This window comes from Cebus imitator, unplaced genomic scaffold (assembly GCF_001604975.1).
Source record: "Cebus imitator isolate Cc_AM_T3 unplaced genomic scaffold, Cebus_imitator-1.0 Scaffold2, whole genome shotgun sequence".
NCBI lineage: Eukaryota > Metazoa > Chordata > Mammalia > Primates > Cebidae > Cebus > Cebus imitator.
In genome coordinates, this window is record NW_016107317.1 from 2,829,957 (window position 1) to 2,902,045 (window position 72,089).

General features: G+C 38.8%; 2 protein-coding genes and 1 long non-coding RNA gene across 3 annotated transcripts in view; 1 reads left to right on the forward strand and 2 right to left on the reverse strand.

Annotated features, from left to right (window-relative positions):
* Nucleotides 1-1,731: 1,731 nt before the first annotated feature.
* On the reverse strand, nt 1,732-16,402 carry ART4 (ADP-ribosyltransferase 4 (inactive) (Dombrock blood group)). The gene is made up of 3 exons (XM_017528476.2): nt 14,934-16,402; nt 12,411-13,122; nt 1,732-1,883 (listed from the first exon to the last, which is right to left on the reverse strand). The coding sequence occupies exons 1-3, from the start codon at nt 15,117-15,119 to the stop codon at nt 1,792-1,794; spliced, it is 990 nt and encodes a 329-aa protein (XP_017383965.1). The 5' UTR covers nt 15,120-16,402; the 3' UTR covers nt 1,732-1,791.
* A 35,440-nt stretch (nt 16,403-51,842) lies between these two features.
* Nucleotides 51,843-55,832, reverse strand: LOC108304337 (matrix Gla protein). Its single transcript, XM_017528497.2, has 4 exons — nt 55,643-55,832; nt 54,143-54,175; nt 52,915-52,990; nt 51,843-52,225 (listed from the first exon to the last, which is right to left on the reverse strand). The coding sequence occupies exons 1-4, from the start codon at nt 55,701-55,703 to the stop codon at nt 52,084-52,086; spliced, it is 312 nt and encodes a 103-aa protein (XP_017383986.1). The 5' UTR covers nt 55,704-55,832; the 3' UTR covers nt 51,843-52,083.
* Nucleotides 55,833-64,225: 8,393 nt separating this feature from the next.
* LOC119471213 overlaps nt 64,226-72,089 on the forward strand; it is an 11,925-nt gene continuing 4,061 nt past the window's right edge. The window contains exon 1 of the long non-coding RNA XR_005200245.1: nt 64,226-64,305. This is a non-coding gene — a long non-coding RNA (uncharacterized LOC119471213). The remainder of the gene's footprint in view (nt 64,306-72,089) is intronic.

The window sequence follows — 72,089 nt, forward strand, 5'->3', positions numbered from 1 at the left end:
TTTCCCAACATAGCATGTCATTACTGACTCACTGATGCTCGCTGGAAAAGCTTACTCCCAGAGCCATGCCCCCAGGACTCTCCACTAGGTAGCCACCGAACTGCCAAAGACCATGTGCAAGTCGTATAAATTGTCTGTTTGTAGAAATTCTTTCCTTTATTGGCTGCAGAGGCTACTGCAACTAGGTGACGGGGTGATTTGGCCCTGTTAGTTTCAAATCCCAATTTAAAGAGTGATAGTGCAGAGATACCTGAACTCCCTGCCAGGTAATTTTATGTAGCTAATTCCCATTCAATTTCTCTGATCATGACACAGGCCATTCAGGAAGTCCTATGGAGAGTAAATAGATGAACTGATTTTCAGTTTTGCTGCTTCTTATCCAAATCTTCTCGGAAGGGATAGGGAGCATGGACTTTCAAAATCCAAAATTATAGAGCTAGCCCTCATCTTTACTCGATTTAGCCCAATACCAGGGTCTTTGATGATAAGGTTAAATAATCCCTTATGTTCCCACCTAAATTATATACTGAGGGGAGCATTAGAGAACATTTCCAGCTATGAAATTCTGCAGTTTATACTTCTTTGTATTTCATAGTTTGCACATAATGAGACCTCACTATATCGCTGATATTTGTTTGTAATCAGTGTTTTTTTCTCTCATATTCTTTTAACCTTCACACATATCCTCATGTTTTCCTAATATTTAAATTTGCTTTGAAGACTTAAATTTGCCATCAAGTTCTCTACAAATTAACATACGAATTTAAATTTTAACTTTTGTAATGTCTTAGGAACATGCATGCAACACCCGTTACTCTCAGTGAATGAGATTTCACTAACATCTTTCATTGTATTTCCCTTTTATTTCTCAAGTTACCATGTGTCTTCTCATCTGAGGCCATACTAGCTTGATCTTGAATGCTCATAAAAATCTCTGAAGAAAATTCACACCTTGGTTAAGTTTCTGGGGTTCAAAGCTTTTCCATTTGGTAAAGAATATGTCCTTTGCTTTCTAACTTGATCTTCTTTGATTTGTTCCTATTTAGAATATCTAAATCAAAAAATTAAGGAAGAGTCTTTGTATTCATTAGAACTCCTTCAACTGCTTGATGCTTGACTAATTCAAATTATGCAAGCAAAAACATAATTTATTGATTTATATAATGAAAATCTTGGAGTATTCAGCTTCAGGTAAAGTTGGATTCAGAGGCCTATACACTGTCATCAGGTCTCAGTTTGTTTTCATTTCTCAGCTCTTCCTTTGTTGTGTTTCTCAAGGAGGTACCGTCTCTTCTCCTGGTGGCAGGATCTCTGCTGGCAGCTATAAGCTCCTACCCTGCTTTCATTAATATTCATTAAGAAAAGAAGATCCCCTCCTATTCCCAATTGCAATTCCAGAAAAGTATCCTGATTGTATCTCACAGGCTCTGATTGGATCATTTTCTATTCCATCATGAATCTTTGTGTCCATGAAGAAGAACTATATTGATTGGCTAAGGCCTGAGTTACAGGCCAATCACAGTCAGTAGGACTGAGCCAGCAACGCATCAGTTGCTGGCTGGGGAGAGTGATTTTCCCAAGGGTACTTAGAGTGCCCAGATTGAAATAAGGCAAAGAGGTACAAAGGAAGGCATAAGAGAATTAGCAAAGTGGAGGCCGTGCACTGGTTTCAGCAGAAGTATGATGGGGTCATCCTTCCTGGAAAATAAATTTCCATTTCTAGCCAAAAGACCAATAAAAAGTTTTTATTTAAATATATATATATTTAAATAAAGGGAGCCACAAGATTCCTTATACTTTGCTTTTGGAAGAGATGATGGCAGTGGTCAAAAAGGAGAGAGACAAAATAGCTATAGGATCAGGGATGCATTTCTTGCTGGAAGCTGTAAAAAACAAAACAAAAGTTAGAGATATTTTAGGTAGCAGAGTTTTTTGTTTTTGTTAAACTACCTAATTTCTCCATTGCTCCACTTACTTAGAAAATTCCTAATAAAAACATTTGAAGTTAGGTAGTTAAAACACATTCTTTTAGATTTCTTCGAACATAGCCTGCTTATTTCGCAGATGATGAAACAGACACTAAGAAGTTAAAAGATGTACCCCCAGGTAACGCAGCCAGTTGGTGGTAGATGATTTTCCATCTTTATCATCACCAGCAGCATAATCACTGTTACTGTTATCGCCATCTTAATTATAATCATCTTCATCACCATTATGAAAGTTAACACAGGCTGAATGCTGATTTTGTGCAAGGGTCTATTTCAAGCCCTTGCTATATATTAAGTTACTTAATCCTCAGAACACACCTATGAGATACTTATTTTCATTATCCTTGGTTTTTAGTTGGTGTAAAAAACTAGTCTAAATAAAGACTAGAATCTCTTTTCAGCCAGCCTTCACTGGTTGTTTAGAGTAGAAAAGGTGTTTCTGGAAGGAAGAGAGTCGACTCTAATTGCCTTAGTATTTGCTTATATTGTTTGATAGGATAACCAGATGAGGAAGAAATACACTTCTACTATTTTCACACAATATATAAAATTTTTTTGAGTTTCTTGAAATTTGTATTTGGGAATGTGTGTGTGTGTTTATGCAAGTAGAAATTCCAAGACAGAAAAGAAAGGAATTACACACACAAACAGTAATTGTTGTCTTTTCTGTCTTGGAATTTCTCTCCCTCTCTCTCTCTCTCTCTCTCTTTCTCTCCCTCTAAATACTGGGAAACGGTGGGATTGGAAATCCTTGTGATTTTAGCCTCAATGAAGAGGAAAAAAAATTGTTTGAGAACCATTCTAATGATTGATCTGCTAAAGTGGTAATAATATTTCCTAGGTCTCTGTAGGGATTCATATAATTCTAACACAAATTTTGACAAAAGTTTAGAAAGATGTATGCTCTTAATTTCCCTTGCCAACTCTTACTGGTGAAAAATGAGGTATTGAAAATTACTATATCTACTCCAGCCTGGGTGACAGAGTGAGATGTCCATCTTAAAAAAAAAAAAAAAAGGAATTACTGTGCATGTGTATGTGTGTGTGCATGCGTGTGTGTGTGTGTGTGTGTACACACATTAGTCAGGCGTGAGAGAAGAAAAACCAATAGAGTTGGTGTCCTCAGCAAAGTGAAGCGTAAGTATCAAGGAAGATGGAGTGATTCACCATAATGAATATGGTTGATAGGTCAAGTACAATGAGGACTGAGAATTGACATTTACATTACAGGAAGCTCACCATACAATCTCTTGAATCAGACTCTCCAGGTTAAAACTGGCTCTGCCACTTACTGTGTCTGTTAGGCTCAGGACACCAACTCTATTGGTTTTTCCTCTCTCACTGGCCATTCCTTCTCCATCTTTTTTTTTTTTTTTTCCCCCACAGGTTTTGCTCTGTTGCCCAGGGTGGAGTGTAGCAGTGCGATCTCTGCTCACTGCAACATCAGCCTCCCTGGCTCAAGTGATTCTTTCACCTCAGCCTCCCAAGTAGCTGGGACTACAGACGCACACCACCACACCTGACTAATTTTATGTATTTTTGGTAAAGACAGGGTTTCACCATTTTGCCCAGGCTGTCCATGAACTCCTGAGCTCAAGCACTTTACCCACCTCGGCCTCCCAGAGTGCTGGGATTACGTGTATGAGCCATCACACCTGGCATCTACATCTTCTTTGCACTTGACCTTTTAAAATGGGAGTGTCCTGAGGTTTGGTCCTTGGACATTCCTTTCATTTATTTACACACTTCTGTGGGGAGCTCGACCAGTCTCATAACTTTAAATACCACCCATAATCCACTGACCCCAAATTTCCATCCTGGGTCACTCCTTGGATTTCCAGACTCATACATCCAGCTGTCCACTCAACATCTCTGCTTGGGTTGCTATTGCACAGCTCAGATATAACATGTTGAATACCAGACTCCTGCTCTTAAATCTCCTCCATCCCCAGGCTTCTCCATATCAGTGAGTGCCACCTCCATCCTCTCAGTTACTCTAGCCAAACCTTGGAGTCATCCTTCACTCTTCTTTTTCCCTCACTCTTTACTTCCGGTGAGTCATGGCCTCCTCTTGGCTCTAAATCTGGTCACACCTTACTTACTGCCACTACTCTGAAACCTTCATCTCTCATCTGAATGATTGAAATGGCCCCTGTATGGTTTCTCTGCTTATCTCATGACAGCTTATCCTCTGCTGGGCTGCTAGACCAATTTTGACACAACCTTCTATGTTCTCTGCCCAAAACCTCTCAGTAGTAGCCTATCTAAGAGGAAAATTCAAAGTCCTTACAACTGCCTTCAAGGTCCTATGTGATCAAATCTACATCATCTTCTGTCTTCATTTTCAGTTACTTTTCTCTCATTTATTCCTATTTACTGGCATCTTTGCTGTTGCTTCTTGCTTGGGCATTTGCACTTGCTGTTCTCCTTCCTTGTATGCTCTTTCCTCAGATATTTATGGGACTGGCTGTCTCATCTCCTTTCAACCTTGGCTCAAATGTCAGCAACTGAGTGAAGTTTTCCCTGATCACCCAGCTTCATATTGTCACTCCATCCCATGGTATTCCCTATCTTCTTACTCTGCTTTATTTTTCACCTTAGTACCTACCACCTACCAACTATAACATAATTTCCTTATTTATTTTGTTTGTTTTGGCTTCACATCAATAGAATGTAAATCCCCAAGGGCAGGGATTTTCACCTGTTTTCTTCCCTCCACCTAGGATAGTGCCTAGCACATAGAAAGTGCTCAATAAATACTGATTTGTTGAATGAATGAATGATAGCTGCTATTGCGATGATGCCCAAATAAGAGACAAATATATAGACACTACTGTCTTGTAATCATACTCATCCTTCAAAAAAATTCATAAGCCCTCTTTATAATAATTAGGATGTCAAAAATAGCTCTCTTTTTATTTTATTCTCTCAGGTTAAAGTAACTAACTCTCTTGATACATTTTCTCTATCTTTCTTATGGCCATTATCATTTCTACCTGTATTGTTATTGTTACGTGGACCATATATTTAGGAAAATAAATGAAAAACAGCTGTGCATTAAATTAATTACAAACTAATAAAATTTTTATTTGAGGATGCCTCACATTATTTTTACATTTGTAGTTGTCTTTAGTTTTCTATTTGACTGTCTCTTCAAAGTTTTTAATTCTTTCTTTACCTTTTTACAGTGTTTTTAAAATTGGAGAATGTGTTCCAGTAATGGGCTGTGACATCAGCTTAGGAAGTCATAGGCATCACTGTTTAATAATGTACTAAAATAGGTTAGAATAGAAAATACTAGCATTACACTGCCTGTGAAAACGATAGCTGTTGTATTTGTATGAATGTGTGTGTGTGTGTGCATACTTATGTGTGTATGAACTGACTTATCATGTAAACAGTCATAGCCAAGAAGCTTAAAACTAATGGTAGTTTCTCAGTAACATTTGCTGTAGAATGAATGAATCCCCTGAAACCAGCCTATGGGGAATATTGTCCTGGAATTCTTATTAGAAAACATGGGGAAGGATCCTATTTTTGTCATTTGTAAACTGTGAACAACTTTACACAAATCACTTATGCTCCCTGAATCTCAACATTCACATCAGTACAGTGGAGTCAATAACCTGACTTACAGGGCAGGTGTAGAAACTAAACAGATAATGGAGTAAAAGTACTTTGTAAACTAAACTTCTAAACAAATATCATTTTATCAGTGTATTATAACCTGATTTTGGTCATCTCTGCCTTAGGGTATAAAGTCTGGAAGAAATACATAATGATTATAACTTTTATTTCATGAAGTCTGTATCTGAAGTTTATCATACTGTTCAGAAGTAAATAGTCTCTTAAAAAAAAAGAAAAAGGTAAAACTGGTGTGCACTATATATCAAGCTGATCTAGTGTTTGAAGCAAATGCCATCTCTAGCCTCTTTCTGTCAAAATGCAAGGAGCAAGTGTTAATATTTTAGAATATTAACTAGCAAAAACTTAGCACCAAATGGAAAGCGTTATCACTTCTGCCTCTTCCTTTGCTTCTCTTCTTCCTGTCAATTTCACTGAAGCACACGTTTGTGCCATTAAACCATTATCCCACTTCCATGTGCAGAGTACTTTCCCAGAGTTTCTCAGTTGTGTTTGAGAAGCTGCACAGACTCCAATGCTATCACAACATTCCCACGAGGTGAGTATCATTTTCATTTTATAAATGAGAAAATTGGCTCAGAGGTTAAGTCATTTGTACAAGGCCACTTAGCTACTAACATATATCCAAATCTCTCTGGCTCCAAAGTTTATTCACTTTCCACCATGCCATGTGGTCTCCCAGATTCATTCAATGACTCATTCTTCCATCCATTTATCGGAGACAGACACTCTACTTCAAGGTCATTGTGATGTCACAAATAGGGTAAACTAATTTTAGATAATTAAAGCCCAGAGTAAAAAAAAAAAAAACAGGAAGAAATAGAAAGCTAATAAAATAAATAATAATAATAGTATCTTAAAAGTTTTGGGTACTTACATTTGTCAGATACTGTTGTAGGAGATTTTACATGCATACATTCATTTTCTCTCCACCAGAATCTTACAGGTTTTTAAAAAGTGAAGTTCACAAGTAAAATCAGGCTGACTACAAACAATTGCCTATATTTTTCTAGAAACATGTTAAGAATTTTGATTATGTGAAACATTTTAACAAATAAATCCCTGTTCTTTGTGAATTCAATGATATAAAACAGAGCATGTATTTGTGTGTCTACAGATTTTTGGCATAGGTTATTTTGCTGAAAGAAGCAAGATTTAAGGACAAATAACTAACAATCTGTTAACATATTTTGAATCTTCCAATGGGTATGAAAACACCTGTTTCCATGGTAACCAGTATAGGTCATGTGAAGGGTGATAGAATAATTAGAGGGGAAAGTTGTTAGTTTAGAATGACAATTTTTTCTTTTTCAAATTTACTACTTTAAATAGTATAATTCTATTAATTTGATATTTTGTCTCTTTAAAAGCAACAGATTCCAGGAAACTCTTTAAACTCGAGTTACAAGTTAACAGGACCAATTTTAGCATAAAGGACTAAGAAAGCTATGCTCTTTAACATGCTATCTCTTCTATGGGAGAATTACAGCATGCTGGCTGGGTGATTTTAAAGGTCCTCAAGTGGTCTTTCCAGTATCACATCTGTCAGATTCAGAGGGAACAGGAGAGAAAACAATTCACTTAGCTTGTAGGCACTTCTGGGGACATAATAGCTTGTAGGGACTTCTGGGGACACAATAGCTTGTGGCTTCTGCTCACTAAACAAAACAAAGCTGAAAGAATGAGGAACAGTGTCCAGAGAAGATTTCAGTTTCGTAAGAAATTAGGTATCAGTGCTCCAGAACATCTGTGAATTCCCTAGACTGGGGTTAGTGAAGAAGTGAAGTGGGAAAGAGCAGCTATCTAGAATGTCGGATCAGGGGAGAGTCCACTGATCTTACTCCCTTTCATTGAAGGACCCCAGATAAGAAAGACACACCACCTCCTTCCTCTTATTGTTCATGTATGGATCAGTCCAATACTGCTCCAGGATGTTGGAGTAAGTACTAGTTATCAGTTAATAGAAATGACTTTAAGAACCTTCCTGGTGTTCCTTAGCTTGCTGATTGAGAAAAGCAAAACAAAAAGCAAAGCAAAACAAAACAAAACACACTGTAGTGAATAACTGAAAACATTCTGAAGGCAATCAAACATTTTTTAAATCAGAAGAGATAGATATTGTATCCCATCCAAGACTGTATACAGTAGTACCCCCTTATCCTTAGAGGATACATTCCAAGACATTCAGTGGTTGCCTGAAACTGCTGATAGTCCTGAAGCCTATGTTAGTTTCATATATATACCACCAACAATAAAGTTCGAAGTGTGGAAGCAAAACTAGCATGAATGTCCTTTTCCTTCTTCATAATTCCACAGGTAGAAGATTCATTGTTACTGTCTTAGCAACCTCAGCATATGACTTTTTCTTTCTTCCTATTAAGTCAAGAACTTTAAATTTTTCATTCAAAGGAAGCACTTTAGGGTTTCTTTTGGGCATATCTGAATTGCTAGGCTCACTATTCTTGCACTTTGGGGTCATTATGAAATAAAATGAGGGTCACTTGGAAACAAACACTGCAATACCGAGATAGCAACTCTGATAACTGAGAAGGCTACTACGTGACTCACAGGCAGGTAGTGTAGACTGTGGATCCCTCAAACAAAGGGATGATTCACATCCTGAGAAGGAAGGCACAAGATTTCATCATGCCATTCAGAATGGCATCCATTTAAAACTTGGGAATTATTTATCTCTGGAATTGTCCATTTAATATTTTCAGTGGGTAACTAAAATCAGAGAAAGCAAGACCATAGATAAGGGAGCACTACTGCAATTTTTTGCCCTTAACTAAGTGACTGTGCTGCCAACGAGCCAATGGCAGATGAGGCTTAGGTAGATCAGGTGGAACCAGAGGACGGACCAGCCTTCTCTGCAACCCTTAGAGTCTGGGGTAAAGGAAGAAAGGCATCCCTGCAATGTGAGCTTATTCCTCTCCCTCTTTCACCTTTCCAGATAGTTTCATAGCTCTGGAGGATGAGAAGATGCTCCAATTCCAGCTTTTGGCTGGTTATATGATGCCTCTGACCTAGCTCTTCCCTCATCACTTCAATTTATAAAGAAAATATTATCCTCTATGACCACTGGTATTTTTATTCTGCCATTTACAAGCTTTTCCTCATGGCCGCACAAGCTTCTAATTGATAAATTTCTGGGAAAAATATATTTATGCTAACTCACATTGCAAGTGACCATGTTGATCATTTACATTGTGACAACAGCTTACTTTTGACTAGAGGTTGAAGCTTCTAGAATATTTTCTCTTCTTCAAATATTGGAACTATTTTTAATTAATTGCATTATATGGTCATGTGGTCTAACGCACAGATTGCTTAGAAGTATAAAAGGGCATGCTTCATTCATTCACCATCATTCATTCACTCATTCAACAAAAATAGGCTGGGCACCTCTATGAGCCAGGGCACTGAAATTAGTAATAGCTGACACTAATTTACCATTTATTATGTGCTATCAAATGTATAAATAATCTTATTTATTTACTTTTCTTTTGAGATCGAGTCTCACTCTGTTACCCAGGCTGGGTGCCGTGGTGTGATGTTGGCTCATTGAAACCTCCGCGTCCTGGGTTCAAGCAATTCTTCCACCTCAGCCTCCCTAGTAGCTGGGACTACAGGTGTGTGCCATGATGCCCAGCTAACTTTTGTATCTTTTTGTAAAGACAAGGTTTCACCAGGTTGGCCAGGCTGGTCTCAAACTCCTGGCCTCAATTGATTCACCTGCCTCTGCCTCCCTAAGTGCTGGGATTACAGATGTGAGCCACCACACTTGGCCACATTTTTCATTTTATTTCATTTTCACAAATGCCTTCTGATGTTCTGTTATGATGATTATTAGGCTGATGAAGATATTTAAGGAGTTTAAGCAGCTTAACCAAGAACACATCACTATTAAGTGGTACAGTGGGATATAAATTCAAACAGAGTGGGTCTGGGCTCAAACTGCCTGCCTGCCTATCTCTGAAATACTACGTAGTCCAGTTCTTCCCCACAGGGAGCTTACAGAGCGATATAGATTATTGATTCCCTTAAGTGTGATTTGTGATTTCAAATATCTCATTAAGACCAACTGAACTTTCAGAATTTAGTAATATATGTGGCTACTCCAGCTAAACCTTAACTCAAAACTAAGTTAAAGTTGCATTGTAGTAGTTTCAACATAGGAAAGCAAAGATCATTAATTTGGGTGGGAGTGTCTTGAAATATTTTTCTCTGAGGTTTATCGAGTGGCAGAATGTGAGTAATAGTTTATATTTTATACTCCTTTCCCTCAGTTTCCCACTCAATTCTTGATATAAATCTTCTATAATTTTTAATTGAATGTATTCTACTGTGCTCATTATCCTAGTGAAGAATTATATGTCCCAAATTCATGATGAGAATGAAGTAATCCTATCCTAGTCAGGTGTAGTTCCAAAAAATCCTGAAACCTGGCTATGAATGTTTTCATTTATTATTAAAATCTCACTGTTGTCTTCATATTCTACTATAGTTTTTCATCCTCTACAAACACTAATCTCTTGTGTCTGTGGGGCAGATACTCATTTCACTCGTATTGCTGCCATGCTGCCAAGAAGACATGTGAGTATTTATAGATTTCCTATCCCTGGTCTGTGAGCTAGTACAGAGTGAGCAGATTCTGAACCTCAGTGTGGATGCCAGTTTGGAGACCTTTGCAACACTACCACCCTGAAATGTTGAGAAATGCCGAGAGCCTGAATTATAAATCATCATCATAATAATAGAACAGAGACAAATTTGGGGACATATTGAAGGCAGACCCCAGAGCTGGGTTCCAGCTAACTGTGAATGTAAATAAATGCATATCTGAATAAAAAGTCTTTTTTTTTTTTTTTCTGAATCAAACAGGGCAGAGGATTTGCTACATAACTACCCCTACATGAAATGACTAGGTGGCAACATAAAATTCAATCAATCATGTTTTTCTTAAAAAAATTTAACAACTTTTTGTATTTTGTTATCTCTAATTTTTCCTGCTTTAGTTCATTTTTTACAATATCATTAGAGCCCTTTTAAAAATGTTGATCAAATTGATTTCTACTCCTTAAAAACTTCTAATGACTTATTACCTACAGCATAAAATTCAAAGGTCCTTAGCATGGACTACAATACCTTTTATAATAAGGCCCCATCAGAATTCTCCCACCTGGACAAATCCTCTCTTCCCTTCCTTCTCCTATTCTCTTCCCATATCATACACATCCTACATACCAGCCACCCAGAATTTCAGAGTCCCTGAAGACACCAGGCTGTTTGAAATCTTAGTCTCTTAGTGTCTTAGTCTGTTTTCTGTTGCAATAACAGAATATCAGGAGGATTTTTAGTCTACTGAGAAGTGGAGGCACGAACGAATGTATACACTCAAAAGTACTAAGTGCTAAGTAAAACAGAGTCTGTTTTCTGTTGCAATAACAGAGTAACAGGAGGATTTTTAGTCTACTGAGAAATGGAAGCATGAACAAATGTATACACTCAAAAGTACTAAGTGATATACCACATGTTTAAGCAATAGCTGTGACTGCTCAGTGCAGGGAGCTACTTATTCTCTCCAGGAAAAGTGAAGACGGCTTCATAGTAGAGAGCCACATGGGTCTTGTCATGAGAATGGTGTTTTCAATGAAAGAAGAAAAGTCATTGTAAGCTGAGAATAGCTTGGTAACAGCTATTCTCTATTATGAGAATAGCTTGGTAATAGCAGAGAATAGACTGGGTAATCTGTAAAGAAAATAAATTTATTTCCCACAGTTCTGGAGATGGGAAGTCCAAGAGCATGGCTCCAGCATCTGGTGAGGGCCTTTGTGCAATACCATAACATGGTGGAAAAGAAGTGGGTACACAAAACAGGGAGGCACCAGTGGTCAGACTCTCTTTACAAGAACACACTCTCACAATAACTAACCTGCTCATACAACAATAACATTTATCCACTCATCTCTTATTGGTAGAGATCTAATTATCTCTTATTAGAACCCATTTCATAACACTGTTGCATTGGAGGTTAAGCTTCCCACATAGGAACTTATTGAGGGACACATTGAAACCACAGCAAGCTATCCTCTGCTTAAAATGATTTCTCTTCTTTCATTGAAAACACCCATCCTCATGACAAGACCCATGTGGCTCTCTACTATGAAGCTTTCTTCACTTTTCCTGGAGAGAATAAGTAGCTCCCTGCACTGAGCAGTCACAGCTATTGCTTAAACATGTGGTATATCACTTAGTACTTTTGAGTATATATGTTTGTTCATTCCATTTCTCATTAGACTAAAAATCCCCCTAGGTTATTATTTTTCTTTATTCACTCTGTATTTCCAGGGCCCCCATCACAATAGAAGATGATTAATGAACAGAAAATTAATTAATAAATATATTGCCTCTTGCTTTACTTTTAGAACTCATTATCCATGTAATGACCATGACAAAAACAATGACTTTGAGGGAGAAGGTGAAAGTGCTATCTTTATGCTCCACCCTCCACTCAAGCTTCACTCTGTCTGTCTACAAGTCCCTACATAATAATTTTATTGCAGAACTTATCGTCCTAAGAGGTAGTGGAGTAGGAAGAAAAGAGAAGAAGCCAATAAATAAAGTGGGTTTTTCTCTAATCTGTCAGTTCCATCACTACTGAAAGTCAATTTTCATGTTTCTGGTCTTTCCCCTCAAGCCCACTGAGAAAAAATAACTTTTATAAAAGAGCAGTGATCTGTGATCCCAAGTGGCCTCAATTTAGGTAAAGAATACCTTTTAGCAGCTGACAGTTATACGTGCTCAGGTTCCCAGTTGAACTCAACTGCATCCAGTTTCCTCTTGGGTGGTAGCTCATATTTATAACTTTAAACAGCTCATAGGGAGGGATCAAGACTTTCTTCTTGAGGGAGAAGTATTCTACAGGTGCGCCCTGGCAGGTGAATATAGTAAATAGTGTCTGGTTCCCAAACTCCTGTGCTTCTTCTTTTAGGAGGGATGTGGAGAGGAATTGGCCAAATCGAATGGTGGCCCCTGTGTAGGCATTGAAGTGGACATCCTTCATTGTATAATATACCTCATAGCACAGAGTGCCATTCTTCATGATGCTGTCTGTCCTCAGCAGCTGGATTGCTGTGGTCAGGTAGTAGTGTAAATATTTGAAGTGGAATGAATGTTCGTATTGCTGTGGAGTCCTGGCAGCATAGGCCATGGCTCTAGTGAGGTTAGAATGAACATTGCTGTTCAATGTATAAAACAAAATAGCCACAGCATGTGTGGTTGTCATGTTCTGGGGGAGAAATTTTCCTCCCAGGTTAAGCCAGGTTAAGTGGGCTTTTTGCCACATCCCAAAGTAATTCTTCTGGGATTCTATGTCTTTTGTGAAATAATCCCCTTGAATTAGTTTTTCCATAACCTGTTTGCTACAGCCTTGGTACTGATCATCAAAGGAACCTGGTGCGAAGTCAAAGTCAACTTTAATTGCAACCTAAAAGAAAAGAAAAATCTTGACTTTAATTTTTCAAATCAGATGGTGAATGTGGTTGCAGATTTGCTGTCCTCTATAAGGCCAAGTGTTCTCCTGGAAACAAACATTTGCTGAAGCAAGTTTCACTCTTCCCAATCATTACACTGTTCCAATCCTTCCTGCATCAGTGACCTGTGCTAGAGGTTGAATTTGGTTTGATAAATAAATTACTGAAAGCTTGAAAAACTCATCTCTCCAGAGAGGAAGTAAGTCTTTTAATATCACTAAAATCACAGAATTTTTGCATATTAAGTACTTTGAAGAAAAAAATTATAATTTTACAGTTTAATCATACTTTCTGATTCCTCTACTTGCCCCCCCTCTTTCTATCCTATCACTGGTGTTTTCAAAAATATCACTTTTATGAATGCCCAAAACCTATATTAAATTCTTGAATTTCATCCTTAAATTATGAGGAGTACTAGGTTCTCCAAGGGTGGTTCTCATAAGTAACAACCTTCTTGTCTACCCAGGTTCTGAAAACATTGAGAATAAAAATGACAAAATCTGAAAGCCAAAATATCTGTTTCTTACTGAATGAGGGCATGCTACAGCAGTCACATCGTTAGGTCTGATGGCAACTGGCTTGTTAAGAGCAAATACCAGAACAGGACTGACTCATTTGCAGGCAGTACTGGACTAGGGCCTGCCCAGGTAAGATTCTTGTCATTTGGGAACAGAGAACTGATGCCCTTTGCCATTAGGCTAACCCCCAGGAGGAAGAGGAGCAGAGCCAAATTCAGCACACCCAGTTGTTTTTCCCCATGAGTCAAGTACATTTGTCCACCTCAGGGACAGCAAAGTGAGTAAAGAGTTGGACGGCAGTCAGGAATGTGCCTAGGAAAGTCTCTCCCCTCCTGGAAAGGGACATTCCTTTCTAATGGGTAGCTAATAGAATGTTATTTGTTGATGTCTAGTGCATACTAAACTGAAATGACAGATTTGAATAGAAGTCCACTAAGTATCATCAGTTCATCATTTACAGCCATATGTAAATTATGTAAATTCTAAAACATTTCTTTCTTGACAAAGAAATAATGTTTTTCTAGTAAACAGTACTCATTAAGGGACATGTTAAAGGATCACATTCCATCTAGTCAATGTTAAGGATGTTGGAACTGGAACTTTTGGTATTTTCACTATGTTATTTATGATGAGACATCAGCTAGTTGTGTGTAAAATAGAATACATTTTTAAGACTGATTAAATGATTTTAACAGATAAGTCTTCACAGTAGGTTTTAAAATAGGTCTCCAGAATCTATTCAAGCCGAGCCAAGCCAAACAAAACCAAACCAGTATCATGTTCTGTCAACTGTCATGATGAACTCTGAGACTTTGTTAATATGTTACTAGGTCTCAAATATGTACTCTGTCATCTCTTAACATTAGGTTGCTTTTTGTTACAAAGATATTTACATTAAAATACTTAAAACTTGGGTCTATCTGTATGAGAAAGTTCAAAGCCAAATAGAATTGGTTTATTTTGCATTGTTTGAACTGTAGAAGTAATATTTTACTTAATTTTTATAATGGATCAAGAAAATAACTTTATGCCACTAGCATCCATAAGGTCAAGTTTCCAAATGATGAAGGATTCTACAATTTTTAATAATTATTTTCAACACTCTTTACTAACATGATTTGTTAAGATGTCTGAATGAAACTAGATTCCGAATGCCTAAGTTTTGGGCCATTTAAAGGCTATAGCCAGGTGAATGTTCTGTTGGAGCACCGATCATAAAGAGATCACCTCCTCAATTGTCCTCCTACCTCAGAACTCTCCGTGGGTCTCTGCAGGCCAGAGAGGAGCAGCAGGAATGGCAGCGGGCCTCTAAGGAGCCAGATTCTCATCACCGCAGGAGCTGCAGTAGTTGGGAGAAGAATCTTGCATCTGTTGATCGATGGACCACATTTGCTTGTATCACAAGTACTTCTCCTTTGCTTTTGCAGCTTCATCCTGAGAAGAATTCTCAGAGTTCTCCTCTGAGGTTTTCTTTCAATCTCAGCAGGAACCTTTTTTGCTCCTATGTTGAGCAACTTCGATTGGCCACCAACAACCAATAGCTTATCTGAGGGAAGAAATCCACTCCAACTTCTTTGTAAAACGGAAATCTCTGTGAAATAGCCAGATGTGCACACCAAATAAGGATTTCTAAAGTGAACCCAAGTTACTTTTCAACGAAAAAAAAAAAAGTCTCTGATCTAGTCTGTATTTAGCAGAATGCCAAACTCCTGTTAAGTGTCAAATTCAGCAGTTCAGCCTTAAATTTCCCAGCCAAACAGGAAAAAGCATGCTCTGTCCAGCGTTTGGGGTCAAGCAGCATTATCTGGAGCTCCAGGCTTCCATCGAAACTGATAAGACTGGCATGCACAGGGCAGCTGGGAATGTGCCATCTCAAGGTGGGTGTCTACAGGCTCATCTGGTGCTGCCGATAGGCCCTTCCCAGGACAGACTGTCACAGAGCAAAGTGTCTTTTGGGGTTATTGTAAAAAAGAAGGCTCTTTTTACTACTTTTCCCTGGCACCTTTGAAACTCTCCAATCCAGAGATTGTACCTCTGGGTTCAAAGCTCTTCCCCTATTTTCATTTCTGAGGATATCAGGTCCTCTGTCCACATGATTCCAGTCTCCAGTGAATCCTAATGATGACTGCAGGAGACTACCTATGTAGAGCTGACATAAGTCAAAATAGGGTCCAGTGTGCAAACTTAATCCAGCGCAGGAGTTCTATTAAGTTCTTTTAGGTACTACCCTTTCTAGTTTGAACATTCTTCCTGTCTTCCCAACTCTTCATATAGTTATATTTTCTTGCAAATATTTTGTATTTATTCTTCTGGGTTCATTATTTAAGAAACTAAAAGTTAGCCACCCTTGATAATTGTTTTTCTTACAAATATTTACTTCTGGATTCAATTTTTAACCTAAGGTAACCTAAATGCTGTTCTTAAGTATTCTAGTATTTCTTGGCACCCTAAATATTTTTTAATCTAAATTTTCTGAGGATCACAGCAGTTTTGTCTCATTAACAAACATTCAGAATATTTAGAAAGCATAAGGGAGAAAAAATTACATATAACCCATCACTTGGAGATAGGCACTAATAAGGTCTGAATTTTGATTTATACACCTACAGACATACACATATGTTTCTAGAACTGAATTAATATAATATGCAGTTTTGCATACTGTTTATTCCCCTGAATATTTTAATGTAAGCATGTCCTTATATAATTTAGCTCCTATTGAAACATATTTTTTCAAAAAGGTTCACTATATTTCATTATATAGGTGCTACCACATGATGGAATCCATGGATCGATGCATGGACTGTACAGTCTTAGAAACAGATTAGTGACTAGAACATGGACTCTTGAATAAGACATCTCAGTTCAATTCCTGGTGCTCCCTCTTCTTTAGTGTGTGATCTTGGATGACCTACTTAACCTCTCTGTTTCTCTGTTTCCTCATGTTTTGGAAATAATAATAGTATCAACTTTATTTTAATGTTGATGCATTCATAACCTGTAGAACAGCATCTGGCACCTAGAAATTGTCCAATAAATAAAAAATAATTATTATTTGCACCAAAGTTTATTTAATAAATATATCATATTTCGCTTGTTTTCAACTACATAAATCTTTGTGTGTTTCTCAGAATGTTTTTTTCTAGCAGCTTTTTTTTTTTTTTTGAAATTATACTTTAAGTTCTGGGGTACATGTACAAAATGTGTAGGTTTGTTACATAGGTATAATGTGCAATGGTGGTTTGCTGCACCCATCAACCTGTCATCTACAGTAGGTATTTCTTCTAATGCTATCCCTCCCCTAACCCCAACCCCTCCAACAGGCCCCAGTGTGTGATGTTCCCCTCCCTGTGTCTATGTATTCTCATTGCTTAACTACCACTTATGAGTGAGAACATACGGTGTTTGGTTTTCTGTTCTTGTATTAGTTTACTGAGAATGATGGTTTCCAGCTTCATCCATGTCCCTCCAAAGGACATGAACTCATCCTTTTTTATGGCTGCATAGCATTCCATGGTATATATGTGCCACATTTTCTTTAAACAATCTGTCACTGATGGGCATTTGGGTTAGTTCCAAGTCTTTGCTATCAGGAATAGTGCCACAATAAACATACGTATGGATGTGTCTTTATGGTAGAATGATTTATAATCCTTTGGGTATATATCCAGCAATGGGATTGCTGGGTGAAATGGTATTTCTGGTTCTAGATCCTTAGGGAATCACCACACTGTCTTCCACAATGGTTGAACTAATTCCCATCAACAGTGTAAAAGCATTCCTATTTCTCCACATCCTCTCCAGCATCTGTTGTCTCCTGACTTTTTAATGATTGCCATTCTAACTGACGTGAAGTGGTATCTCATTGTGGTTTTGATTTGCATTTCTGTAATGACCAGTGATGATGAGCTTTTTTCATATGTTTCTTGGCTACATAAATGTCTTCCTTTGAGAAGTGTCTGTTCATATCCTTTGCCCACTTTTTGATTTTTTTTTTCTTGTAAATTTGTTTCAATTCTTTGTAGATTCTGGATATTAGCCCTTTGTCAGATGGATAGATTGCAAAAAATTCTCTCCCATTCTGTAGGTTGCCTGTTCGTTCTGATGACAGTTTCTTTTGCTCTACAGAAGCCCTTTAATTTAATTAGATCTCATTTGTCAATTTTGGCTTTTGTTGCCATTGCTTTTGGTGTTAGTCATAAAGTCTTTTCTCATGCCTGTGTCCTGAATGGTAGTGCCTAGGTTTCTTCTAGGGTTTTTATGGTTTTAGATCTTACGTTTAAGTCTTTAATCCATCATGAGTTAATTTTTGTATAAGGTGTAAGGAAGGGGTCCAGTTTTAGTTTTCTGCATATGACTAGCCAGTTTTCCCAACACCATTTATTAAATAAGGAATCTTTTCCCCACTGGTTGTTTTTGTCAGGTTTATCAAAGATCAGATGGTTGTAGATGTGTGGTATTATTTCTGAGGACTCCGTTCTGTTCCACTGGTCTATATATCTGTTTTGTTACCAGTACCATGATGTTTTGGTTATTGTAGACTTGTAGTATACTTTGAAGTCTGGTGTGTGATGCCTCCAGGTTTGTTCTTTTTGCTTAGGATTATCTTGGCTATGTGGGCTCTTTTTTTGGTTTCATAAGAGATTTAATATAGTTTTTTCTAATTATGTGAAGAAAGTCAATGGTAGCTTGATGGGGATAGCATTGAATCTATAAATTATTTTGGGCAATATGGCCATTTTCACAATATTGATTCTTCTTATCCAGGAGCATGGAATGTTTTTCCATTTGTTTGTGCCCTCTTTTATTTCCTTGAGCGGTGGTTTGTAGTTCTCCTTGAAGAGGCACTTCACATCCCTCGTAAGTTTTATTCCTAGGTATTTTATTCTCTTTGTAGCAATTGTGAATGAGAGCTCACTCATGATTTGTCTCTCTGTTTGTCTATTACTGGTGTATAGCAATACTTGTTATTTTTGCACATTAATTTTGTATCCTGAGACTGCTGAAGTTTCTTATCAACTTGAGATTTTTGGACTGAGACAATGGGGTTTTCTATATATACAATCATGTCATCTGCAAACAGAGACAATTTGACTTTTTTTCTTCCTATTTGAATGCTCTTTCTTTCTCTTGCCTGATTGCCCTGGCCAGAACTTCCAGTAATATGTTGAATAGGAGTGGTGAGAGAGGGCATCCTTGTCTTATGCCAGTTTTCAGAGTGAATGCTTCCAGTTTTTGCACGTTCAGTATGATATTGGCTGTGGATTCATCATAAGTAGCTCTTATTATTGTGAGATATGTTCCATCAAGACCAAGTTTATGAGAGTTTTTAGCATGAAGTGGTGTTGAATTTTATTGAAGGCTTTTTCTGCATCTATTGAGATAATCATCTGGTTTTTATCATTGGTTCTGTTTATGCGATAGGCTACATTTATTGATTTGCATATGTTGAGCTAGCCTTGCATCCCAGGGATGAAGCTGACTTGATCGTGGTGGATAAGTTTTTGATGTGCTGCTGGATTCGGTTTGCCAGTATTTTATTGAGGATTTTTGCATCAATGTTCATCAGGGATATTGGCCTGAAATTTTCTTTTTTTTGTTGTATCTCTGCCAGGTTTTGGTACTAGAATGATGCTGGCCTCATAAAACGAGTTAGAGAGGAGTCCCTTTTTTCTATTGTTTGGAATATTTTCAAAAGGAATGGCACCAGCTCCTCTTTGTACTTCTGGTAGAATTTAGCTGTAAACCCATCTGGCCCTGGACTTTTTAAATTTTGCCTCAATTTCAGAACTTGTTATTGGTCTATTCAGGGATTTGACTTCTTCCTGGTTGAGACTTGGGAGGGTGTATGTGTACAGGAATTTATCCATCTCTTCTAGATTTTCTAGTTTATTTGTGTTGAGATGTTTATAGTATTCTCTGATGGTAGTTTGTATTTCTGTGGGATCAGTGGTGATATTCCCTTTATCATTTTTTTATTGCATCTATTTGATTCTTCTATCTTTTCTTCTTTATTAATCTGGCTAGTGGTCTATCTATTTTGTTGATCTTTTCAAAAAACCAGCTCCTGGATTTACTGATTTTTTGAAGGGTATGTGTGTGTGTGAGAGGGTGTGTGTGTGTGTGTGTGTGTGTGTGTGTGTCTATCTCTCTATCTCCTTCAATTCTGCTCTGATCTTAGTTATTTCTTGTCTTCTGCTGGCTTTTGAATTTATTTGCTCTTGCTTCTCTAGTTCTTTTAATTGTGATGTTAGGGTGTCGATTTTAGATCTTTCCTGTTTTCTCTTGTGGGCATTTAGTGCTATGAATTTCCCTCTAAACACTGCTTTTGCTGTGTCCCAGAGATTCTGGTATGTTGTGTCTTTGTTCTCATTGGTTTCAAAGAACTTCTTGATTTCTGTGTTCATTTTTTGATTTACCCAGTAGTCACTCAGGAGCAGGTTGTTCAGTGTCCATGTAATTGTGTGGTTTTGAGTGAATTTCTTAATCCTGAGTTCTAATTTGATTGCACTGTGGTCTGAGAGACTGTTTGTTATGATTTCCATTCTTTTGCATTTGCTGAGGAGTGTTTTACTTCCAATTATGTGGTTAATTTTAGAATAAAGTGTGAAGTGGTGCTGGGAAGAATGTATATTCTGTTGATTTGTGGTGGAGAGTTCTGTAGCTGTCTATTAGGTCCACTTGGTCCAGAGCTGAATTTAAGTCCTGAATATCCTTGTTAATTTTCAGTCTTGTTGATCTGTCTAATATTGACAGTGGGATGTTAAATTCCCTCACTATTATTGTGTGTGAGTCTAAGTCTCTTTGTAGCAGTCTAAGTCTCTTTGTAGCAATCTAAGTCTCTTTGTAGCAATCTAAGAACTTGCTTTATGAATCCGGGTGCTCCTGTGTTGGGTGCATATATATTTAGGATCGTTAGCTCTTCTTGTTGCATTGACCTCTACCATTATGTGATGCCCTTCTTTGTCTTTTTTGATCCTTGTTGGTTTAAAGTCTGTTTTATCAGAGACTAGGATTGCAACTCCTGCTTTTTATTTGCTTGGTAAATATTCTTCCATCCCTTTATTTTGAGCCTATGTAAATATAGCACACCAATGGGTCTTGACTCTTTACCCAATTTGCCAGTCTGTGTCTTTTAATTGGGGCATTTAGCCCATTTACATTTAAGGTTAATATTGTTATGTGTGAATTTGATCTTGTCATTATGATGCTAGCTGGTTATTTTGGCCATTAGTTGATATTAGTTTCCTCATAGTGTTGATGGTCTTTACAATTTGGTTTGTTTTTGCAGTAGCTGGTGCCAATTGTTCCTTTCCATTTTAGTAAAAAGCTTCCTTCAGGAGGCAGGCCTGATGGTGACAAAATCTCTCAACATTTGCTTGTCTGTAAAGAATTTTATTTTTCCTTCACTTATGAAGCTTAGTTTGGCTGGATATGAAATTTTGGGTTGAAAACTCTTTTCTTTAAGAATGTTGAATATTGGCCCCCACTCTCTTCTGGCTTGTAGGGTTTCTGCTGAAAGATCTGCTGTGAGTCTGATAGGCTTCCCTTTGTGGGTAACCCGACATTTCTCTCTGGCTTCCCTTAACATTTTTTCCTTCATTTCAACCTTGGTAAATCTGATGATTATGTGTCTTGGGGTACTCTTCTCAAGGAATATCTTTGTGGTGTTCTCTGTCTTTCCTGAATGTGAATGTTGGCCTGTCTTGGTAGGCTGGGGAAATTCTCCTGGATAATATCCTGAAGAGTGTTTTCCAACTTGGTTCCATTCTCCCTGTCACTTTCAGGTACACCAGTCAAACATAGGTTTGGCTGTTTCATATAGTTCCATATTTCTTGGAGGCTTTGTTCATTCCTTTGTTCTCTAATCTTGTCTTCATGCTTTATTTTATCATGTTGATCTTCAGACTCTGATATCCTTTCTTCCACTTGATCAACTTGGCTATTGATATGTGTGTATGCTTCACGAAGTTCTGGTGCTGTGTTTTTCAGCTTCATCAGGTCATTTATGTTGTTCTCTAAACTGGTTTTCTAGTTAGCAGTTCCTCTAACCTTTTTTCAAAGTTCTTAGCTTTCTTGCGTTGAGTTGGAACATGCTCCTTTAGCTCAGAGGGGTTTGTTATTACCCACCTTCTGACGCCTACTTTTGTCAATTCATCAAACTCATTCTCGATCCAGTTTTCTTCCCTTGCTGGCAAGGAGTTGTGATCCTTTGGAGGAGAAGAGGTGTTCTGGTTTTTGGCATTTTCAGCCTTTATGTGCTGGTTTCTCCCCATCTTTATGGATTTATCTACCTGTGGTCTTTGATGCTGGTGACCTTTGGATAGGTTTTCTGAGTGGATATTCTTTTTGTTGACATTGATGCTATTCCTTTCTGTTTGTTAGTTCTCCTTCTAACAGTCAGGCCCCTCTGCTGCAGGTCTGCTAGAGTTTGCTGGAGGCCCACTCCAGACCCCATTTGCCTGGGTATCACCAGGGGAGACTGCAGAACAGCAAAGATTGCTGCCTGTTCCTTCCTCTGGAAGCTTTGTCCCAGAAGGGCACCCATTAGATGCCAGCCAGAGCTCTCCTGTATGAGGTGTCTGTCGGCCCCTGCTGGGAGGTCTCTCCCAATCAGGAGACATGGGGGTCAGGGACTCATTTGAGGAGGCAGTCTGACTCTTAGTAGAGCTCGAGCACTATGCTGGGAGATCTATTGGACAGAGTCAGCAGGCAGGAATATTTAAGTCTGCTGAAGCTGTGCCCACAGCCGCCCCTTCCCCCATGTGCTCTGTCTCAGGGAGATGGGAATTTTATCTATAAGCCCCTGACTGGGGCTGCTGCCTTTTTTGTCAGAGATGCCCTGCCCAGAGAGGAGGAATCTAGAGAGGAAGTCTGGCTACAACAACTCTGCTGAGCTGGGGAGGGCTCCGCCCAGCTGGAACTTCCCTACCTATGACTTTGTTTGCACCATGAGGGGAAAACCACCTACTCAAGCCTCAGTAATGGCAGACACCCCTCCCCCCACCAAGCTCAAGCATCCCAGGTGGACTTCAGGCTGTTGTGCTGGCAGTGAGAATTTCAAGCCAGTGGATCTTAGCTTGCTGGGTTCCATGAAGGTGGAATCTGCTGAGCTAGACCACTTGGCTCCCTGGCTTCAGCCCCCTTTCCAGGGGAGTTAACGGTTCTGTCTTGCTGGCATTCCAGGCACCACTGGGCTATGAAAAAAAAAAAAAAAAAAGACGAAAACAACTCCTGTAGCTAGTTCCCTGTCTGCCCACACGGCTGCCCAGTCTTGTGCTTGAAACCCAGGACCCTGGTGGCATAGGCACCTTGGAATCTCCTGTTCTGCGGGTTGCGAAGACCATGGGAAAAGCATAGTATCCGGGCCAGGGTGCACCGTTCCTCACAGCACCGTCCCTCAACGCTTCTCTTGGCTAGGGAAGGGAGCTCCCTGACACTTTGCACTTCCCAGATGAGGTGACCTTCTCACCCCCTGCTTTGGCTTGGCCTCTGTGGGCTGCACCCACTGTCTAACCAGTCCCAATGAGATGAACCGGCTACCTCAGTTGGAAATGCAGAAATCTCCTGCCTTCTGCATTGATCTCACTGGGAGCTGCAGACTGGAGATGTTTCTATTTGGCCTTATTGCAAGGTTGATCTCACAATTTTTAAGACGCGTTCTAGAAATATGATTACTGATCAATGGAGTGCATATTTTTCGGATTTAATAGCAACCACTAGCAGTGTGTGAAAATATCCCTTTAAGACGTTAAAAATTCTTAAGTTTCCTATTAGCAACTGTTACTTTGGAATATTGAAATGTCATTAAAAGAACTAGAATTAGAGTCTGAAAATCTGAATTACAAGTTCAGTTGTACCCACGATGCTGGCAGAATTAACTTAAAAAATTAGTAATTTGTGCTTAGCCTCAGTTTTCTTAACCTTATATAAAGTTGTCAGGGGCTTAAATAAGGTAAAACTTTTCTTTTATTGAGAAAGTACTGTACTTAAGACCCTTTTGCATATTATCTCAACCCACAGAACAACCATGAGACGTTTTAACCTTTCCTTTACCAATATGATTTCTGACGCCCTGTGAAGTTGAATAACTTTTGAGTAATCACCGGTGCTTTTCTGTCCCCTGAAGTCCGTGATCTTAAAACACTCTAAAAGAGTATGAGTGTAATTTTATTATTATCTGCTATAAACGTTTAGCTAACTTTTCCTATTGTGACTGCCATTTCCAGGATAAGACCATTGGAGGGCAGCAGAAAGCTTTGTAACCTTTTATACCACTCAGAACAGAAAACAGAATGGAGGAGGGGACGGGAATGGCCGGGGTGGGGTGAGGGTGCGGAGTGGGGAGAGAAAAAGAGAATGGGGCAGGGAACAGGAAAGGGAGGCGAAGAGAGAGAGAGCATCAGTGAAAACAACTGGGGTCAGAAAAGGCCCAAGGTCTGGGAACATATTTGAATTAAAATGAAAAAAAAAAGTTTTCAGACAATGTTTGGAGTCAATAAAAAGTTATCTTTGCCTTGAGGACTATCTATCTTATTAAGATTCTCATGCAACAATTTAATATTAGAGTTTGAAGTGCATTCAGTTATCATTTAATGATACCTGATTCTTCAGAATGCAGTCTGTTTGTGCTGTCTTGACGGGTTGGGATATAAGTTTTGAAGTAGCACAGACCTGTGTTGGAATTTTACCTCCATCACTTCCTCGCTTTGTGGGTTTGAACAAGTGATATTAATTCTCGGTTTCATTTTCTTCATATGTAAAAGTCGAGGTGGTAACACCAGTCTTGCAGGGCTCTGTTCACAATGAAATGGAAGACCAACAACTCATAGGGTGTCCAGTACAGTGAAAGTTAATTTTTATTTTTTTAAGCAGCTATTTAAGAAGAGGTTTAGCTAATTTTCCAGATCTATTTTCCGGAATGAATTCTAGACATTCCAGACTAATTTTCTAAAGCTTCTTTCAGAGAATGGGTTGCAGTACTCACTATAAGAGCCTTGCCCAGGGAGGAAATTTATCTTCTGCTGCCAGCCTTAAGGTTTGGCAATGACCTTTAGTAGTTCCTGTTTGGATCTTGTTGAACTTCTTCAGATCTGTGTCTAAATTTAATAGGAGTGTTTTATTGCCAGAAGTCCTTGTTATCCACAGGAAAGTTGTTTGATTGTGACCCAACTATTTGGTAGGCAGAATGGGTTTGTTATCTACATTTTAACATATCAGTTCCTCCTTAATTCTTAACACTTTTACAGAAGTGAGCAAAGCTCCCTCAGTTATTTCACATTTTTATAACTTTTTATTTAGATAACATTTCATGCTTGCACAAAAGTGAAAGATTAGAAGGAATTTTGATACACTATCCACATTTATCAGTTGTTAGTATTTTACCCCAATGGCTCTATCATTCCCTCTTTTTCTAAACAACATGCTTGAGAATAAGTTGGAGGCATCTGCTCTTTTACCCTTAAATACCTCAGCATTTATTTAATAAGAACAAGGATATTCTGTTATATAACCACAGTTAACTACAAATATCATTTATATAATGTCATTAATCCATAGTTCGTATTCAAATGTATTAACTGTTCCTATAATGTCCATTATGGCTTTTCCCAGGATCACAATTTGCACTTAGTTGTGTTGGAATTTTACCTCCATCACAGTCTCTGTAGTCTCTTTAAGCTGCAATACTTCCTCAGTGTTTATTTTGCCTTTTGACCTTGACACGTTTGAAAAGCATTGGTCAGTTATTTGTGGAATGTTTGTCAATTGGGGCTTGCACATTATTTCCTAGTAATTAGATTCAGATTGTGCCGTTCTGGCAGGGAAATCACAGGGCGATGTTTTACCATTCTCAGGAGACATTTGGACCTATTGTTTCAATACATTTTGCAATAACAGTTATTAAAGCAATTGCTTTATTATAGTATCTGGTTGCTTGGTTATATATTGAGCATCAGATCACATTATTTACCCTTTCTTTTTCTCTCTTTTTTCTTTAAAAGCATAGGATCTTACTGTCAGGAAAGAGCTTTGTTTTCCTTATCTTCCCCCTGCCCCCACTCCTCTGTGAATCTCCTCCTCAACAATGCTGTTAGAGCAACTTCTGCTGCATGTGCCCTCACAACAGCTAGCTTTCTATAAGTGTTTGTTGAATGAATGAGTGAATGAATAAATGCTTCCAAATTTCAGTAGCTGGGGTACCATCCCCAAGAAGGCCATTTGTTCTGGGAGAGACAGAGCAGAATTCCTAGTGGTCCATAAGACGTTCTGAGGCCCAGGCTCACAGAAAAGACATTTGCCCAAGGACTGTGGCTGAGTCTGTCCACAATTCTGGGGACACAATGGGCAGCAGCAGAAGATCTGACATAACTCCAGGACCGTCTCAACACTTGGGTAGGGCAGAGTGATTGGGAATACCAGGTAAGTGAGTAGCTATCGATTCACACATTTGGAAATGACATATTTGCTGAGCATGAGCTGTGCATGAGGCTCCGGGGATTCAGCCACATCCAACCAGATATGGTCCCAGCGTTCTCGGAACTTAGATCTGTCCGTTTTGAAGGTCAGCGCATGGTAACAGGGACCTAGCAGTTAGAAGGAGATTTTGGCAAAAAGCTCCATTTCCCAAAGGAAATTAAAAAAAAGAGAGCACTAGTCACATATTCGATAGAGAATGGGGATTAGAAATGGGGTGTTAATTTCCAAATCATCAATTTTTAGTAGAGAATAGAAGCTCTAAAATTTTCAAGGCGTGCTGAGGACTGAGAAAACTGGAGGTTACTTACATTTCTAGGGAGGAGCTGTGATCCCAGAGAAGTCCGGGATCAAGCTTCTGAATGAAAAGAGCAGTGACTGAGAGGACACAGCATCCAATGCCGGGGCACTGGGCCCTGCTCGCGCTGAGGCCTGAGGGCATGTGGAGTTGCATGTGAGGCAGTCTGCACACAGGGCAGGACTGAGCTTTTAGAAGTGGAATGAGTGGGCCCATCTATGGGAAACAAGATGGCAGAAACAGGAGATTAAGCAAGGGAAGAGCAGAACGATGACATGAGCACCCCTGGAGTCCCTTAGTGAACTTTCCTACGTTTCTACTTTTTTAAAATTTGTGTGTGTGTGTGTATGTGTGTGTGTGTGTGTGTGTGTGTGGTGTGTGTGTGTGTGTGTGACAATAGAGTTTTTTGGGGGGAAAGTACTGCTTCAAAATCTGAAGTTTTCTATTGCATTTGTTTCTCTATTTTCAACATCTCCCCCGCTTTGCCATTTGTTTCGCTTGAGTCTCTGGTAGTTTCTCATGTACGCTGAGCTTGCTAAACAAAAGTTTCTCATCAGCAGCAGCAGCAATTCTCTGTGTTCCATGGATTAGTGGTTGTGAATTTAGTTCTGTACTTACGTTAGCTCCCAGACTTAATTTAAAATGAAGCTACCTCTCTTTTGGTATAATGGCTTTATATTCAATAATCCTTTGTTTATACATTTCTATTTCGTTCACTAAGAGACAATAAACTGAAGGCCCTTTTACTGGGTTTTTGTCTGCCCCCTGTGCAGTCAAACCCCTCCTTTTATTTCCACATCTCTACTATACTGCACAGAGGGGTATAATTCAGGGAGGATGGACGTTGCTTTTCTCTGGATAAATCATGGTGAGTAAATGCTTCGTGTGGCTTAGTAATCTACCTCTTGAAGCTTTTCTAACTTATTATCCCACCAAACATAATAGCTCTTGCCCCATTCCCTATTTTCCTGGGATCACAAGCTACTCCTTAGAAATAAAGTTAACTTCTAGCATCTTCTGTCCTGACTGTATCTTGAACAATTTGTAGCTTCTGTTCACTACTCGAAATTGATGGCCTTTCTCCTTCACCCAGCTGTTGCCTCTTTGTGAAGGAAGACACAGCCTGGCTTCGCTGTCTGTTACAGTTTCTGGGGAGGTGGGAAGAGTGAGCCACCTTTGTGTGGATAGAGTGGGTTCTAAATTTATACCATAGCTGTTTTCCTCTTAGGTTTCACAAGTATCTGAAGTTAAATCCATTCTACCACTTTAAAGATTAATTTTCTTTAAAAAAAACTCTCATCTGTTCAAGAAATTAATATTATATTCATAAACATAAAATTGGTCAGATTCTTGTAAAATTCATAACCCTGGCTTCATGCTAACAGAGATTCTGCTCCTCCCTTGCTCTGAGACATGTTACAATCTTCTTGCACTGATTAATAATGAATGGCACAAACAGCAATCACATTTCTCTAATCACTACCTTTTTTTTCACTGACGTGAGATGAAAATGTTTCAGCCTACCTTACCCCCAAAAAATAACATATCAAATAACACTTACTACATCAGTTTCATTGAATCCAAATTCATTCACTATTATTTAGAATATTTCTGGGCTGCAGGGCCCAAATCTCTCTCATTGCTCTTTTCTAATATTTGAAGATGCCATTCTGTTCTTCCAAGTTTTCCCTTTCCAGACTCAACATTCTGACTCAACTTTTCCTCAGAGGGCACAGCTTCCAGACTATCATTCTGGCCATCTTTCTCTTTCTAAATTCCAGTAAGTCGATGACCCTTGTAAAATGCAGCAACAAGAGACTCCACATGTGTCTAATCTGTGGGACTAAAGGCTTCCTTTGTTCTGCACACTTTTCTTCCACTGATGTTATTGTAACCTAAGGCAAAACATCTTTTTTGCGGACAATTATGTCATACTTTGACTCACTGAATTTGTACCTGTTAGTAATCGTCAGTCATTACCATATGAACTTCTATTAGGAAGTCACCAATTCTATGTACCTGTAAAGTTAAAGTAGATTTATCAGGCCCAGTTTTAGAACCTTACATTTGTGCATAGTAAGCCTCTTTATTTTAACCTGTCAAGTACTTCATGAGTCTTCATATGAAGTATATTAGCAATAACTCTTTAAGTTTCATGAAAGAAAACCAGAATATGTTCTTTTTATATCTTCATTCCAAATCTTAAAATATTAAAATTAGCACAGCACTAAGTAGAGATTGCTGGTCATGACAATAAGAATTTTCTTTTAGGTTGAAAATGATGCTATGGATCAACCAGTTCTGCTTAACCAAGTTTGAACACATAATTCTGCTGATATCTTAATTGGGAAATTCAGCTTGTCATTTGAATTCTGAAGACATTTTTGGTTAAGCATGCATAATTAAGAAAATATTTGTATGCCCTCAGGTAGTCAAGCATTCTTCATTCACTCATAATGCACATCTTAGTCATGTATATTCTCTGCCTGGATTTTGTAGGCATTTTAGTTTGCCATTCCTATCTGAATCATGCTATTTAGGATATAGGAAACTGTAAAGCATGTCATCTCTACCCTGTAAATGAGAAGAAAATCTATATAATTTATAAAGTCACAAATTTTCTTGAATCTGTGAAAAAGCCGAGGTCACAAGTCAACCAGGTTAACTGAATTTCAAAGGGCAACTGGTGATCTGAGGAGAGATAGGGCACATGAATTGCTACTTCTTTGTGGACGTAAAGGAGAAAGAGGCAGCTGTCTTAAGAGTGGGTAAAAAAATAAGCAGCCAAAATTTTAACAAATTCTTAAGGGTCCATCGTAGGCTAGTGAGACAGTTCAGAACCTTCTAGAGATCTAGACTAAAGAAGAAGACACTCTTTCTCCAACCCTTTTCCATGAGCCTCCCTGGGTAATTCACAAGAAAGATTGGAGAGATCCCTTCTTGGAGATGAAAGCTGTGACAAAGCCTTCGCTGCTCTGTCTGGCTCTGCTGTCATTTGAAGCAAAAGCCACGTGCCCTGGCAGAGGGCACAGGGCACTTGTGTGGTTCAGGAACCTGCAATCTTACAAAGCAAAGAGGTCAGCTGCCACCAGGGCAGAGTAGAAACTCCATGTAAGACCTTAGATGCAAGGTGGAGTTTGCTAGTGGGATGGGAAGGGAAGATGGAGGAGGGGGAGGAGTGCTGAGAAAGCCTTATCCCAAGGAACAAGAGTTCTTCCTTAGTTTGAGCCTATTCCAGGGGACCTCCTTCCCCTGCCTTACAACAAGCCTGACAGCAAGTAACAAGCAAGCAACACTAGACTACTGCAGAGGGAGGTGCATGCCTGTGGAGAGGCATGCTGGGCCTGCTGAAAGCAGAATGCAGAACAGAAACAGAGAAAAGCTCTCAGGCGTCTCAGACTCCACTATAGACACAAGGTAAAAGCAGCCCACAGCTGGAGAATTTTGAAGTTGTGGTGTACTGAAGGCAACTAGAGCCAAACAAAACCCAAACCCAGCTCAACTACTGACTAGATTGATTCAACTCCCATACTAATCGTCTGAAAGAAGAAATGTGTCTATTTCAGGGTATAGATACCACCCACCTCAGTCTTCATTTTTTTTCTATGCACAGCATCCAACATTCAATAAAAAATTACGGGCTGGGAGTTATAGCTCATGCCTGTAATTCCAGCACTTTGGGAGGCTGAGACAGGAGGATCACTTGAGGTCAGGAGTTTGAGATCAGCCTGGGCAACATAGTGAGACTCCATCTTTGCAATAAAATTGAAAATTAGCCAGCCATGATGGTCCCAGCTACTTGAGAGGCCAAGGCAGGAGGATCCCTTGAGCACAAGAGGTCAAGGCTGCAGTGAGCTATGATCACGTCACTGCACTCCAACCTGAGTGACAGAGTAAGACCCTATCTCAAAAAAAAAAAAAAAAAATTACACTCACATAAAAAAAAGGACAAAGAATCCATTGTCAAGAGATAAAGAAATTCACAGAACCATACTTAGAGATGATCCAGACTGGACACATTAGACAGGGACTTTAAAATGACTATGACTGATGGGTTAAAGTCATTATGAAAGTTTGTCAAATGCTTTCCTAAAACTGAGACTTAACATGTCCTAATTTTCCTAATGCAGTTGACATTTTAACAATCGGTATCTTTAGTTGCCATTTTTTTTTAAATTCTTGGAATGTATTTCATTAGAAACTGGTCTATAATATTCGTTAACTTAAATTCCTGCTAATCATCGTGTTTGCTTAATTCTCCAGGTAACACAAACAAAAGATTCAGATCAGGACTTTTTCTTCTTCTCCCTTCTTCTTCCTTCTCCTTCTCCTTCTTCTTGCTTCTTCTTCCTCTTCTTCTTCTTTCTCTTTTTCTTTTCTTTTTTTTTGAGGTAGGGTCTTGCTTTGTTGCCCAGAATGGAGTGCAGAGATGTGATCATAGCTCACTGCAGCCTCAAACTATGGGGCTCAAGTAATCTTCTCAGCTCAGCCTCCCAAGTTGCTGGGACTACAGGCACATGCCACTATGCCTGGTTGATTTTTAAATTTGTTGTAGAGGTGCAGTCTCACTCTGTTGCCCAGACTGGTCTTGAGCTCCTGAGCTCAAGTGATTCTCCCATCTCAGTCTCCCCAAACTACTGGAATTACAGGCGTGAGCCACTGCATCCAGGTCTTCAGACTCCAGTCAATGACGATTTGCTTGACGCTATAGTTAGCTGTAGGTGATTTTCCAGAACAGCAATACTAATCAAAGCTAATATTTATGCTATTAATATTTACATCAGTTATTGTGCTAAATACTGTACATGTTTTATCTCATTCAATTCCCAACCACCATTTTTATAATGATATAATCATTACTCTAAGTGGTAATGATTGATGAACTGAGGATTAAAGTAACTAAAATAACTTCCAGCCTTCTTACCCTGTCTCTGTTGTCTTTTGTTTTCCATATCCTGTTGGGGTGAGGTGAGGGGGGGCTGTTTGTCCCTTTTGTCCTCACTCAGCGGTGATGAGCCCACAGGCCCTGAAATTTATTTTCCGGAAGTGGTGGTACGGGCCTGTCTCTTTTCTTGCTGGCCAACTTTTCTGTTTGATTCTTGTTCATATAAACTGTAGGACCCAGTGGCTCTTTTCTGATTAAGTTTCCTTTTCTAAATTTGACAGCTCAAGTTATAGACCCTCATGTGCAGGGTTTATGATTCTCTGCTCCAGTCCAGATAAATTCCAGACATGGTTTTCCGGCCAGCCCTATAGTCTGGATGCTTAATTCTCAATAACATTATCTTTTTCAAGTCTCTGCATGATCAAAGGACACAGTTGTTTAGATGGGCAGATTCAGGCTTCAATTCTGATTCTACTTTTTCTAGTCCAATGATTTTGGGCATATTATTTAACATTTCTAAGTCTCAGCTTACACTTTGGAAAATGGAGATAACATTATCCCTCTCAAATGGTCATTAGAACTGAATGAACAAAGTTTGTAAAGTGTTTAGGACAGTGTCTGTTACGCAGGGAATGCTCACTAAATGGCAATTATTATTATTGTTTTTATTACTATGACTGTTATTCTTTAGAAGGAGGTTGGCTGGACACAAATTGTAACACTCAGTGTTTTTAACCTTATAGGCTAATTAGTCAATCAGATCAGTCACAACCATCTAAATGCACAACAGTTTCCTGACAGATGTTTCTCATTTTTCATATATCCATGTTTTCAGTTGTATTTAATTAATTGAGTCGCTGCTTAGCAAAGACTTTGGGGAGTGGGATAGACAGGAAAGAGATTTAAGTATCAGATGAGGAGCCTTTAGGACTTATTTTCAATTTTAAATAAAAAAATTTTTTTAATTGTGTAATTCTTTTTGGTTGTAACTTCCTGTTTTTTTCTTTGTTGTTGTTGTTGTTGTTGTTTAGTTGTTTTTAGAGACAGAATCTCTGTTGTCCAGGCTTGAGTGCAGCAGCATGATTGTAGCTAACTGTAGCCTCGAATTCTCAAGCGATCTTTCCTCCTCAGCCTCCAAAGTAGCTGGGACAATAGGCATGCACCATGCTCAGCTAGTTTTTCCATTATCTGGTAAAGATGGGGTCTTGCTGTGTTGCCTTAGCCTCCCAAAGTGCTGTGATTACAGGCATGAGCCCTGTCCTGGGCTGCTTAACATTTTTTTATCGCTCATTTTTCTTTTTCTGTTTAAGCAAGCATAGATATTATTAAGATTTTTTTTAATAGAAGAAAGTACCTATCAGATTTTTTTGTACGTTTCTCAAGTTGATGGTTTTTTGTGAATTCAGTGTATGTTTAACATATTTAATTGTAAAAATGTTAATTGAGAAACAACATGTTATGGTTCAAATGTAGAGAACAGTTAGAATGATATTTTAGCTGAAATATAATATAAGTTTTCTGGACCTGGTGTAGTTTCATTGCATCACTTGTATCTTTGTTTTCCTTAACTAAAAAAATATGGCTTTAGATGTTGTTTCAGACTGGAAGATCTTTGGGTAAAACTTTAATTGCTGTCAAGGAAAACATAATTTTCTGGCCAACTGACTATAACCACATGGTTCTACAGTCATGCAAGATGTGTACAAAAGCAGAACTGTACTGTAATATTGAGAAAGGAAAGTTTTGGTCAAGGTGCTGCTTCTGGATCTTGACCGTAGTTACATAAACATTGACATTTTGTGACTAATGGCCAGGAAAACAGCATTGTTTACATATTGGCCTAGAGAAAGAGTTTACTATAATTCTGTCAATAATTTGAATTGCAAGTTTCCAGAGCCAGCAGGGGAAAAAGAGCTGGGCAACTAAGCACATGATCTTCTCTACTTGTTCACTTATGCCTGACGTCTCCTGAACCAAATAGGGGCTAGACTTTCTGGGTATAGCTAGAGAGGAAACTTATAAGGCAATTATCTACAGAAAAAGTCATACATGGCCTTTGACATATCAGGGTACACATGACTAATTGCAGATTACTCCCAAGGTAGATTTTTTACTGGGGTATAAATCAAAGGGGCTGATACAAGGTTACTTTATACTTGCAAGTAATGGGTGGTGGTGAAAGGAAGGGCAAAGAAAAGGGAAATGAGAGACACTAGAAAAACAAATCTATTTTAGTATTTTACCTTCAATTACTTCTTTGTATGATGAAGAGTTTCCCATCCTCACATTTAGTTTAAAAGTGTTGGATTTTTAGAAAATATAGAGATACAGAAATTAATATATTTTTTCACATTTCTGTGTATTACATATAAGAAATGTCTATTTTAAAGACTGGTGTTAGAAGTTAAAACAAAAAAAAAAAAAAGGAAGTGATTTATGTTCTGCTAACGAGTGGTTGATGTGTATATTTTTGTAAGTTCTATATCAAGAAGTATGTAACAGCATAGATAAAAATATCTAACCTAGCTCCAGAACTCTTTTTATACATATTTTCTTCTTTCATATACTAAGTATATACTTAGCAGTTTAAAAATTCTCATTATTCAATTCAGTCTTCATAGTAACCTAAAAAGTAGTTAGAATAGACAATGTTTGCCCTATTTTCCATGTAAGGAAATTCAGGGCAAATAGGCTAAGTGACTTTGTTTTGTTTTTGTTTTTGTTTTGAGGCAGGGTTTCTCTCTGTCACCCAGGATGGAGAGCAATGGCACGATCACAGCTCACTGCAACCTCCTCCTCCCAGTCTCAAGCAATCCCCCCACCTCAGCCTCCTGAGTAGCTGGGACTACAGGCGTGTGCCACCATGTCCAGCTAATTTTTATATTTTTTTGTAGAGACGGGTTTTCACCATGTTGCCCAGACTGATCTCAAACACCTGGGCTCAAGCAATCTTCCTGCCTTGGCATCTCCAAGTCCTGGGATTACAGGTGAGAGCTGCGCCTGGCCAGCGAAATGACTTTTTTAAGAAACACATAAGTAGTATGTGTTAGACTATGTGTAAGACTCACATCTACTTTCTAGTGTCTTTAAGCCCAGTTTCCTTTTCCTTTTTTTAAATTTTAAATTTTTATTTTAAGTTCAGGAGTACCTGTGCAGCATGTGCAGGCTTGTTACATAGGTAAATGTGTGCCACAGTGGTTTGCTGCACAAATCATCCCATCACCCAGGTATTAAGCTCAGCATCCATTAGGTATTCTTCCTGATCCTCTCTCTGTTTCCATCCCCTGCCCTTTGACAGGCTCTATTGTGTGTTGTTCCCCCCATGGGTCCATGTGTTCTCATTTTTTAGCTCCCACTTATAAGTGAGAACATGTGGTATTTGGTTTTCTGTTCCTATGTTAGTTTGCTAAGGATAAAGGCCTCCAGCTCCATGCATGATATTCAAAAGACATGATCTCATTCCTTTTTCATGGCTGCATAGTATTCCACGATGCATATGTGCCACATTTTCTTTATCCAGTCTATCATTGATGAGCATTTAGGTTAATTCCATGTTTTTGCTACTGTAAATAGTGCTGCAATGAACATATGCATGCAAATGTCTTTATAGCAGAATGATATATATTTTTTGGGACTATACCTGATAACAGGATTGCTGGATGAAATGGTATCTCTGCCTCTAGATCTTTAAGGAATCACCATGCTGTCTTCTACAATGGTTGAACTATTTATTATTATTACTATTATTTGAAGACAGAATCTTGCTTTGTTGCCTAGGCTGGAGTTCAGTGACACGATCTGTGCTCACTGCAACCTCTGCCTCCCCAGTTCAAGTGATTCTTGTGCCTCACTGGGCACCTCCAAGCCTGGCTAATTTTTGTATTTTTATTAGAGATGGGGTTTCACCATGTTGGCCAGGCTGGTCTATAACTCCTAACCTCAGGTGATCTGCCCGCCTTCGCCTCCCAAAGTGCTGGGATTACAGGCGTGAGACACTGTGCCCAGCCTGGTTGAATTAATTTACACTTCCATCAACTATGTAAGAGCATTCCTTTTTCTCCACAACCTTGCCAGCATCTGTTGCTTTTTGACTTTTCAGTAACAGCTATTCTGACTGGTGTAAATGATGTCTCATTGTGGTTTTGATTTGCATTTTTCTAGTGATCAGTGATGTTGAGCTTTTTTTTTTTTTTTTTTTTTTTTTTTTNTTTCAAATTTCTTGGCCACATGTATATCTTTCTTTGAGATGTGTCTGTTCATGTCCTTTGCCCACTTTTTAATGGGGTTGTTTGTCTTTTTCTTTAAGTTTGTTTAAGTTCCTTATAGGTACTGGATATTAGGCCTTTGTCAGATGCATAGATTGCAAAAATTTTTCCCCATCCTGTAAGGTTGTCTGTTTACTCTGTTGATAGTTTCTTTTGCTGTGCAGAAGCTCTTAAGTTTAATTAGATCCCATTTTCAATTTTTGCTTATGTTGCAATTGCTTTTGGCATCTTCATCATGAAATCTTTGCCCATGTCTTTGTCCTGAATGGTATTGCCTAGGTTTTCTTCTAGGGTTTTTATAGTTTTGAGTTTTACATTTAAGTTAAATCCATCTTGAGTTGATTTTTGATATGGTGTAAGGCCTTATCAAAGGCCTTTTTTTTTGCATCTATTGAGCTGTCTTTGGCTCTGTTTATGTGATGAATCACATTTATTGATTTGCATATGTTGAACCAGGCTTGCATCTCATGGATAAAGCCTACTTGATTGTGGTAGATAAGCATTTTGATGTGCTGCTGAATTTGGTTTGCCAGTATTTTGTTGAGGACTTTTGTACTGACATTCATCAGGGATATTGGCCTATTTTTTTTTTTTCTAAGCTCTGCCACATTTTAGTATCACATTTTGGATGATACTGGCCTCATAGAATGAGTTAGGAAGGAGTTTCTTCTTTTCAATATTTTGTAATAGTTTTGATAGGAATGGTATCACTCTTCTTTGTACCTCTAGTAGAATTTGGCTGTGAATCTTTTTGGTCCTGGGCTTTTGTTTGATTGGTAGACTATTACTGCCTCAATTTCAGAACTCATTATTGCTTTTTCAGGGTTTTGATTTCTTCAAACCCTGGTTCAGTCTTGGGAGGGTGTGTGTGTCCAGGAATCTGTTTCTTCTAGATATTCGAGTTTATGTGCATAGAGGTGTTTATAGTATTCTCCGATAGTTTGTATTTCTGTGGGGTCAGTGGTAGTAACCCTTTTATCATTTCTTACTGTATTTATTTGAATCTTTTCCATTTTCTTCTTTATTATTCTAGTTAGCAGTCTATCTCTTTTATTAATTTTTTTCAAAAAAACACCTGAATTCATTGATTTTTTGAGGGACTTTTCATCTCTCTATCTCCTTCAGTTTCATTCTGTCACCCAGGCTGGAGTGTAGTGGCATGATCTCAGCTCCCTATACTCTTCATCTCCTGGATTCTAGCGATTCTCCTGCCTCAGCCTCCTGAGTAGTTGGGACTACAAGCACATACCACCACCCCCAGGTAATTTTTATATATTTAGTAGAAACAGGGTTTTACCATGTTGGCCAGGCTGGTCGCAACCTCCTGGCCTCAAGTGACCCACTTACCATGGCCTCTTAAAGTACTGGGATTACAGGCATAAGGCACCATGCTCAGCCCTGATCTTTGTTGGTTTAAAGTCTGCTTTGTCAGAAACTAGGACTGCAACTCTTGCTTTTTTCTGTTTTCTGTTTTTCATTTTTTTGGTAAATTTTTCTCTATCCCTTTATTTTGAGCATATGTGTGTCTTTGCATGTGAGATGAGTCTGTTGAAGACAGCATTCCAACTGATCTTGGTTCTTTAACCAGCTTGCCATTCTATGTCTTTTAATTGGGCATTTAGCCTGTTTACATTTAGTATTGTTATGTTTGATTCACACATAACATGATGCTATCTGGTTATTTTGCAGACTTGTTTACGTGTTTGCTTTATGTTATCACTGGTCTGTGTACTTCAGTGAGTTTTTGTAGTGACTGATAACAGTTTTTGTTTTCCACATTTAGTGCTTCCTTCAGGAGCTCTTGTAAGGTAGATCTGGTGGTAATAAATTTGCTTGTCTGAAAAGGATTTTATTTCTCCTTTGCTTAGGAAGCTTAGTTTGGTTTGATGTGAAATTCTGGGTTGGAAACTCTTTTCTTTAAGAATGTTAAGTATTGGCCTCCAATTGCTTCTGGCTTGTAGGGTTTCTACTGAGAGGTCCCCTGTTAGTCTGATGGGTTTCCTTTTGTTAGGTGACCTGGCCTTTCTTTCTGGCTGCCCTTAACATTTTTTTCTTTCATTTTGACCTTGGAGAATCTGATAATTATGTGTTTTGGGGATTATCTTGTAAAGTATCTAACTGGGGTTATCTGCACTTCTTGAATTTGAATGTTGGCCTGTCTAGCAGGTTGCAGAAGTTCTCTGCACTAATACCCCGAAGTGTGTTTTCCAAATTGATTCCAACCCCTCTATCTCTTTTTGGTACCGCAATCAGTCATAGATTTAGTCTCTTTACATAATCCCACAATGGAAGTTTTGTTCATTCCTTTTTATTCCTTTTTCTCTATTCTTGTCTGCCTGTCTTATTTCAGAAAGACAGTCTTCAAGCTCTGAGATTCCTTCCTCTGCTTGGTCTCTTCTGCTATTAATACTTGGGATTGCATTGTGAAGTTCTTGTAGTGTGTTTTTCAGCTCTCTCAGGTCAATTATGATGCTCTCTATACTGGCTATTTTGACTGTCTGCTCCTGCATTGTTTTATCATATTTCTTAGCTTCTTTGCATTGGGTTACAACATGCTCCTTTAATTCAGCAAAGTTTGTTTGCTTGTTTTCATCCACATTCTGAAGACTACTTTTGTCATTCCAGCCATCTCAGCCTCAGCCAGTTCTGAACTCTTGCTGGAGAGGCGTTGCAGTCATTTAGAGGAAAGGGGGCACTCTGGCTTTTTTGAGTTTTCAGTGTTTTTGCATTAATTTTTTTCTTATCTTTGTGGGCTTATTATTTCTGATCTTTAAGGTCACTCATTTTGGGATGGGTTCTTTTGTGGTTTCTGTTGTTGTTATTATTGCTTTTTGTTTGCTTTTCTTTAACAGTCTGGCCACTCTTGTGTAGGGCGACTGTTGTTTGGCTGGGGGTCCACTCCAGGTCTTAGTTACCTTGCTTTTTCCAGTACCTGAAGGTATCACCAGTGAATGCTAGAAAACAGCAAAGATGGCCACCTGCCCCTCTCTCTGGGACCTCTGTCCTGGGGGCTACTGACCTGTTGCTGGCCCGAATGTGCCTATAGGAGCTGTCTGGAGACCTTGGTTGGGAGGTCTCATCCAGTCAGGAGGAACAAGATCAGGGACCTCCTTAAAGAGTCGATCTGGCTGCTTTTTGGTATAGTAGCTGTGCTGTGTTGAGGATTCCTTCAGCCCCCAGTTCAAGACCTGCAGGGTGGACTAGTGGTGACCTGTCCCATCTCCTGGGCACCTCCATTCCAGGGAGAAATTAGAACTCTGTCGGTCATAGAACATGGGCAGGGGTGGCCGGGGGCCCCAACTGGGAGGCCCTGCCCAGCAAGGAAGAGTGGATCCTGTTCCCTTTTATAGAAGCAATCTGGCCACACCTCAACAAGACAGTCGTGCAGTCCTGGGGAACCACCTCTGCCCCGTCGGCTTGGACACACCAAAGCTCACAGGCTGGAATGGCTGAGTCACCCAAACAGCAAATATGGTGACCTGCTCCTTCCCCTGGGCAACTCAACCCAGGGAAAAATCAGACCTCTGTCTGTAGAATATGGGTGGGATAGCCAGAGGCTCTGACTGGGGGGACCTGCCCTGCAAGATGGAGTGGGTTGGGGGCCTGTTTAAAGAAGGAGTTTGGCTACACCTTGACAAAACTGCCCTGCCATGCTGGGGAACTGCCTCTGTGCTGGTCCACTTGCACTCTCCACAGCCTGCAGGCTGGAATGGCTGAGCTGTCCAAACAACCAAGGTGGTGGCCCACACCTACCCCCAGGCACTCTGTCCCACGGAGAGATCTGAACTCTGTCCATAGAAAATGGGCAGGAGTGGCCAAAGGTTCCAGCTGGGAGGTCCCGCCCAGTGAGGAGGAATGTTTTGGGATACTGCTTAAGGAAGCAATCTGGCCATGTTCTGGCAGAGCAACTGTACTGTGCCGGGGGACGGGGGGATCCTTCCTTGTCTGGACCATCTGGACTCTCCAGAGCTTGCAGGCCTGAATGGCTGAGTTGACCAAACAGCAGAGATGATGACCCACCTCTGCCCCCGGGGGCTCTGACCCATCTCAGGCAGCCACTTGTTGCTAGTGGCTGGCTGGAATCCAAACCAGTGGATCTTATCTTGTGAGGTGCCGCAGAAGTGGGGCCCACAGACTGACACTGTTTGGCCTGCTGGATTCAGCTTTCTTCCTAGGGGTATATATGGGTCTCCTGCCTTGCCTGGGGACCCCAGGGCCAGAGTATGTACAGCTCCTGGGTCTCTGTGTGTGCCTGAGCAGCTGCTCTGCTGAGACTCCATGCGGCTCTGTGTCGGGCCCAAGGCCCTGTGGTGTGGGCTCACAAGGGAATCTCCTGATTTGAGAGTGTATTTGAGAGTCCAGTTTCCTGGGGTCGCACATTCACTCACCACTTCCTGTAGCTGAGAGTGGGGGTTCCCTTGGCTCTGTTGCTCCAAGGCGAGCTATTGCCCTACTCTGCTTTTCTGTGTTCTCTGTTGGTCAAGTTGTTTTCCTCATCAGCCTCAGTGCGAGTACTTGGATATTTCAGTTGAAGGTGTGGTATTCCCTTGCTCCTTTCATTCTTCTCTGTGAGAGCCAGGTACCGCAGTTGCTTCTAATTGGCCATCTTTGCCCCCTCCCCATCAGTTTCATTTCTAGTACGTCACGCAAAGCGTAGCAAAATAAAATGTGGAATACATGCTTGTATTAGTGTAATTAAACTTAAGATTATGAGTCGCAGTGATGCTTAGAAAACAACAGAAACTCCTTTCTTTCCTTGTCAAACTCTTAGTTACCTATCTGCTTTTGAACACATTTAATTCATGACTCAGGGATATGGTTACAGTAAGACCTAAACAATTAAATCAGTTATCAAAAAAAGAAAATCTAAGCCCTAAATATGTTTACTTCAAATATATGCCATCTGTGCATATTAAAAAAGAGTCACATTGGAGGCTTAAAAGTCCATAGAGTTGCTCCTTACTTAATGTTACTTCTATGACTACTCACCCATCTAATAACATAGTCATAATCACCTTATTGCTTACACTCACATGATCATTCTATCTGTCCTGGAGTCCTTAAATTCCATCAGCCTGTTTCTATATCTTAACATGCTGTCTAACCCTCTTCCTGTCCTGAGTGGAAGGGCTAATAGTTGGTTTTATGAACAGAAGTATTGGCTCTGTGTGTTTCTCCCCGTTAGGCATTGGTAAGAATCATAGGATTTTAAGGTTTGAAGTTTCATTTGGCCTGACCATTCCCTCCAGGAATTTCCTTTCCTTTGTCCCTGTCAAGCCGTGTTTCCCCATGTTTAGACATGTCCTGTGATGATAAGCTTACTCCAGCAGACATTTGCAAATTGAACTTCTCTCTTAGATTTTTCATTCGTTGAACCAAAACCTTTCTCTCTGTAATTTTAATTTTTTGTTCGTAGTCTTTTTCCTTTCCACGTTAGACCTTTGTAGGTTTGTACCTTGAGGTCACACATGCCTTCTCTGCTCCAGATCAAATAGTATTCATTTCTTTCACCATTGGTCATGGAGTTTAGGGTTTTAGGCCCCTTTCCTTTTTTGTATTTATTCTCTTCTAGATACATTGCCCCGATCTGCAGAGTCCATCTCGGGGCTGTAAAATGAAGGCATGAAATGAGCAGGATATATATTTATATGTGTGTGTGTGTATGTATATATATATAACCATACTAACTTAAGAGACACATGCATCTAGGCTTTCTAAAGAGGAGAAGTGGATTGCATGAGATGATGGTGTGAGAAAATGTTGAATAAAAGGGTCTATTCTTCCACTTTTGGCCCTCTTTGTTTCTAGTGACGGGCACAAGGAGAAGACATGAAAAGGGATACTAAAAATCAGTTCCAATTAGGTTTAGAGAAGTTTAAGTGGAGGTGAAGGTGATTTAGATTTCATGCCCTTGTAGAAAGGAGGAACCATTCTAACACATCCTTCTCAAAGAGTGCATGTTCAGTGGAACATCAGCCAATGATGAGTTGTAGAAAAAAAGCAGTGTCACCACCAAATGGGAAACATCCAGAAGCCTTCATTTTACCCATCCTAACTTATTCTGTAGGTCATTTTGCAGTTGAAGCCATAAGGAAGGCATTTTGTCACTTCTTTTTGAAAGCCCAGATTTGTGTGTACCAGCATTTGCAAAGCCAGGAAAGCATCTTTGGTAGATACGCTATCTGTGGTACAGGGTGGCCTCTCATGGAAGATCCTGGAAACTTAGAGGCTTATGAATATGGATACTAGAAAACACTGTAGAATGTGTAGGGCCAATTCTAGAGTTTGAATATCTCAAAACTCACTTTATCATATCAAGATCTTTTTTAGCCTCTACAAGTAATATCTGTTTTTTAACATGAAGGAAATAAATCATGTCGTTGTTTAAAATTGCAAGGTATGTGTCTATCAGGCAGCATAGACCTAAATTATGACTTTGAAGTTTTCTGACTGCAACATTTACAAACCCAGTCCAGCTTGTGGAAAACCATGGACATATTTTGGTTTGGCTCAGGGCCTTCTTTTCATCTTCCAGGTCACTGAGTGCAAAAAAAAAAAAAAAAAAAAAAAAAAACCCTGTAAATATTTTTGAAGCACAGGTTTATTTTTCCCTCTTGCAAAATTAAAATTGAATTATTTAATTTTATCCAAGGGGACTAATTTGTTCTAGACGGAAGGCTGACTCTCTACCTCTCAAAAATGCTTTTTAGACTGATTTCAAACATCTGACTTTGTGATTTCTAAGGAAGTCTTATTAGACAATGAAAGATACCTGCAAAGGAGATTTTCATTCCCAACACATTTTCTAACATTAGGGTTGGGTCTTCTCTTTTCTATATGGCTTCAAGTCTAGTCAGTTTGCACACATTGCTGTGTGTCCCTAGTCTCCCTTTGCAAAAAGACTTTCTAAGCTTCTTACCTATAGTGGTTAAGGGTGTGTTTAGGTATTGACATTTGAGTTCCAGTGCTTTTTGCTTTCAGTGACTTTAACCTACCTGACTTTGTTCCCATACCTCTTGACTACTGACAATATTGTTCCTATTCCCCGTAGATGCAGTTAGAACCAGTGGAAATAAAGTATCTATGTGACAGCACTTAAAATAAATAACATTTATAAAAATGAGAAATTAAAACGATACATCTGGGGGTGCTAGGGCAGAATTAAGAGTAGAGTCTGTGTAAAGAACTGGGTGTTTACTGAGCTGGGTCAGAGGAGGGTTATACTGCACTGAGACTGTGTCTCCTTTTCCTCATTGCAAACACACATGTATACCCACACCCCCCATCTCTATTCTAGGACCAGGTCTACAGCTGACATTCTAGTGGTTAGTCTTAGCATGCTTCTCCTTCAATCTAGTCTTGGGCAAATGCAGGTTCTCCAGGTACTAGTAATTCTGAGGAGTCCAGATAAACTTCAAGTTTCTCTTCATCTGGGGAATCTCTCAGAAACACATTGGTCTGGGCTTGTTTTCCCCTTACATTTGGTTGACAGCTTGAGAGATCTGGATTGCTGTTCAGCCAGCAAATAACCTCTTTACAAGTTGGTAGCCTAGGTTGTTACTTTATAATATGATTTGAGAGGTACTTGGAGGGCCATGCTCCAAATTATCTTCTTCCAGAGCTTATTGGGCTACATTTAGGGTCACTATTTGAGACCAGTTTCTTTGTGTCAACATGGTTCTGTCCAAATTTCATTTTTACAAAGCAGACATTTCCTTGGGAAGACTAAGGCAACTTGCTTTGGCCTGTAGGTGGGGAGAGAGTAGATAGAAAAAGAGACACTAGTGTTAAACGAAATTTGGCCTAAAGCTTCCTCCATATGTAGCAATCTGTAACCTAATATGTAAATACACTGCAATGTAACTTGCAGTTAGTATATTCTTGCCATGATTCATTGAGTTTTGGCCAGTCACAGCAGCTGAGCTTTCAGCCAATCAGGGGATGTAAACTGCTTAGAAATGTCCATATAAGGCAAAAGCAGAGCTGTCACCAATCAGGCTATTTCTGCACATCACTTCCTTTTTCTGTCTATAAATACAGCCTGCTCCTATTGCTAGATGGAGCTTTCTTAACCTTTACTGCTTCAGAATGCTGCCTGATTCATGAGCTGTTTTTCTTTTTCTCAAACTCTGCTAAATTTAATTTGTCTAAGTTTTATTTTTTTTCTAGAATGAGAAAGTCTGGATGATTAGATAAGATTTTTTCATTTTGTTTTGTTTTGTTTTGTTTTGGTTGTCATAGTTTTATGTCAGACTGACCTAATATGAGGACCTCTATGCCAAAGTTCATGATAGAGCCTGCCTAACATGGGCTCAAAGCTCTGGGGTGGAGAAGAGTGAGGAAGCCTGGCCTGGGATGTCCTTTAAATAGCACTGCATACAGGACGCTGCATCTGATTCACTGCAAGCTTTTGATGAACTTTCCTTTGCCTTTTCTCCTTTTGGTCCAGTTAGCGGGTTTTATACTGGATAGTGTATTAGCTAATCATTTTGCATCACCTGGCAACTTGTTAGGCACTTTGAATAAGGGAAGAAAGATAGCCAGGCAAATTGACTGACCATACATAGCGCATGTGACAAATTTATTGGCTTTCTAAATCTGCATTGGAATTTCTGATATAGCAGACTAGGCTAATGAAAGTGCATGTGAAAGAGCAGTCAATACAATTAACTTTGAAGTGAATTTTAGTGCCAAGCACTTCTCCCTGGTACTGCCTTCCTTCAACTCTGCCCTTTTGGCTCTTTCCTCTGGATGTATCTGTTGCTAATCCCTATAGGTCAGCATATTTTATTCAAAGTCATAGATAAAGGCATTGTCATCAAATTTTCAGGTGATTCACATCTCCAACAGATAGGTAATAAAATGAATGGCAAAATTATCTCAACTATTGAGTTCGATGAGATGACATTTAGATAGTGATAAAAAAATGTGATAACAAATACAGAATGGGGGAAGATGTGACTTGCTAGTGCTTTATGTTAAAAACACCTGAAGGTTTTAACAAAGCCATTGGTGAGAAGCAACTATGAGAAAAGCAAATACAGTCTTAGATTCCTCATGGATGCAACAAGGTTTGGATCATGAATAGTCACAATTAGTTGTACCTTGAGACTATCAGAAAATGTGTTGTGCTTCACATTGGGTTCTGAAGACTGACACTGATAAATGAGGATATGATCAGAAAAAGATGCATGGGAGTGCAAAGGTGTCTGAGCAATATACACAATGCAGAAGACTGGAAAGAAGAGCAGAGAAATGAGTCAGTAGAGCAGACTCATTCTGTTTTGTTTGAGAGAGAATAATTAAGGCCAAAAGGTTTAAATTGATTCAGTATACAAAAACTAGGGCATCACGTGGCATAGAGAGCTTTATAACACATGTTTGCAAGTACAAACTGAATGGCCATCTGCTACACTGGCCACATAATATGGCACAGAGTAGGCGTACGATAAATATTTGTTAAATGCTACATACGTGTAGGTGGAATGCTAGGAATGCTGTAGAAAGAAATAGTGGGAGGCTGAGTTTGATCAGTGGTTCTAAATAGTGTTCTGCAAGATTTTGGTCCATGCCCCTTGAAAACAGCATTCTATTGTCAATGTATCTTGCAGACCCCTGAGCTAAACAGACTCAAACACATTCCTTTACTGATGGACCACACAGGAGGTTTGATATATTACATTTAGTATATTAAACACATGTATTTCTAAGAGGAGATACATAAAGACAATAGAACTTGTCTGGGCATAGAACAATTTTGGCTGCACACTGACTGGAGTATTATTTCTTAGGATACCTGTTTGGGGAACATTAAACTAAATTTGCTCTATATTTTTTCCAATTCTTTTTTATGTTTTCAAAGAGATGGGTGCAGATTGTCCATATGCTTCTAGTAAACTTTGTAGTTCTAGACCCATCTTCCTGGATCCTGTAGCTGTTATATAGAAATGTATTAACTGGGATAGTGAAAAAATTATCTCCTCTTTTTCAACTCCATAATTCCCTCTTCAGTATACTTTCATGTTTGAAGCCTAATTCACTCCTAGGAGTAAGTACCCATTTATGATTTTCTTGGAATACTTTTATAATACAAAATTATTATCTTTTAGGTGTTTCCAAGATTCCTCATAAGGAGGAAAATTCTCTCTCAGAATGTTTCAAAACATCAATGAATGCAAATTATTTTCCTACTTTATTTATTACAGGTTTGTGGTCACAAGGAGTAGTCATTATCCTTAGATGAAATGGGTAGGGACAAATTTTGTGTATTGCTCTACCCAAAGTAAAGGAGTCAGGGGGTTTCTAGGCAAACACCATAAAAGTCTCCTGTATTAACTAAATGAGCAAAGAGAACATTTCTTGAACAGTATTTTTCAAAGCTTAACCTCATGTTTGAACAACCCCAGATGACTTATGTTTCCGGCTTTCTTATTTGTTGGTTAGCTTTCAATGCCTGAATTCAGAAAAATTAGAGATGGAAAAATCCCCCAACAGGTCATCCAGCTCATTTCTTTAAAGGAATTAACAGATGAATCTCATAATGTAGTCCTTGGTTTCAATACTGTTGAGGATGGGCTGCGGGTTTCATTTTTAATTGAGAAATATTGGGGCCAATTTCAATCCTGGAATAAATTCAGAGGCCACCATGAGAGGTTCCTATGTTATACTTTTGCTTTCCTATTCCTCAAAATGTGTAAAGTCATAAACTACGCAGTTAAGTCATGATAGATCCTGGCTTTTTAACACAGAGCTGGCAGGGGAAGGGGAGGTAAGAAAGAAACAATCACAAGACTGAAAAATGTCAGTGTCAGGGGAAGAGGGCTAGGTCTTATATTCCTGCATTGACCAGTTTTTGAATATGGGCTGCTTCTGGAGAGAGATGCAAATTGGGCAAGATGCTTTTCCTCAGCCAAGAGCAGTTTTAGGAAAGAGACTCAGGCAGCTGAGAAAACGAGTGCCTCAGTCCTGAGGGATCTGGGCAATACCCCACATCATTCATTACAGCCACCTATTATGCTTGAACTTGCTTCATACAAACTATTCCAGGAACAGCTTCTTTAAGATTCTGATTGGTCTCTTTTCCTGGGAAAAGTCAGAATAGGGAAGTTTTAGTCCTACTTTGCTGGGTGACGTGGCTGTTTTAAACAAACGTACTTTCCATGTTTAATGTGATAACTATCTCATCTTTCCCAGCTCTATAATTTCTCATTTGATATATTCTCATGTTTCAGTTCGAATTCACTTGTTGGGTCAAGCCAGAACACATATGAAGGTTAGTGGGACGAACAATAGCCCCTGTTGCTACAGACAGTTGTAAGGCCACTGCTAATATTCATTGTTTCCGTCTGAAAAACTACCCATTCTAGATTTTGCTCACTCACAGCATGTCTGGTGGTCTTGGTGTCTAACTGGTAAGGGAGTCAGAGCTCCTTTCTTGAGAGTTGGGAGCTCCTGCACTATGCTATTCTAGAACGTGGCTGATTATCTGTCCATCTACTATCATGATTGGGCACAGGCATATCAAGAGATGTTTCAGTGGTATCAGAGTCACTTTCTCTCCTTAGATTGTATAACAGAGGCCCTACCTTCTCCTGATGAAATGGTTAATTACTCCTGTTAGGAAGATGACTCCTTCATTTGCTGCCTGGCATGAAGAGCCTGAAGTTACTGTGAAGCTTTACAACATAAATGAGACTCTTCCTACGTTCTATGGTGAAAATATTTCCTCTACAGAAACCAGAATTTTCAGGCCTATAGATTAGAATTGCAGGGATTTAAAATATAAATTCCTCATGTGGCTTACAAATGATGACAAGAAAGTCCACTCCTCTTCCACACCTTATTGTCGGACGTGTATAGTCTACTTACTGGGGACACAACCCTATACGATGCTTAGTAGTTTAGGGTATGTAACACATCCTGGATTAAGGTGTCTCTTTTTTGCCATTGAAGCAGACTGGATTAATCTATTTTGTTCTGAACTGACATCAACGGTCAGGGATACTGGCTGGTGGAAGGGACATGGCAGGTTTATCTAGGAATAATCAGATGGGTAGCAATGTCTGCGTTCCAGAGGACGGCCAGCTAGGATAAAATAGAGCCCTAGTGCCTAAGTAGAGGCAACTATAGGCAAAGCAGAGGCAAAGTTTCAGGATTGCAAATCAACATGAATTTAGGATAGAATTCAGTCTCATTAGAGTTCTGTATTATGACAAGGAAGCATTAAAATTATTAGTTGGAAAAGGTACTAATGATGGATAACTAAGGACATCAAGAACTTAAGGTACATATAGCAACAGATTGCTTACAGATTCTCTCTACTGAAAGGGTAAGGGTACGTGGTGTCTGCATATGCTGCTACTATTACAATATAAGAATGTAAGTTTAGTTCCATTCTAGTACGAATTACCTTGGCTGCAAAAATTTCAAACCCAGTTGAGTACAAAAATGAAGAACATGAATTTTCTAGTCTTTTTTGAAACTGCATGCTGATTAGCATAGGTAGCTGTGACCTGGTGGAGGAGAGGAAAAGCGAAGTGCAAACTAGCCAGCGCTGTTAACAGTGTTTGGCTACGAATCCTGCAGACCGCTCTTCATAGGCAATTATAGATGCTTGAGGTATAAGCGTAACTCTCCAAAGAGGCATTGTCTTGCCATTTTAAATATCCAGGGCATGGTGGTAGTATAATACAATATAAATAACTAAGAACTACTGAGCACTTAATACATGCCAGGCAGTGTTTTGTGTACTTTACATATATTGATTTGTTTAATGTTGACAGCAACTCTAACATAGGTACTAGAATAATCTTATTTTACAGATAAGGGAACTGAGGCCCAGTGAGATTACTTAACTTGCCCAAAATGGACACATTCTCAGTGGCAGAGTTGGCATTAAAAACTAGGAGGCCTAACTACAAAGTACTTATTCTTAGACACTCTTCTAAGATGAAAATTGCTTTTATGGGTGGTGGCAGAGTAATCTGCTTATGTTTAAACACTCTGGTTCTCAGGCTAAATTAATCTATGGAAAAACCTTACCAAGATGAGAAAAAGGGAGGAGAATAAGACCTGTAACATGTTACTTTATGTGTCTTAGTTCTGAAAAACAAGGGTATATCAAAAAAAGAAATTATAGAGCTGAATGGTAGATAGATACAGTTTTGACTGAGGTAGAAACTACATTAAAAATAGCTTCATCAGATTGGAAAGTGTGACTATACACAATGGGAGGCTGATAAAAACATATGGGCTATTTGTACACGTCTCTTTAAGAATTAGATTTTATGAGGCCAGTACAAGTAAATTTCTCAAGCAAATAGAATTACCTGCCCTTGGGACAGTCACTCAAGTCATTTAGACTTCAAGCTCTCAAAGTCTTCAACTGCAAAATGAGGGGGTTAAATAGATTTTTGCTGAATCTCTTGCCAACTCAAAAACTATGAAACTAGGCTCAGGTAATGAGTAAAACAAGCTGGAGTGAGAAGATTCTGGAGCTAGAAGATGCTAGTTGACTATTCACCATTTACCACCTGAATGATTGTCATAGATTTGGTTCCCTAGGAAACAAGCTCTAAGATTTAGAGATTTGTGTGTGGGTAATTTATTGGGGAACAACGCATGAGAGGATGAGGAAAGCAGGGCTAGGCAGAGTGAGCATTTGAATTGTGATATAACTGCAGTATGGGTCTGAGCCAGTTTTATGGGGGAACTCTGAGGCTGGGATGACCATTTAAATAGTCCTGCCTGTTTTAATGGACTTTTAGCTAAGATGGAGTCTAAGGAACTAAGACTTGATCGAAGAAAGGGGATTTATCTTTCCTTCAGAAACAACTAGAGAAACAGACAATACATACAAAAAAATGGCTTTTAAGACCCTGGACATTAGGCAATTACAGATGGCAATTGATATGGTATGGAAAACAAAGTGAGTCCTATGGCTTCTCCATCCTATTGCCTTAAGAGAGTTTCTAAGCCATGGCTTAGGGAGAGGGAATCAAGTTGGAGTCCAGTGGACATTTTGAGTTGAGATGGAGTTGAAAGTTCTAGACAAATACAGTGACTATATTTCACATGGCAAAATACTGCAAAGGAGAGAGTGAGAGGGATCCCTGTATATCAGCATAGGGCAGTCTCATGTACACACAGAGGACCAATTGGCATATGTGTGTGGGGAGATTACCGTCTAAGAAGAACAGAGGAAACAGAGGCTGCTGTTAACTCAAGGCTACATTTATTGTCATGGGACATTGGGCGCAGGATTCAGAAAGGCCTTGGCTTAGTGTGCGGAAATAATTAGCCTTAGATTAAATACTGATCAAATTTATCCAAATGATTTAACTGGATCCAGAGTAAAGCTCAGGAACACATACAGAAATAGAAGAATATCCAGCACACAAAAAGGTAAAATTTACAATGTCTGGCATCAAATAAAATTAAGCAAGAATGCAGAAAAGTAGAAAATTGTGATTCATATGAGTAGAAAATCAACCTATCAAACCAACTCAAAACAGACACATATTAGAATTAGCACATGTGGACACTAAAATGGTTATTGTAACAATTTAAATATATCAAATACATTAAAAAATATAAGTAGAGGTGTGGAAGATATGAAAACATCCAAAAGATTAAAACCACAGTGCCTGGGATGCAAAATACACTAGATGAAATAAGATTAGATATTGCCAAGAAAAGGTTAATAAACCTGATGACACATTAATAGAAAGTGTAAAAAATAAAACACACAGAGAAAAGCAATTTATATTAAAATAAAAATTTAAAATAACATCAGAGAGTTGGATTACTTCAACTGGTCAAATGTACATGCCATTGGATCCTCTAAAGGAGAGGAGAAGTGACGGATGGAAGTATTTGAAAAAATAATGGCTGAAAATTTTTCTAATTTTATGCAATCCAAGAAGGTCAATATACCTCAAGAACAAGAGAAATAAGACAAATCAAATCAAGGTAGGTCTGAATCAATTTGGTCAAAAGCAGTAATAAAGAGAAAAATGTTAGAATCAGCCAGAGGTCAAAGACACAGTATGCACAGTGGAACAAAAATAAGAATTACAACAAATTTTATGTCAAAAACCTATGTAAGCTAGAATTCAGTGGAATATCTTAAAATAATTAAAAGAAAAATGGCAACTTGGGATTCAGTATACAGTGAAAATGTCTTTCAAGAATAAAAACAAACATACAAAACTTTAAAGAATTCTGTAGACCTGAACTACAAGAAAAGTTAAAGGAAGTCCTCAGGCAGAAAGGAAATGATACCAGATGAAAAGAAGAATGAAGATACAGAAAATGAAAACTACATGGGTAAGTGTATGAGATCTTTTCTTTTTTATTTTTCTATAGAGACAGAGTCTCACTCTATTTCCCAGGCTGGAGTGCAATGGTATGGTTATGGCTCACTGCAGCCTCAGACTCCTGGACCCAAGTGATCCACCAGCTTCAGCCTTCCAAGTAGCTAGGACTATACTACCATGTCTGACTAATTAAAAAAACCCAAAAATTTAGAGATGGGGTCTTGCTATGTTGCCCAGGCTTGTTTTGAATTCCTGGCTTCAAGCAATTCTTCTGCTTTGGCCTCCCGAAGTACTGAGATTACAGGTGTTGGCCACTGTGCCTGGTCCCAGATATTTTCTTATTATCTAAACTTTAAAGGAAATTATTAAAATTATTTAAAGCAAGAATAATAAAAATATAGTGTGGAACCTATAACAAATGTGGAAGTAAAAATATATATAGAAGTAAAAAATAATTGGATTGTTTAGACTATTTTCATATAATGTGATTATTGATATAGTTAAATCTATAAACTATTATTGATAGTTTTTGCCAATTATTTTTTATTTGTCCCTTCTGTTTTCTCTTCCCCTTTTCCTCTTTTTTTTTTTCTCTTCTTCTAGGTTATCTTGATTCAGAATTTTTTGACTTTGATGTATAAGGGATGAAAAACAGATCAAGTGAGCCCTGTATTTGCCACAATTTCCAATAGGAAAATCCTGGAACAAACATACCAGATTCCATTCACAGATTCCAAGGTAGAGAGGGTTTAGAGAATTTACGGCTGGATGAGTGCCTTCTAAGCTTCCTTCTTTCTAGGTAGCTTTTCTTCAAATCAATACTAGATATAAAATGAACAGAATCTCCTATTTTGGGTAAGGTGGGCCATGATTTAAAATATCTCAGTATTTTCCCAAAAGAAACCAGATTTACAAGATGAAAGTATCACACCAGAAGTTTATTATGGAACATTCACTCTCCTTTGACCCTCACCACAGTGCACTTTCATTACTTATCAATCTGGGGGGCGGGAAAAAGGGGTGCAGCCAGACAAGAGAATATACAGGAAACAAGCATCGTATATGAGTCTATGTATTTCAGTAATGCTTCTACAAGGGGATACAAAATCAGGTGCCAGCTTCTGGAAAAAAAGGGATTTTTTTTTTCTTCCCTCAATCTCATTCAGCCCCTCGACGCTGCCTGAAGTAGCGATTATAGGCAGCATTGTATCCATAAACCATGGCGTAGCGTTCGCAAAGCTTGTAGTCATCACAGGCTTCCCGATTGAGCTCATGGGCAGACTTAGAGCGTTCTCGGATCCTAGAAAGTGGAAAAAGAGGCAAAAATTGAGAAGCATAAAGTGGAAAAATAAGAAAATGGATAAGAAGAAAAAATATTGGAGAGTGTTTCCCTCCATGCTCCCCACCCAAGTTAAGAGATATTTAAAGAACAGGGAGAGGCCAGGTGTGGTGGCTCAAGCCTGTAGTCCCAGCACTTTGGGAGGTCAAGGAGGGCGGATTACTTGAGGTCAGGAGTTCAAGACCAGCCTGGCCAACATGACAAAACCCTGCCTCTACTAAAAATACAAAAATTAGCTGGGCATGGTAGCATGTGCCTGTAATCCCAGCTACTTGAGAGGCTGAGGCATGAGATAGTGCCAGCAATCCTGCCTGGGTAACAGAGTGAGACTCTTGCTTTGAACAAACAAACCAACCAAAAAAACCAGAGAGGGAAGGCAGAACAGGAGATTTTTTTTTTTTTTTTTTTAATGAAAATAGAAAGTTTTCTTTCTGTGCTCCTTTCTCTCCTCCTTCCCTCTCCTTTCCAGATCTTTCCCCAAATAGTTTTCTAATAATTCAGTTGTTTTCTGTATATTGTTTTTAAGTTTTTTGATTTTAAAGATACAATTAGAAATAATGTATATGATGAAAAACCTGTTTCCCGCTCCACTTCAGATCTGTGATCTACTCTGGGAAAAATGACCGCCCCCATGAAGTTTTGTTACTGACCTCTCGTGGACTTTAGCTCTCCATCTCTGCTGAGGAGATATGAAAGTATTCGCATTTCTCCTGTTAATGAAGGGATCTTAGAACAGAAAATAAACAAATGCAGTTTTGGTAATATATAGCTGAAAATATTTCCATGAATATTTCTTGACACAAATATATTTGAAAGTGCCTTAATTTCTGCAGTTCACATAACCAGAGATTGGCAAAAATCAAAGGAGAGTATAAAGTAGATTTCACTAACTTCCTGATCAAATGAAACCAGTAATCAATCCATGTGTCTTAAAGACTGGTCATGTCAGCTTTGCTGGTTTTGCCTTTGGACAATCACTTTGCCTTTCTTAATCTACATATTTCTAATTGGTATGTTTTAAATTCCTTTTGAGGAGAAATTCTCTGTCCTGAGGATTTATGAAGCATAACTCTAGATTGCCAGTGAACGAACAGTTAAAACACTATAAAAAGAATGAATAAATGGAAAACCAGAGTGATATGCCATTTCCTTCTATGCTCAGTCTTTATAAGACCAGCTACTCAACAGCATTCAGCTGACTGGGCTCAGTATTCTCACGCCTGTAATCCCAGAATTTTGGGAGGCTGAGGCGGGTGGATCACTTGAAGCCAGGAGTTCAAGACCAGTCTGGCCAACATGGTGAAACCCTATTTCTACTAAAAATACAAAAATTAGCTGGGCATGATGGTGTGTGCCTGTACCAGCTACTTGGGAGGCTGAGGCATGAGAGTTGCCTGAACCTGGGAGGCGGAGGTTGCAGTGAGCCAAGATCGCGCCACTGCACTCTAGTCTGGGTGACAGAGCGAGACTCCGTCAAAAAAAAAAAAATAAAACACAGCAAAACAGCACTCAGCTTAACGTGGCGCCTGTGGTCTTCCAGCTGACTTGGCGTCCAACTCTGTGCTTTACCATTTGTCATTACTCCTCGTTTTCCATCTGTGTGGTTGACGTGGTGCCAACTTAAAATTTCCAAATGAGATTTTATGGCTTCTGAGTATGTTGCATGCAGCTTAAATCCCATATTGCACTACTTCAAGCTTAAAAAATTGCTCCTTTGGCAATTTTTATAGTCATTAGATTTTAAAATTTACTTTAGTTTTCCAAAAGAGGCCCCCTTTTCTTCTCCCTGTTATATATCTTACCATCTTGTTTATTTAAAAATAGGGAGAGGTTCTTTAATGCAAGAGATTTAAATAAGGAAGTTAAATATTCACTTACTAAGTTCATAAGATTCCATGCTTTCATGAGATTCTGGAATTAAAAATAAAAAGATTCATTATATCATTATTTATCAGTTTAGACATTGTAATAGTTTAAATATAGGGATGGAAGGAGAGGAAAGAGTCTGAAAATGTGAAGAACATATTTAGCAGTGTGGTTATTACAAATTTCAGGACCTTAGGATTTATGAGGTTTTTCTCTAGCTCTGGCTTTGCTGTGAATATCTCTGTATTTTAGTTTCTCTGATGTTGAAGGAGGAAGTGGCCATTTTGAGCTAAAATTTCCCAAGTATGACGTCTTTAGACAATCAAAATAAGACATTTTAAGTGCTGCACAGAAGTCTCCAGAGAACAATCTTCTCTGATTTACTCAGAGCCTGTTTGAGAACGGGTCAAAGAGGATTAAGAAGGATCCAGAAGACGGCCAGGTTTCTCCAGGCAAGAGAACTGCAGGGCAGTTGCTCTGCTGGGCTTACCAGGACAAGTTTCTAAGAGGGATCTGAAAACCTCTTAAGAACCTGTGTTAAATTGGCAGCCACCGAAACCACTGGCTCCAGCTGACAGCACACCCTGGGCACAATGCCAGTTCAGAGAGAGAACTGAAACGATGTCAAAGCAAAAGTTTCCTTCTTTCTGCAACTCTCCTGAGCACAGCAGGTAAATTTTGGAATAAGAGGCTTCTATTAATATTTGCCAGCAAGTAAATTTTCTTCAAAAGTTAAAAAGGAGGTGAAGAATCAAATCCTCTGATATAGAAAATTTGTGAATACAAGAGTGAGAAGCATAATCTTTCTGGTTGTTAATGTAATTTAAATTTAAAAACAGTGAAAATATCCAGGTAATTGAAGTGTGAGACTGAATTAAGTAAATAAATTTGCTTCAGATTTCCGTTTTTAAGCTTTGAACAAACAGAAATATATTTAACAACATATAGAAGAAAGACAAAATTTATTTTCTGACAATAGAAGTTATGAAAATGATTCTTTTCTAAAATTCTTTTGATGTAAAACTTTATTTAAAATTAATTAACTGAACAAAAATAGTAAGTTCATGATATTGTTCATGATATTAAGTATAGCCTAGACAGGGCTATACTTAATACTTCACATGAAAATTAATTTTCTCAAAGGCAAATGGTTTAAACAATATCCTTAACCCATTGATACCAAAGTCTAAATTAATATCCTTAAAAATGAGAACGCAGTGGCTGGGAATTTGGTATCTTCTTTCTGAAATATCTGAGTTTCTAGATATACAGAGACTTACCACTGAAAGGGCTTTTCTGTTAAGTTGCACAAGAATCTGGATATTTAGGATATAAAAAAGACTTAATACAACAGATCAGTTTCCGTGGAGACTGGGAAATGTGAAAGTAATGGTACTTTAACATTATAACAGAGAAAGGGGGAAGAAGAGGAGGAGGGAGAGAAAAAATAGAAGTGACTCAAAGTCAGAGGCAGAAAAGTAAATTCAGAGAAATGGGAGAAAAATGTCTCACCATAACACAAAGTTACCACCGCTAAGGCGGCCAGGATGGCGAGAAAGACCAGGCTCTTCATGGTCTCGTCCTGCAGGTCAGTGGCAGGATTGTGTGTAGCAGCAGTAGGGGGAGAGGCTCCTACAGGATGTTAGTGGAACGCTGTGAGGTTTTTATAGGAACCAGAGCAGTTGAGAGGGGAGGAACCAGTGGGAGAGGGCCGGAGAGGTGGGGAAGAGTTGGCACTGAACTAGCACTGGAACTTTTCCCAAACAGTCATTCCTTCCAGATATTATCTACTCTAAGTGGGCAGTTTTCCCTCACTCCTGGTCCTGACCGTGCTACAGCAGGATGCTGCTCTGGTGCAGAAGTTGTGGCCATCCTACACTTGGTGACAGACCTGGGCAAAAGCCCGCAGAGGGAGTTGCCTCAAACATGTGATCTACCCTCCTAGCCCTGACCACAGGCCTTTTGGGTTTGGTCCACAGACAGAGCCCTAGCGTTCTGTTTGTTACCCTGATGGATTGATGAGAGGTTTGCGGGGAGAAGGGACTTCACTTTCTTTTCTTCTTTATAACCTTTGCCTCTTCTTCCAGAAGGACTTCATTTTCTATGCTGATTATAATTTAGACATCTTCCCAGTAGTGTTAATCCTAGACCTATTATTCCCAAACCAATCAGGCATTTGTGCATTTTTCCGAGGGGTCAGCAGGGTGGAGCTGTCCAGTGCCCCGTGAGTTCTGTTTCCTTGATCGACACCATTGTAACTTGCCCATCCAGTTTTGTGACATTAGTTCAGACCTGTGCCCTAGTTCTCACTTAGGCAGAATGTCAGTGATGGAAAGTGCAGCAAGGCTACAAGGGGACTCTTTTCTCATTTTCTGAGGGCACTGTCTCGATAATTAACTAACTCGATAGACTTTTTTTTAGTGAGTGGCAAATGAGATGCAAAGTACTGTGCTAGGTGCTGTGGGGATGTATGGACAAGCAAGACACCTCCCTAAGGAGGTAAGTAATGGCTCCTTGCTATTCACTTCACTCTTTCACTGTAACGTATCCTCAGGCACAGGGTTTCACTACACCATCAGGCCCAGAAGTACTAGCTTGTTATCCCACAGGAGGATTTCAGTTTGATGCCTCTGGTTATCTTGTGGAGAGACCTCTTTTTTTTTTCCTTTCTTTTTTCTCCCCCCTTCTTTTGCAATCACAAAATCTATCCAACCAGATGTGCCTCTGTTGCTTGGGTGCCCAATGGTTTTCTTTGAAGACAACAGACTTGAGTCACAGAGCAGAAGATTGTAGAAGAGCTGCAGCTTTGGGACCTCTGACCCTTGGGCTGGAACAGCAGCAGGGCTGGGCTGGGTTGGGGGTGGGTGGATGTGTCTTTCACTACTGATGTATTTCAAGGAGTGGTGATGAACTAGGTGGAGCCTCATGCTTCATTCTTTTTGTGTTATTGGGATGGAGTTTCCCTCCCACCCTCCGTGCTCTGAAGAGCTTTTATAAATATTAAGAGTCTCCATTAAAAGAAATAACTCCTTTGAAATCTGAAAGATTGAGTTCTGAGGAATGAATAAAATTTGAGTTTTCCCTCCAAAACCTAAGAAATAGATTCTCTGTGAGAAAATCTTAAAGAACATCTCAGAAAGAAGACCATGTATGTTCATCCTTGATAAATTCAACTATCACAATTCCCACAAATGAGATTGGCGGTTGTTTCACTCTTTAAAGCACAACCTACTCTGAGCGTTAGTTTCAGCGTCCATCTTCTAAGATAAATCACCCGAATCAATGAATAATTTAAAGTGTGAAAAACAGTTCACTACATTGCATGATTCTGGGGGAACAAGCTAGCCATAAATGTTTCATATGTACTTAGCTTAGTAATTAACCCCCAATTAACATAACATCAAACAAGTTTAGTTCCAATGTTTCGCCCTTAAAATGAGTACTCTACTCTCCCCGTCCTCACTCCAACTCCAGAAAAAGTCTTCCCAGTTTCCTGCAATAAACGTGTGCTTTCCAGTGTACATTAGTCCTTCTCCAGTCAAGTTCTAGACGTCTCCTCATCCCTAAGTTCAAATGGCAACTACAATCTTTCAGCCTCTGACATCACAATTGTTTGTTTATTTTTTATACTCCCAGAAATTAAAAATCCTATACTTCTCATTTTAACTTAAGCTTCACCTTCTGTTCACCTCATATCACTGCTTCCACTGGATTCCCTCAACTTAAGCATTTTTCTTTATTGACTTGGTTTTTTGTAGCTAACTCTCTTTTGGGAGCTGTGTCTCTTCAGTCCCTCATTTGACTTTTCTGTCCATTGCTCTCCATCTACTTCTGGGTTATTCTCTGTAAAATCCCATTTATATATGATTTGTAAAAATTATTAACGTGTGAGAATCCAGAGCCCTCATTTTTCTCTTCTGTCACCCTACTCCCCATTTCAAACACAATTTTGTGAATGCCAACTCTAGTCATATGTTTTTAGGAAGAGAACTTAGACTAACCCATAAAGCGGGGTTGGGAGACTTACATTAGAAAGGACGAAGATCAACTCATCTGAGACAAGAGAGGAAAAGAATGGGGGTAGAAAAAAAAATTGGAGAAGGGGAAATGAGAAGAGCCTTACTAGTTTGGTTTGCTGGGTGAGTTTTAGGTAGAGATTGAGTGACAAAGAAAAACTGAGGCAATTGTGGAAGGTGAGACATATTAAAAGTGAGACATGGGAACAGAGAAATAAAAGTGGCTTTGGTTAGGAATAGAATTGAGACGGCAAAACACAGTCTGAGAATTTTCAGAAAATATTGAACTTTAAACAACTTAATTTTGCCAGCTAGTTTCCATTTTCTTAATTGGGATATCTTGTCAAGACAAGACCACATGAAACTCTAAATTATAATTAGATTTTAGATAATTATGAAAGACACTTATACAGACATTTTCCCTTAACAAAAGAGAAGCGTTATTCAGAGGAGAGAATATTTGAAGATACTCCCAGAAATGATAACAGAAATATGGGACAGTGATATGATCGCCAGTTTTTAAAAATGTATAGGAATCTCCTCATGTGAGGTTGGCAACGTGGGAACTGAAGGAAGAGAAGCTGGAGTAATACAAGATATCTTATTCTACCTACTCTCAGGCAGAAAAGAGAGTGACCATGCCTGTCAGGGCCAGAAGGGATTTCATAATTCTCCCATCCATCCATCCATCCATCCATCCAATTATTAATCTAGCCAACAAATGTACTGTGCATCTACTGCATGTCAACTCTAGGCTGAAAATACAGTATAGAAAAATACAGATATGGGCCCTACCCTCATGCATCAAGTGTGCTCTTTGAACACAAATTGAATAGTGGCTCCTCTTATTTAAAAAGTTGTCAAGGATCTAGAAATAGAAATTCTATTTGACCCAGCAATCCCATTACTGGGTATATACCCAAAGAACTATAAATGGTTCTACTAAAAGACACATGCAAACATATGTTCATTGCAGCCCTCTGTACAATAGCAAAGACCTGGAACCACCCCAAATGCCCATCAATGATAGACTGGACAAAGAAAATGTGGTACATATACACTATGGACTACTACACAGTTATAAAAAATGATGAGTTTGTGTCCTTTGTATGGACTTAGATGAATCTGGAAACCATCATTCTCAGCAAACTGACACAAGAACAGAAAGCCAAACACTGCATGTTCTCACGTATAGGTGGGTGTTGAACAATGAGAACGCATGGACTCACGGAGAGGAGCATCACACACCGGGGGCAGTTGGCGGGGGTAGGGGAGAAACAGCGGTGGGTGGGAAGGGAGAGGAGGATGGGGAGGGATAACATGGGGAGAAATGCCAGATATAGTATGCACCTAAAGTAAAATAAATAAAAAAAATAGTTGTTAGGCAGCCAACTGGCCTTAAAGAAGACCAAGTAATGAGCTTTCTCATTGGGCTGACCTTTCTTATGAGCACTCAGGAGTATCTATCTCTGTTTCCAAAGCATCAAGAAAGGTGCTAATGACCAGCTCAGATAATTCTGAATTTAGAGAGGGAATGCAGCACAGAACATTGGCAGAGCTTCTGGGAAATATTGTGGAGAGAAGCTTTTCAGATATATTTTGCCAGAGAATATACCAAAAGAGTTACCCCCTTCACATGGTATTTCTGTGACTAAAATAATGGCACAGAGGTAGTAAGAGTGATATATTTCCCTACCAATTCTACCTCCTTCTCTTTCTGTCCTTGCTTATCCTTTAACTAACTCTTTTTCAGATGGCCAGGCATTTTGTCTCTTGGGAAGAATTTTCCCAGCTCCAGTCAGATTTCTTTTTCTTTTTCTGCTGTTCCATGAAATTCAGCTTTATTTACCAAATTTTGATTTTATGATTTTTTTAAAAACTGGCAGCACTAAAGCCCTTACTCTTGCCAGTAAAGGAAAAACGCAAATGAAAAAAGAGTTAGGAAGAATCAGCCCTGAAGACAAGAACAGAAATCACTTTCTAGGACATCAAAGGACAATGAAATGGAAGCCAGATGTCATGGGACCCATGATGCAGCCAATGTCATGGGACGGAGTCATGCTTTTTAAAGGGAAGCCCCTTGAGCAGAGTCTGTGTCAGATTTCTTAACTGACATAACTTCCTAGGCACAGAATCTTTCTTTCCTTTCCTTAATTTGACTTAGTTGAACTAAGTGAGAATAAATGTTTGTCAAACTCAGGCATGGGAGGAGCATCTGGGGACTCATGGGCTGAAACTTCCAGGGAAAGTTGGAGATGCCTGATTATTAAGTAAAATTAAGGTGGAGAAGTCTCAGAGGTGGAGAGCTGTTGGCTGGGAATGGCTGGGATTTTTCTTTTCCTCCTTGCTGATTATCTCCTCCACCATTTCCTTCTTATGAAAAACTTCAATTTTTAAATAAGATAGTAAATATCAAATAAAAATTATACATCTATCCAAGTACTATCATCATATATCAATGCTTGCTATGTGTTAGATGCTCTGATAATCACTTTTTATTTGTTGTGTTATTTACTTCTTATAATAATTCTATAAGTTGAGTATAATTACCCACATCACATATATAAGAAAATAGAAGCCCAAAGAGGTAAAATAGCTTATCCAAGGTCACATACCAACTGGCAAAGACAGGATTGGAACACAGGACTGTTTGAGGTCAAATCATATGTTTTTAATATGATATGACCATGGAAGATCCCTTCAGGTTTTGACACCTGCTTAAATGTTGTGATTATGTCTACAGGGCTCCTTGAGTTTCCAGTTTCATCGCTAGAGACAAAATTCCACAAAATTAAGATATACACATTTAAAATGATATTTTTTCAGTATCCTTTAAAATAGTGCAATACAAATTAAAGGTCTATATACACTTAAACCCAGAAAGTTAAATGACTTATAAAAACGGAGAGAGGGATAGATTTAGTATTAGACCCTAAGTCCCCTATTTCCCTCTCCAATGCACTGCACACTAAATGTCTGCTCAAACAAGCTCCAAGTCAAATATGGTACTTCCCCAAACCTTTTGGCTTCCTTCAGGAGTCATCAAGTCTCACCCAGCCTATGAAGCCGATGTTTGCTGACTATCATCTGACACTCACTCTGGTTTGTGTATTTGACATATTAAGAATGTCGTCTCCCAGTGCCCACAAGGCCAATTTCTACAGTTACTTGGACCCCCCAGAAAAGTGGAAATCTCAGCTTAATTTATAAAATGCTCCACCAACTCAAAGCAAAATAGAGAGCAGGTTCTACGTCTTCTGTCTCTACTAAAGATGAAGATGTCTTCGGCTGCCTTTTCCAGATGAGGTATGATGAAGACAGAGTCCAAGAATTTCTCCTTCAGTACCATGGTCTCAGCTGGAAAGGAAAGCCCCTTTTTTATCTATCCTACTGTCATCCCACAGTCTGTCCTATACTCATAATCTCCTTATTCATTATTCCAAATCACCAGAATAAAAATACTCCTTTTTATATTCATGACATTTACAACCCTAAGAAATGGAGCCACGTAACTTGCAGGAATTGCAGGGGATATTGGTGACTGGTAGAAACAGGATCCTAAAGGTAGGACTGGTGAGGAGAGGGGGTATGAGAACAATGACATGATATCTCTAGAAGTGAGATGGAAGCAGCGTGGGATTATGTTTATCACTAGCGAAGACGTGCAGCAGTAGAGAGGACGGCAGCTTAATCCACCAAATCATGGTACCTGATAAGTTGATAGCACTGGAATGAGTTATAAGAAGTTTTAGGGAAGATAGAAATAATGCTTTAAACAACAGAGAATAATTTTAAAAAATTAAGTAAATATAACATTAGTTACCAAATGAAGTTAAAAATAGTCGATGATAATTTTTAAAGTTGACATGAGAAATGAAATCCTCTTTGAAATCCTTCAGTCAGAGGTATGTATCTGAATGGACCCCATGTCTAACCTAAGGGTACTTCCTTGAAGTGGAGAATTAAATCTTTCTTAGGGCGATATTAAGTTTAGGTAATAAATTAACTAGAGGAATATCTGGTAGCTGTATGAGTCAAATCTAACACGTTTCTTCATATTCCAGCCTGTATCCATTTCATCTGTTCTGTTGTTCTCTCAAAACAATAACAAAAACAAAAAGCAGATGGCGGAGGGGAGTGAGCATTCCCCAGCTTCACTTCATCTAGGTATTCTCTCCATACTTTTGGTAGCTACTCAACAAACAATCATCACATAACCTTGACAGGACTCTGAAGACAGGCTCTGTAGAAGCTGGCCAAAGGATGTAGTTTTCAGGATAACAAAGCTGGATTTGACTTCTATCTCTGCTGCTTATTCCTTTTGTTTTTTCTTTTGAGATGGAGTCTTGCTCTATCACCCAGGCTGGAGGGCAGTGGCACATTCTTGGCTGACTGCAACCTCTACCTCCTGGGTTCAGGCTATTCTGCTTCAGCCTCCTGAGTAGCTGGGACTACAGGTACATGGCACCCTGCCTGGCTAATTTTTTGTATTTTTAGTAGAGACAGAGTTTCACCATGTTGGCCAGGCTGGTCTTGAGCTCCTGGCCTCAAATGATCTGTGTGCCTTGGCCTCTGAAAGTACTGGGATTACAGGCATGAGCCACTGTGCCTGGCCTCTGCTGCTTATTCTTTGTGTAGCATTTGACATGCTGTTTAAACTCCTGAGCCTCAGTGACACAGGTACGGCTTATAAGTGTCTGTAACATAGGAGGTGCTCACTAAATGTTAGAGGACTCTAACTCAGAGGACTGTTAGATGAATTAAATAAGGCGATACCTGCAGAGCTCCTAGCTTAATGGCCTACATGGAATGCCATGAAGCGCACACACACACAATATTATTTCAAAAGATGGGTTCAACTACACTGGTCTAGTGTTACTTCCATTTTTCCCAGTAGTGAGGGAACAGATTGCTGAAAACCAAAGCAGAGGAGAGAATGCAAAACGTGGAAGGGACTGAATCAGCAAGGCCTTGTCCAGTGGGAACTGGGGAACTGGCGGAAGCTCAGTGTAGTTCTGACACTGCCACCCAATGGCTGCGTGACTGCTGAGCAATTGCCTGTTTAAACAGAAGAGTTGGAAGAGACCTGTATAATTTTGTGCTTCTAAATTATTTCATCCTTAAAACGAATAAACACGATAGAGAAATTATATAATTCAGTGTGTGAAGGAACACTTTGTTCTTAATGCAATTTTGTAAGTGCTTCTAGGGCTGATTGGTATTTGGATGTCCACCCCCTCGGCTGACAAACCGCTAGCAAGATGCCTTTTAAAAGCTTCATTCAAATAACTGGCTGCCAATAGGCCTGGTCTGCTGTTGTTTCCCAGTTGTAGTCAAATATCTTCATTCATTCGAGTTGGATGCTGATGTGCTTTGAAATCCTTAGAAGAAAGTCATTCTTTTCAGCCAGGATTTGGTCGGTACGAGAAAACCCTCCTCCTTGTGGAAGGGTTCAGCAACTCAGCAACTCCTCTCCTTTGTCTCATTGCCTAGTCCTTGCAAACCATGGAAATGGGATGAAATTCAGAAAAGGAAGTTTAGACAGGACACAAAGGAAAAATTTACAGGTTAACATGAGAGAGAGCACAGCACAGGAAATACTTTTGCTGATTAAGCTAAGAAGTGAACAGGCTGTGGAATAAGAGATTGTTTCCACATCTGATTCTCCTTGATAAGATTGTGATGGGAAAAAATGCAGCGAGATGTTGGCTGCGCTGACTGTGGAAATCTATTTCAGCCCTACCTGCTGGGGTTTATTTAAGGGGTCCTGTAACCAGAGCTTGTCTGAATCTCGGGGACTTTGCTCTGACTCCAATTCTTCTAATCTATCATTCTTTGTGTTTCCTGTTTTCTCATAATCCTACATTATTTTTTTCATGCCATTTATGGAATTTTGAAAGAGGCATTTATTTTGTTGAGAGGATGAAAGGAGTTTTCACTGGGGTTCTTTGTCATTTGGTAAGCCATAAACCAGTAGGAAAAAGAAAAGAATAAAAAGGAAGAGACAATAAGTTGAAGGGAACAAGATGTAATTTTTGGTCTTACTCTGTTTGGGGATAGCAATAGGAGGGCAGATGAATGGATATGGGCTGGGGTGTGGGATTAGGAAGGATGAGAGTCCGACATGAACGCTTGTTTGTCTTGCTCCTCCACCAGACGGTGAGTTCCTTGAGCTTATCCTCTGGCTCCTACTCATCTTTCATTAAAACACACAACAGCTTCTCAGTGCTTACTGAATTAAGCTGACATCCTTCTCACAGGCATCTTAAATTCTCTGGTGTCAAAATGAGAGAATGGAAAAGAACACGTGAATCCCACTCCATTTGTCACTGAATGATCTCTGCTGTCTTTCAAATCCTCATTTTCTTCATCTAATAGAATGTGGGTGATAATCGAAAGTCGGTTATAGAATTGTAGTGAGGATTAAATGAGATAATTCATGTGAGGACCTGGCTGGCACAGTGCTGGCATATAGTAAACATTCCATGAAAGTAGCTATTCTTCTTATGATAGTGTCTAATTATGGGACCCTTAATAAGTCATGATTTTCACCGTAACAGTGAGTGATAATTCTTTTGTAAATTGTTGTAAATATTTAATGGGAAAGTCTTTGTAAAATACCCAGCAGGTGTATGTGATGCAGTAGGTGTTCGTTCATTGTTACTGTCTAGTTGTCTTTCCCATTAATTTGTTCACTATTTCCTTTCATGTAACCAGTACTCTAGCCAAACTGAGAAACTTGTTCCTGACACATCCTTCACTGTTTGCTATCACACGTTTGCTCATTTCATGGTATCCTCTTTTTCTGCTTCCCTGTCTCTGTCCATAGGAACATTGGGTATCTTTTCAGGCTTAGCTCAAATACCACCTGCTACATGATGTCTTGCTTAAGCTTCTCAACCAAGTGTTATTTTTCCTTCCTTCAAAAACTGCCTTAGCACTTTTACCTCTTTACTAGTACATGCTTGCTTTTTTTTTTTTTTTTTGAATTATAGGCATTTCTGTGCCCCATCTTGTGCACACACTCCTCCCAGCTATTCATGTCTCCTCTTCTTCCTCACCCCATACCCATTTACCCAAAGGATTACGACTCATTGTCTAGGAAACTGTCATCTCTAGAAAGAGTTCTTGCTGAAAGAACAAGGAATTCTCTTGCTGAATTGCATTTACAGTTAGATACCCCAGTTTTCTCATACTAGTCATGATACTTTTTCATCGATCTTACTGGATTTCAATACCTAATTTTAAGCTCCACAAGGGATGTCAGAGATTATATCTTTTTCATCTTAGTATTCTCTATTTCTTACACATCATCTGGCACATAGTAAGTGCTCATTTGTGTTTCTTGAACTGAGCTGATCCTGCCAACCCAGTGCAGTGTTTCGAGAGCACAAAAGCGCGATGAAGTTACCTTTAACAATCCACTACAGCAGTCTAAGAACTTTAACTGAAACATCTTTGCCTTTCGTGAAGACACGAAATTGCTGTAATTTGAAATACTAAATAACTACATTATATGTCAAATAAAAGAAAAATGCTATTTCACTATTATTTGTTACCTTTGACTTATGCAGCAATCCAACTACTAAATTAAATGATTATTCTTTTTATGAAATAGCAATATTCCTGAGAAGTTTCCAGATACTGTCATAAAATTAAATTATGACATAAATACATGTAAAAGTTTACTCTTTTTAAAGAAAAATCTTAGTGAAATGACTTGAATAGCAAGAATTCCTCTGGAAGGACAAAATAAGAAAATTCCCTTACTGTGTTTGGATATAAAGGACATAAAGTGTCCCCTTGCATGTTTTTCTTTGCATCTGTGTTTTCACATGTTGATTTACTGGAGTGGACTTGTGCATGCCATGTAAAATTGTGTAAAGAAGCTGACCCCGGTTATAGCACCAAACAAGTTATAAATATTAAAAGTTAAATGAAAACAAGAATATTTGAAAGATTGCCAAGGGATAGAATTAAATGTTTTTCATTACAGTAATAGGAATAACTAATATTTATTAAGTAGTGTTTTATTTCTTTGTTTTCTCCATTTTTTTGTGGTCCATCAAAACAAGCCTCTTATCTAGGCCAGATTGCTTAAAACTAAGCACAAATTTTAGTTTGAAAAGGAAAAATATGACTGTATTATCTATAAGTAATAAACAAAAAGTTAATTTGTGAAAAAGAGTATAGCTATTCCAAGATTTGTCTCTGAAAACTTTATATGTTTGCAGAACATTTACCAAATAGCTCAAAGGAAGAAAATTTTGTATCATTTTTCGTTTTCCGAGAAGTTATGCTGTATTTGTTGGAATACATTTCAGTACTTTGTTCTCATCCTCAGATAACGATGCCATATGATCTTTCTCACAAGGTCAGCAGCAAGAGGTAGAGGATTTCTGGGGATATGTGTTTCAAAGCCAGTGATTCTTGGGAAGGACTACGAACTCTGCTACAAATACTGGCTGATCTCTATACCATGGACTCTCGAGAACAGCAGTGTTTCAACACTTAGTATTTTGTTGCCAGAAATAAATCAAATGCACAATAGTGCAAAAAAAAAAAAATGTTCCTGGAACAACCAGAGGTCAGTTTTGACCTTAGCTAATCTGGCAATTTTGCTTGGATTTCTCAGTGCCTACATTTGATCTCTAAAGTGTGCTTCATAGCTGGACTCACCCCTTCTAGGGCCAGACACAGTTTATCTGGCTGGGATTTTCCTGTGTAGGTTTAAAGATAAGTAAAATATCTGACTCACTGCTCATCTTGCCAGAGTGTCTTTCTGTTGCACGAAAAGATAGCAACAACATAGGCTTCCATGAATAGGTTTGGCAAGGCTGACTGGTAGAAATGGTTTCCATATGGTGTAAGATTAGAATTAATTGCTCGAACACATGGTAAAGAACCCTAAGGTGTTTCAAGTGTCCTGAAAGAAAAGACCAAGAAATAAAAAGATATTAAAACACTTCAGTGATTCTCTAAATAAATTTATATAGGCCACAGCATATTATTTAAACTATCTAGGGCCTAAATGATGCCTTAAAGGAAAAAAATTTCCTAATATCATGCACCAACATTTTAAAAATAAAATACATGCATAAAAGAAGGCAATTTCTATTACTCATATAGGCATCTTTGAAGAGGACCAGGAATAAAACATTTGCAAACAACTGAGCAAATCCATAATAAAAATTCACACAAGCACATAAATATAAAATATGGTTTAAACTATTATCTTGATATAAATAATATAATTTATTTTTATAAAGTTCTTATGGGGAAATGGAGGCTCAGAGGTGTCAACTGATTTTGTCCAAAGGGACACTAGAGGCTTTCATGCCTTGGACTTTACCTGACTTAGAATAGTTCTCTGTGTGCATATCTATATGTTTGTGTATATATCAGTTATATTAGATTATAGATATCTAATTAGTGAAGATTATGTTCAACTCATAATTGTATTCCAATATAACACATGCTACATTGCCTGGCAAATAGTAAGCACTTAATAGTTATTTGCTAAACTGAATTTATAAAAACGAGTTAACGTATCAGTGATGGGAATTTCTGAGTATAAGCGTAATATTTTATTCATTTGCTCATTTATTCTACAAACATAGACTGTCTATTGTATGCCATACTGTTAGAGCTGATATCTTTCCTTAAGAAAATTTTACTTTAGAGACGGATAGAAAGTCTTGTAAACAAATAATTATAAGCACATGAGAAAACTTTAATCATTTATGTAAAAAGTAGAAAGTAGTTCTAATATAGTGGCAATTCTAATTAATGTAAATGGCTCAAACTCACCATTTAGGTGGGGCGGTCTCCAAGAGAAACATTTAAGATAAAAGATATGGCAAGGTTTAAAATAAATTTCTTTTATTATACTATTCTTGGCCTATTTTGATAGAAAAATTATGCTAGTCTTATGAGTTGCAAAGGATTTCTTCTTTTTTCTATTATCTAGTACAGTTTATATAAAATAGAAATCTTTAAATTTTGAAAATATATTAAAAATTGTTTCATATCAAATATTATGATCATAGCTCACTGCAGCTTTGCAATCCTGGCCTCAAGGGATCCTCCCACCTTAGCCTCCTGAGTACTGGGATAACAGGTGAATACCACCACACCCAGCTTAGAATTATTAACATCTATATTTTCTTAACACAATAAAAAATTAATCAATACTTCTACATATCTCTTGAGCAAAAGAAGAAAGTTTAAATGTTTTAATGACAATTAAAGCACTCCCATAATTACTCACTGTTATCCTTCATGCTTTATACAGTCATTGTGTGGTTTGATTTCCATGAATGCTTACAATCTCTTTGCATTCCATTTTTTTTCTATTGTTGTACAATTTTCTGAAGTAAAGCTTCTATCAACAGGGGTTTGTGAGTGGTAAGCAATCACGAGTTGTCTAAAAATAGACTTACTTTGTCCTTCCTCTGAAATGATAGTTTACTTAGAAATACAATTTTAGTTCGAAACTTGATTTCCTTCATACTTTGAAGATTCTTTTTCATGATTTTCTCATTTCTTCGAATGCTGTTTCAAAAATCTGAGATCAGCTTGATAGAGGAGACAAACACTAAACTAGTAAAATAAGTAAATAATTCCATATGAGGTAGTGGCAGATGCTAAGAGGAAGCAGAAACATTAGAGGAATTACTTTGAGGGTCTGCACTGATTCCACATAATCTTCAGTTCACTTGTTATTATTATTAAGATGTTTGTCTGGATCAGCTCACCCTGCCCACCCCTAATAGATGTTCATTTGTGTGCTGTGCTGTGCTAATGAACAAGAGGGTAGATCTCTACCCTGCTGGGACACACAGTTTTGTGGAATAAGATAATCATAAAAATGTGTGATTATGAACTTTGTTAAAGTTAACGAAGGAAAAGAACAGAGAATTAGGAAAGTTCATGGCGGAGGATCCAGACTTAGTTTAGGGGGTTAGAAAAAAATTTTCTTTTTTTTTTTTTTTTTGAGATGGAGTTTCGCTCTTGTTACCCAGGCTGGAGTGCAATGGCGCTATCTCGGCTCACCGCAACCTCTGCCTCCTGTGTTCAGGCAATTCTCCTGCCTCAGCCTCCTGAGTAGCTGGGATTACAGGCACACGCCACCATGCCCAGCTGATTTTTTTGTAGTTTTAGTAGAGACGGGGTTTCACCGCGTTGACCAGGATGGTCTCGATCTCTTGACCTCGTGATCCACCCGCCTCGGCCTCCCAAAGTGCTGGGATTACAGGCGTGAGCCACTGTGCCCGGCCAAAAATTTTCTTAAAAAGGATGTTTGATCTGCAATTTGAAGTATAAATGAGAGTTAACTGGATAAAAGCAGAAGACCAGAAAGAAAAAACGTCTTCCAGCCTGAAGGAACGGTAATTATATAAGTTGTAAGGTGGAATAAAGCTTGAAGTATTGAAAGACACAAGATGAGGCAGGGGATTCAGGCAGGTCCATGTAAAAATGCAAAATAAATGATTTTAAAAAGATCTTAAAGTGACTGGAAATGATTAAGAACTTTCAGAAGGAGAAGAGCGGCATAATCAGATTGTGTTTTTTCATAAATGAATCTGGCAGTACTGTGGAGAAGAGATTAGAGGGTGGTAAGAGTTAATGCAGGGAGATCAGCTAGGATTTGGGCATTGTAGCAGCTCAGGTGAGAGGTGATAATGGCTTAAACCAAAATGAAGTGGGAGAGGAAGAAAGAGGAAGAGGGATATGGAAATTCTTTAGAAGGTAGTGGTGAACCAACAAATGCAGAGGTAAAGGTCTGGTGTCAAGCATGAGTCCTTTGTTCCGGATTGCACAGCTGATGCTAATCTAGAGCAGTTCACAGTTTGTAGGGAGAAATATAAGCTGGTATAATGAGTTGAGATGTTTTTGTGATATCTAGATAGAAAGACAGAGTAAGCAGGAGGAGTTCTGTGTTTAATCTTAATTGGAAATATAAATTTGAGAGTCATCAGCCCATGCAAATAAAACACTTAGATTTATTTTTTCAAAATAATGGCAGGACCATTTTCCCTAGATGGGTCCCACCTACTTACACCATAGAACCAACTGTTTTGTACTTAGGGATAGATGAAAGAAATGAGTCTTTAGGAGCAAATGAACATTATTTCTCTTTGCTTATTCTCTTTTGACTCTTTCATTAGTAACAGTAGTAAGACCAAAAAATATATTGCACAATATCAACAAAATTGAGTTATATATAGAGAGTTTAAACCACATAAGTCCATTGGGTTGATTTGCACAGAGTAGGCGATCAATACATATTTGCTGTTTGACCAAGTCACACTAAAAGCATTACTAAATCACTTCCTTAATGTTGGCTTATAATTGGGTTTGTTGTCAGAAACATGACTGTAGTCATAAATACTTTTGTACTCCTATTTAAGGAGACAACAGAAAGCCCTTTTCACCCTGGAGGCTGACTTTGGCTACATAGGCAGTTCAGTGACCTGGCATAACCTCAGATCCACAGCTTCAGGCTGTCACTTAGCCTTTGGTGGGCCATGGGCCTTCTCAGCTAATATAATTTGGCAAACACAAAGTATTTCATGAGAGCAGCAATGTGGAAAGAACTCTGTAATTTCGCAAAAAATCTTGCCAGTGTTTTTAACCACTCAACTTCCCAAATACTCTGCTTTGGGCAAATTAATTTACAAATATCTTGTATTTTCTGTGTCTTTTTCCATTCTCTCATTAGGGACCATGGATTCAACATGAACCCTAGTACCAATAGTCTCATGGGATCAGGCTTAGTTCTCTGGAGGGACCAGAAACAGATACAATGTAAGAGGCAACTTAAAATTGTTATCAAGGAAGGGAACCAAGGGACTGAACCATGGAAACAACATTATATGTTGGATCTCAGAGTGTGAGACTGTAGATGGGAAATGTGGCAGGAAGTTGAGAGCTGAGATCAGTAATAGGCCTCTAGACCTAGTGCAAGGTTATAGGAAAATGGAAAAATGTCCAAAACATAGCTCTGAATAAACAAGGGTGTCAGGAGTTTCTTCCAGTGGGGCTGGGCAGCTGTGGGGGATGTGATTAAAAGCTCAGGATCATTTCAGACACCTGGGTCCCTTTGTGTTACACCACTCCATTCTTTTGGAATGCCTTTTCCCACCTTTCCTGCCAGTATCAATTCTGTTTTCTGTGGACATGTGACCACTGATATAATGTTTAGTTAGCCTGAGAAATATCTGGGTAAAAATCTATTTTCTAATAAAATGCCAAGTCATTATAGCGTGTTTGTTTTAGGAGGCAAATTTTGTAAACTTTTATATGTTTTAAGCATTTTGCCGCCTTCCCCAAAAAGTTTAAAGAATTTTTCTCTTCTTTTGCTTTTGAAAAATTTCGGATGCATTTTCAGGAAACAGTTACCTAAGGTGTTTTAGTCATATTTTTAAATTTAATGCATCACATGTTTATTGCTATGCACTTGCTCAAAGTTAGGAACCATGTTTTATTTGCATTGCTTTATATACTTGGTCAGGCCAATAACAATGAGAATATCTATTATTTATTAAATGCATAATCACTTTACCTATATACTATTTCTAATATTCACAGAAACCTTTCCAGATATGGATGTTATGTCCGTTTTAGGCTTAGAAAGGCTAATCTGCTCAGAGACAGAACCAATAAATGCTGGGGTTGCAATCAGATCTCAGATCTGAGCTCTCTCCATGACTCCACACTGCCTTAAATATGTGTTGATTTGATTAATCTAAATTGTTGGTCACACAGTTTATGTTCTTTACGTCCTAGGGCTTCTGTGATCATCCCCAGAGCCAGACTAGCTAGGAGCCAGTAAAAGGAGGGGAAAGAGATAGAGAGAGAGGGAGTTATTGAAACCATTATTTTGTGCCCTGTCATTTCACAAGGGAAAAAAGCTTTAGCTTCTCTCTTTGTTTTTGCTA

Coding starts and splice junctions, on each gene's coding strand:
- ART4 (XM_017528476.2), bottom strand. CDS start 15,119: ATGAAGCTGCAAAAGCAAAGGAGAAGTACTTGTGATACAAGCAAATGT. Junction 13,123..14,933: donor GACCCACGGAGAGTTCTGAG/GTAGGAGGACAA, acceptor CTTTTCTTTTAG/GTTGCAATTAAAGTTGACTT. Junction 1,884..12,410: donor TAACTGTCAGCTGCTAAAAG/GTATTCTTTACC, acceptor TGTTTTTTACAG/CTTCCAGCAAGAAATGCATC.
- LOC108304337 (XM_017528497.2), bottom strand. CDS start 55,703: ATGAAGAGCCTGGTCTTTCTCGCCATCCTGGCCGCCTTAGCGGTGGTA. Junction 52,991..54,142: donor CATGGAATCTTATGAACTTA/GTAAGTGAATAT, acceptor TTCTGTTCTAAG/ATCCCTTCATTAACAGGAGA. Junction 52,226..52,914: donor AGAGCTAAAGTCCACGAGAG/GTCAGTAACAAA, acceptor TCCACTTTCTAG/GATCCGAGAACGCTCTAAGT.